This window comes from Quercus suber, unplaced genomic scaffold, assembly GCF_002906115.3.
Source record: "Quercus suber isolate HL8 unplaced genomic scaffold, Cork oak 2.0 scaffold_246, whole genome shotgun sequence".
Taxonomy (NCBI): domain Eukaryota; kingdom Viridiplantae; phylum Streptophyta; class Magnoliopsida; order Fagales; family Fagaceae; genus Quercus; species Quercus suber.
The window spans coordinates 76,050-145,575 of NW_027069702.1; the positions used below are offsets into that span (position 1 = coordinate 76,050).

Here is a 69,526-nt window from a genome sequence, read left to right on the forward strand (position 1 = left end):
AAAAAAAAAAAAAAAAAACTGACTTTGGAGTTGTATGCATCTGTAAAGTCTATGTTTGTATGTGCATTGTTGTAGTACTTAATGTATATTGCAATAAAGCAGTGTGATTGCCTAGCATTACTTAATTTTTGAATTTCTAATCAAATTTGTAGGAGTGTTTGGTTCTGAAAGCTCAGGATATTATTGGGTGCTTAAATTTCAATAAGATCATGTTTTGGAAGCATACTATCATGAGCATGAAACAGTGGTCATACTTATATTATTTGTAATAATAGAATAAAGTTTTTAGAAAGGAATAAACTCTAACACTCTATTTGTTTTGCTAGAAAACCTTCTATAAAGATAGTTTTCCACATTTTCCAGTGTTTGGTATCACAAAAAAAGACTAGTCAACATAAAACTATCTTTAGTCAATGGAAAATCCTAATAAAAATAAGGCTTATTTTCTATAGGTTGTTTTCCAAATATTTTTTTGGGAAAACAATCTCTCTCTCACTTTTTCTCCCTTCCCTTTACTTTTTCTCTCCTCACACCTTCACTGTCATTAATTCTTGTCTCTCCTCTTCCATAGATCTCTCTCTCTCCTGCCCCCCCTTTATAACACAGTTCTCTGATTATATTTTTTTTTTACCCTCACCGATCTGTCAATAGCTTCAACTTGCAAAGGAGAACATATTTGCAATGATAATTATTTCGTTCCTTTCTACCAAAATCCGGATTTTTTGCATTGTTTCAAGCTTGATTTTATTTTTTCTCTAAGAAATTTTCGATTTGATGGATTCCAGGAAAAAGTTACTTCTTTTTCGCACATAAAAATGTGCAAAAGAAAAATAATAATAAAAAAATAAGAAGAAGAAAGTATGAATGAAGTAAAATACGAAAATTTTAAACATGGTTCCTATATGGCTCTAAATTGCTTTTACATAGGACGATCTTTACGGTAAATTAATAATATTTTTATATAATGAATGATGATTGTTTAGGAAAATTGCATTTGTTGGCAGATACATTATGCAGATACTATGCAGTGACGATATATTATGTAGATACCTTATATAAATACATAATTTAGAGTAATATTGAAGACTTGTGGTTGATCATAGTAAACAATTAGTTTACCAGCAAAAAGAGTAGACAATTAAACTTTATTATTATTTATACATACGTTATTGTCCATATATATGAGCAAGATGAGTGGTAGAGATCATGAAAATTTGACAACTAACTTTGATTGTATCTATTGTCAAAATTTTAGTATGAAAACAAAATTCATTCTTGGTTTATATATATATATATATTGATTACATTAGTTGGTTTACATAATACACATGTTTTAAATTATACAATAAATAAATAAAAAATAAAAAATATTGTATACCAAACACTAGAAAACATTCTCAAGTTCATTTTCAAGGTCATTACCAAACACTGGAAAATGAGATAGTTTTCTAGAAAATGCTCTCCAAAAAATGAACTATTTTCTAGAAAACATTAATGCTGAAACAAACAGAGCGTACGTTGAATCAGAATAAGGTAAAACACTATTGGCCAAGTCATAACTCACAAACTTAATTATGATCCCATAAAATACAAGGAAATAAATTAATGCAACACTTTTTGTCAGGAAATAAAGCCAACAAAAATGTTATGTGAAAAACAATAACTTAACAGATTTCAACCTTTAATAAGTATCCATACATGTCTATTCTTCAAAACAAGTGACAAACGAAACAAATAGTAATTGTCATCTTAATTTTTTAAATATGATTTTTCTATGTCCAAAATCAAGAGAAGGAAGTGGCGTGGTTCTAGCTTGGTCTATTCAGGACTTTGGCTTTGTTGAGTGTAGTCTGCCTTGTTATTTAGTGTAGGGGTATGCATTCAGTTATAGTACTTCCAAGTAGCAAAGTAGTGTCTTATTTATGTACTGGAATGGGAACTCTAGCTGGTGCAGGGGCATGGAGGCAATTGTACTAATGTAGAACAAACAGTACATGCCTTCCTGGAGTAGCAGGGGTGCCAGAAATTACAACGCAAGATCAATGAAAGGTGCCAATAGAGGCCAATGGGGTGATAGTGTCAGAATTGCACAAAATTTGACAGGATGAAAGGAAACGACATTCTAATCCAAACTCAAGAAAATGTCTTGAGTGTTACCTAAATTATGCATATTCCTTCATTAAGGCCTCAAAAATAGTATTTTTACTATTTATAGTAATATTTGTTTTTCCTTAATAATTTTTAGTTTAAAATTCATAATAAGATCCTGTCTGTTTTGGAATGATCCTTAAGGTCAGTAGTTTATGATTTTGCATTTAACTCAAATTTTCCATTTTTGGTAAATTTTGGTATTTTGTCACTTAATTACATAATTAGTGCAAATTAGGGTTTCAGAAAATTCCTAATTGTCCTAGGGTTTTACTTTCTTAGTATTTATATGTTTTATAGCCGTCAAAGGCAAATCAGATTATTATTAATGAAATACCATACTTTTTGTTGAATTCTGTCTCTGGTTGATTCTAGTTTATCACCTTGTGGATTTAAGGAACCCCTCGTAGATTTGAGGTTTACTACCTAGAAACTAATAGTTTAGTTTTTGTCCATCAAAGAGAGCATCGTGTGTGTTTTCTTCAAGCTTTCACGAAATTATTGTTGGACTTTCAATTATTATTGTTAAAGAAGCAAATGAAAAATGTGTAGATTAGACAAACTCATTTTAGCTGAACCATTAGCAATAGCAAATAGTGCTTCCAAGTCTTATATGAATAGCTGGAAAAACTTTAAAGTTGTGATTTACAACTATGTTTTATGTTGGCTTTATTCCATGACAAAAAGTTTTGTAATTGCAATAAATTATTTCCTTGTATTTTGTGGAATTTTATTGTATTGGGTTTAGTATTAAGTTGGTGAAAAATCGAGCATGAAATGAAGAACAGTGCAATTTCATGACTAGCTCGCAAGAAGTTTGTGAGAAAGCTTCCCGCGAAAAAGGCATATAAGAAGCACATGCTGGAAGCTGAAGAGTCAAGTGACAAGCTGCATATCGTGAATACTTTGTGAGACAAGCCATCTCGCTAGGTACTTGCAAAACTCTCTACCAGGGTAATTGCAATAAATTATTTCCTTGTATTTTGTGGAATTTTATTGTATTGAGTTTAGTATTAAGTTGGTGAAGAATCGAGCATGAAATGAAGATCACTGCAGTTTCGCGACTAGCTCGCAAGAAGTTTGCGAGAAAGCTTCCCGCGAAAAGGGCACATGAGAAGCACATGCTGGAAGCTGTAGAGTCAAGTGACAAGCTGCATATCGTGAATACTTTGCAAGACAGGCCATCTCACTAGGTACCCATAAAACTCTCTACCTAGAGGATTTTAAGTGTGACTTTCTTACCTTTCGCCCATATTATATATACCCTCATTACCCACAAAAGTAAAGGAGGCCAATTCAGAGAGAAAACCCTAGATAGGTTTCTACAATACAACACACACACCTTTTAGAGAGAGAGCTACTCATCCTTAGTGAGAAATTATTGTAGCCTCTTCTCCTTCCCTCTCCCATTGTTATACCTTAAAAGGAGATTTGTACCTAAACACAACCCACACCTATTCAAAGTGTAGAGAATGTTTTGGAGCTTGAGAAGCTTGGAGATTTGCCAAAAGAAGTCGGTAGGGCTTGGCGGATGCAATTGGGTGGAATTGCGAGATCCAGAAAGCTAGTGAAGACAAGACTCCAAGAAGTCTGTTGATAGCAGGAGCTTGGAGGGCTTAAGTACATTGGGCAAACTAGGCTTGGAGGGTCTTTTGTTATTCGTGTACTCCAACTTATTCACTAGTGGATCAATTTCGACTTGGAGGATCGTGGAGAGTTTTTTCGCCGATTTCTTTTGTTTCCTCTTCGATAACACATCTTGATGTTATCTTGTATTTGCATCTCTCTTCCCTTACTCTTTAAACTTTATATTTATTGTTGCTTGCTTGCTTATGGTTTAGAGAGTAGATCCGGTGATTGCGCTTCATTTACTCTTGTTTCGCACTTAGATAAGTTAATGTAAAAGCAATTAAGTCGTAATTTAAAATTTGGGGGTCTAAATCCGAGTTTTCAAAAACAAATAAAGCTCTTTGGTCCTTTTTTTTCCCCAGACATTTTGTTTTGTACTTCTGGAACAAGAAGCAAGAAAATAAAATCCATTGCTGTCAATCTAAGCAATGGAAACATAAAAAGTCATTCAGTTGAATATCACATCCCTTGTTATGGGCAATGTGTTCTGACATTGTTAACTGAACTTGTCTTTGGTTTTGTTAACTAAAAACAGGGCCGGCCTAAGGTATTTAGAGGCCTTAAGCAAAACTTTTAAATTAGGCCTTTTTTACTGTTTAAATATTTACTTTATATTATTAACTTTATTTAAATTTTATTTTTCTTGCTTGTTAAGATGCAAAATTATTAATTAAGTTTTTGTATTCAACTTCTTTTAAAATATTCTTTTTAATTGATAATATTTGCAATTATTTCATTGTTATCTTCTAAATCTGTTTTATAAATTTATTGTTCATTTGTAAGATTTCTAATTGAATTTTTAGTTATATTTTTTTTATTGCTAGTGACAAATTAATCTAGAGATCTATTTTGAGATTTGGTTTTAAAAGTTTTTTAAATTTTTTTATAAAAAAATTCATAGATTTATTAAATAAAATCAAATAGAATAAATACTTTTCAAAAAATAAAAATTAAATAACGCCTAATTGGACCAAGAAACAATGAATTAAGTAGCTAGTGTTAGACTATTCTTTATATTTTAAAATAAGAATTTGTGAATTAAAAAAATAAAAAAGAACAAAATGATAAATCTAGAAGAGTGTAGTCAATGTAATACAATCACTAGAGGAGTTTTTACTCTTTACCAAACATTTGCCTCAAAAACCTAGAGAACCTCTACATTTTTTTATAAAAAAATTCATAGATTTATTAAATAAAATCAAATAGAATAAATACTTTTCAAAAAATAAAAATTAAATAACGCCTAATTGGACCAAGAAACAATGAATTAAGTAGCTAGTGTTAGACTATTCTTTATATTTTAAAATAAGAATTTGTGAATTAAAAAAATAAAAAATAAAAAAGAACAAAATGATAAATCTAGAAGAGTGTAGTCAATGTAATACAATCACTAGATGAGTTTTTACTCTTTACCAAATTTGCCTCAAAAACCTAGAGAACCTCTACCATATTCTTTAAAAAGAAAAAAAAATAGTCTTCTTTCTCCCATTCTTTTCTAAATAACCTAGAGAAAGTAAAATAAGAAAGCTATGTCACAAAAAGGTAAAATATTGGCTTTGTTTTACCTCTTCAAGGGACTGTCGATTGCCAAGGGAGCTACTTGTAATTGACTACCATTTTAGGTAGAGATGGAAGATGTATCAACAATTTTTGTAATCAATTTTAGTTTAGGAGTTTTGGAGAGATTGAGAGAGTTTGGTCTAAGTTTTTACTTTTTAGTATGTCTAAGAGACTCAATTTCGTCTAAAATTCTAAAGAATTCTAATTGTTTGAAAGAGAGTCAACCAAAATACATGCATATTGAGATTGAAATTTTCATGTATTGGCTAAATTTTGGGGCTTAATTAATATCCTCCAAGATAATTAATAATCCAAAATTTTCTTCTACCGGTCTTTGTTTTTTAAATATAGTATTGGATAAGTATTGACTAATATTTGAGATTATATTTTTAAATTTTATTGAACTGGGGCTTGATTTTGGGGGCCTTCTATCACTTGGGGCCTTAGGCAGTGGCATCAGTTGCTTCTACTGTTGAGCCGCCTGTGCATCTACGAGCACTATGTCTTGAAGTTTCTTATTACCCATTCCGGTCAAGATTGCAGCTTGAACAGCAGCTCCATAAGCCACAGCCTCATCTGGATTAATGCTCTTACAAAGTTCCTTCCCATTGAAGAATTCCTGCAACAACTCCTGCACCTTGGGAATTCTGGAAGAACCACCTGTAACAACAACATCATGGACACAGCTCTTGTCCATCTTAGCATCAGTCAAACACTTCTCCACGATATGGATACACTTCCTGAACAAATCCACATTCAGTTCCACAAATTTGGCACGGGTAATAGTTGAAAAGAAATCAATACCATTACATAAATAATCAACATCAATATTAGCCACCATTGCAGAAGAAAGAACTTTTTTTGCTTCCTCACAAGCGCTTTTTAACCTCCTAAGAGCTTTGGAGTTTCCACTAATGTCCACCTTGTGCTCCCTGTTAAATATATTAACGAAGTGCTTTACCATTCTGTGATCAAAGTCCTCACCTCCAAGGTGAGTGTCTCCAGCAACAGCCTTTACTTCAAAGACACCCTTCTCGATGGTAATTAGTGAGACATCTGTAGTGCCACCACCCAAATCAAAAATCAATACATTTTTTTTGCCAATGCTACTGGCCATCCTATGAAGACCGTAAGCAATGGCGGCAGCAGTTGGTTCGTCAATTATACACAAGACATTCAGGCCTGCAAGGCCTCCAGCATCCCTTGTTGCCTTACGTTGTGAGTCATTGAAGTAGGCAGGGACAGTAACAACTGCATTTTTTACAGTTGTGCCCAGGTAAGCTTCGGCAATCTCACGCATCATTCTAAGGACCATAGATGAGATTTCCTCAGCAGAAAAGGGCTTCTCTTCGCCCTTATAATCGACAATGATCATAGGCTTATCACTGGGACCTTCGATGACCTTGAATGGCCAAAGATTGATATCACTCTGAACCAAGGGATCGCTGAATCTCCTACCAATCAATCGCTTGGCATCTACATATATGACAATACTATTTTAAGGAATCAATAAATGATTTGACAACAATAAAGCATAAGGAGCAGAAATAAATTATTCATTTCTTGTCCATAGGTATATATATTGAAGTAGAATTAGAAAACATCAAAAATTGGCAGCTTAAGCTCTTGCTGATGACCTTGAAAATTTTTAATTTATATCGTAACTATATGCCTGAAATTTGTAACAGAGAACTTTAATTAAGTTCATATTAACTACAATTAATAAAGCCAAAATTGCCCGTAATTGATAGCTTTTAACACCATGCGTGGTAGAATTTGAATGAGATTGTCGCCTATAAAATGGTGAATATGAATGCTATAAAACATTGTGATATTCGGGTAAGTTCGTGTTTTTATTTTTTTTTTTAACTTATTTAATTCGGTAAAGTATAGTAATATATTTATCATCCGAAGAAAAAGTAAAGTTATATTTTTATTCAAAAAAATAAGTATAGATGTTTCAAAAAAAAAAAAAAATATATATATATATATATAAGTATAGATATATTTTTATGTAATTTAATTTCAAATAAAATAAAAGGCAAATAATAAGAAGCCCATCCAAACATATTACAATGATTAAGTCGAATAACCCTGCATCTTTTGGCTAATATTTGAGTGCAAACTAATTTTGTAAAAGGAAAAACTAGAAACTTCTGGAAAATAAGTTCCATTTTTCCTTTAAATTATTCACTAATGAGCAATTAATGCATGCGAAAAGTTTGATAATTTTTTTTTATATATGAGACATTCAATTAATAATACTATTAATAAATAACAAGTTAAATTAGAGAATTTGTGAAAGGATCCTTCCTAATTTAATTAGAAATTATTAAAACTAATTTAATTAGAATTTTTTATTATGTTTCTCAAAAAAAAAAAAAATGTTTAGTGTTAGGGTACAAGTTATCTCTATACTCCAGGGAAAATTTTATTTATATATGATACATATTAATTCAATAAGTACTAATAAATAAAATTTGATTACATAATTTATAAAAAAGGTTAAACATATCTTAATCAAAATTTTTTGTACTATTTGGTTACTTATCAAAAAAGATGGTGGAATTTAATTAATTTAAGCTAACATAGTTTGATATTATTTCTAACTATAAAAAATAAATTAATATATTAGAAGGAGACCAAGGATGGAGCCAAAAAATCCTTCAATTTCTTCTGTTCTTAAGTAGTTTGCCTCCCTAACATGGTGAAAAATAGAAAATAAATGACTCCACTCCGGAGAAACAAACATTGATACCAACATAAAAAATAAAAAATAAAAGAAAAAAAACTTCCCTCACATATCAAAGTATTAACTTTTTCACCTACTTCACTATTTTTTTTAAAGTGGCTTTTATGTTGTCTCATAATTTCTACCCATTTTATTAATTTCTTTTCTTTTTCATTATTATCACTCATTTCAATATTTATGTCACTTTTCTTGTTGAGTAATTCTATGTATATTACAGATTTTACTACATTAGTCTTATAAGATGATATATCATCATCTTTTAAAAAAAAAAAATCAATTCATATTTATTATTTTTTCAAGTGGCACTAATTACATTCTTACCTTATCAACTTATTAGTATTTTGTAGTAAAATATGTAGTAATTTAACCTCTTTTTTTTTTGTCTTTTCTCATGGAAATTCAATTATTGGGCTCCATAATTACATAAATTAATATATTTTTAAAAAACATAATGCTCTTATACTGGACCTTGCCTAACCATAAGAATAGATGCCCTAATCCCTATCCAAGACCAGGCTAGCAAGGATAACTTTGCTATGGTGTGTATCTGAATAACCTAGGTCTAAGTGTTGTCGTAGCCCCATTCAGCATATAGATGATAAATCTCCACAGCTTCTGATTGTGGGGAACCAGGGCCAGCCCAAGATTGTTTAAGGCCTAAGTCGAGAATTTTATAAGGGCCTTTTTACATTTAAATATCACTTAAATAATATTTATTTATTTTTATTTAATTTCAAATCCATTATTAATTCTTACTTATTAATTGACTAATTCACCCAAAGTGAGCTAATGATAATTACTATATAGGTTTTACAAATTGGCATATCACTAATAAAAGAAAAGTTATTAAAACATTCATTTTATTATATTATTTAAGTAACACCGATCATATTCCTGTCATATCAGTTTGTAATTTTTTTCCTAAAATTTATATTAGCTTTAGCATTTTTCATACACAGTTTTTTTTTTTTTTTTTTTTTTTTTTGTGTGTGTGGAGAAAATGCTAAACTTATTACAAATTTTATTACAAAAAATTTACAAACTGATGTAACAATAAGGTGGCACTTCAACAAAATAATAAATGAGTTTAAATTACTTCATTAGTGACATATCAATTTGTAGGACATATATAATAAAACTTTTAATATACTAACATAACTCTAATATTTTAGGCTTTCTTAAGATTAGGATAAGATATACACCTAACTCACACTTTTTCTTTAATTAAAAAAAAAAAAAAAAAAAAAACTTACCACCCAATATTTGGGGGCCTTTTTATGTCAGGGCCTTAGGCCATGGCCTGAATGGCCTAGGCCTAGGGCCGGCCCTGTGGGGGAACCAGTCATCATTGACGCTAGATATCATATAGTGGCATACCACATCAACACCAGCTAGTACATCGCCAAATAAATACATCGTCGAACTATCGGTGCATCGGTATGGGGGTGTTTCCACTCGAATAGTTAGGATTGACCTTGATATCTTTAACATTGGAGAACGAGTCAAATGATAAGCAAATGCAACTCGTTTTGTTGCTTCAATTTGGAAAAACTAGGATCAGGGTTTAACCTTTTTTGAAAGCAGTCGTAAAGTGGTCATTGACTCCATTTTGTGCTACCCAATATCTGCCAACTGGGTTTTTGATTCCGTTGTGGGTGTTATTCTAGTCGCCTTTTTTGAAACTCTGAATTCCACTTATGGTTGTTTAAGAATCTCCCTGGAAATGCTAATTTTTTACCCATAATGTTATTAAGTGGGTCACTTGCAATTCCTTTGTTTAGAAGTTTTTAAGGAAATGAAATGAATTTAAATAAAAAAAATAAAAATAAAAGAATATTATAGAATTAAATAACTTTGTTTGAATATTTTAAAATAAAGGAACGGAAAAGAAAATCTGAGATTTTGAAAGAATAGAAATGAATGATAAATATTCCCAGCCCCTACCTATTTCATTTCTTCACACTTAGGGCCCGTTTGGTCGTACAGTTCAAAAATTGTTATTTAAAAAGATGTGAAAATTGTTGTTTAAAAAGTGTTGTTGAAAAACGTGTTTTTAGTGTTTATAAAATAAAAAAAAATGTGTTTGGTATTATGGTTTAAACAATATGTTTTAGTGTTCAAAAAACATAAAAATGTGTTTGGTAGATGTGTTTAATTTTGTAGAAAAAGCTGAACAAAAGTACGAAATAACCATTTTTAAATCAGGAGACATTATTCCCGTTGCTGGAGTCTTTCTTTCATTATCCCTTCTCTTCTCTTCCCTGAGGGGCAGAAAACGAAACCCACGCAGTCCTCGTCTCCATCTAAGTTCAGAAGCTGCAAACCTTCTAATAATAATTGTTATCTACTCTTTCTATTTAGAATTTTTTATTTTATTTTATTTTAATGTATATCATAGAAGAGCCTAGCAAAGAACAATATAACTTAACATTACCATTCCGCAGAGGCTCTTAGTTTAAGCGGTACTGCTTAGCTTGAGAGCCTCAAACTTGAATGTTCCTTGAAAAATTTCTATAAACTAGAAACCAAACAATCGGACACACAAAAAAACGCAAAGGCAAGTTCAATCACACAAATTCATCACATGAATCACCGTAATACATGAGACACCTAGATCAATATATAACTCCTTCAGAGTCCTTGGAGCTCAGTCATTCAAGAAGAGAGAGAGAGAGAGAGAGAGAGAGAGAGAGAGAGAGAGATTCATGGCTTGCCTAACCTTAATAGATCAAACATCAAAAGGGACATACACAAAAACCCATTACTAAAAAAATACCCAAAACAATTAAAAGAGAGCAAACAAAAAAGTAAGTAAAATTTCTAATCCTGTGGGAACAAGAGAAAAAGGAACCACCTACCAAATGCAATCAAAAACCCATTTCAAGAAATGGAAATGCTCAAGTATGAAACACCCACAACTAGAAACCGAGAAAGAAAACTTCCAAAAGCATAACACTACAGTTAGAACAACCAATAGCAACAACTTCACCAAGAACTACTTTCCCACCATCATCATCATTATCACTACGATCTAAAACCCCACATGCACCCAATAAAACATTAAATAAAAGAAACCCACTAAGATTCTAGGCCAATAACTGAATTTTGCTGGGTCGGTGAGAGGAGTTATGGAGGTGGGTGAGAATTTTGCTGGCTTACTTCGGTGTGTGGGTGAGATGGAGATATTTACCAGGTCCTTGATTCGGCGTGAAGAGAGATGAGAGGAAGAGAGGAGACAGCAATTGAAAAAGGCTGATCAAGTGGGCCATAATAATTTTCAATTTTATTACCGAATTGCCACTCAATATTGTGTTTATGTTTTAAAAACAGCCCAGAGTATGTTTTAAAAAGCCCCTGATTTTGAACAACGTTTTTCAAACTTCCTGTGAACAGAGATGGTCCACCAAACATGTTTTTTAGTTTTTGGACACTACTGTTATGTGTTTTAAACACTAAACACATATTTTGAACTGAAGGACCAAACGGGCCCTTAAACTCCCAAAACAAGGGAATGGATTTTCTATTCCGTCCATTTCTCATACAAGAAAGTGAAAGAATATTCTAAAATTATTATTTTAATTCATTTTCATTCCATTATTTTCTCTTCTCCTAAATGAGGGCTTAGGGCCTATCCCATCTTCTCTCTTCCCTTATGAACTATTTTTTAGAAAAAAAGAAAAAAAAAAGGAATTGTTAAGTTATTCTGACTTTTTTGCTGGGTAATAGGGTTTTAATTTAGCCCAAAAACACTAGCACAAAAAGAATAATTAACTTTTAAGATTTCACAAAGCATATACTAACACGATTGGTGGCCTAGTGGCTGGGACCTTAGGCCAACAAAACTCCGCTATATGGAGCCAAGGCAAGGGAGCCATGCACATTGATTCCTCCTCCTAACCCTTTTTTTTTAATTAAGAAAAGAAGACAAAGTACCTTGCATAGTAATTCAATTAAAAAAAAAAAAAAAAAAGACGTATATGTTACCGCCATATAGATACCTTTAAATTGCATCACCCTTTTTTTTTAATTAAGAAAAGAAGACAAAGTACCTTGCATAGTAATTCAATTAAAAAAAAAAAAAAAAAAGACGTATATGTTACCGCCATATAGATACCTTTAAATTGCATCTGCCTCTGCTTACTAAAATGATTACCACCTTTTATGATATCCATCGAGAAATTGATTTTCTTTTTTTAAAGAAAAATATGTGACTTGTTAGTTGTAACTAGTTACTATCAACTTAATATGACATTTAAAAAATAAAAATAAATAAATAAATAAAAAACAAATTATGAGTTATTATGTGATGTAAAATAATTGTCAAATTGAGGCAGACAATTTTTTTTCTTCTTCCCAAACAGAAGTTAGAAAGACTATACATCTTTTTCAATTCTGACCCAATCACAATTTAGCAAATAAAATAAAATAAAAAATTATGTGGAATTATTATTAATTTTCATGCGATGAGCTAACAATGGATGTGATCAAAGTTATTTTCACGAATCACCTTATTATTATTATTAATGGGGAGTATAACACTAATTGCTTAAGAATAACACTAAAAAATAAAAATAAAAAAACTTTGAAGATTACCAAAGACGGAGTTGGTGGGGTTCCTGGCGACCTGCATCTTCGCGGCATCACCGACCAAGCGCTCCATGTCAGTGAAAGCAACATAAGATGGCGTCGTCCTCTTTCCCTGATCATTTACTATTATCTCTACTCTTTCATTTTGCCACACTGCCACGCACGAGTTCGTCGTTCCCAAATCGATTCCTATCGCCGGACCCTCCCCATGGTCGGACATTGTCGTCGGGAATAGAAGCCCAAAGACTTTTGTTAATCAAAACTAAAGTAGATACTGTAGATGAAAGTAGACTATGAGGCACTTTAGAACTGAAAGGTTGAAGGCCCTAAATACTTAACATGCACATGGGCGGGTGCTTTTAAAAAAATGCAAAAAGAAATAGAAGAAAGCAGTATCTGTGAGACACTTCTGACCATGAAAGCTTAAAGACAGTAGAATCTCCTTAACCCTTTTTTTTTTCTTGATAAGCTATATCCCTTAATCTCGAAGTTTGCTCCTTTCCACTTAAGATGGGAAAAGAAAAAGAAAAAGAAAAAGAAAAAAAAGGAGATCTTAAATATAAACAGGTGCTACATATAAAACGTGTACATTTAAGTATAGGTGATGTGTTAATTTTAATTCTTTTTCTTCTTAATTTCTATAATTGCTCTGATGATTACACAACAGATATTGCTGTTAAGAAAAACACTCCCACAACAAACATTTTAATTTACATTTAAATGTAAAAATTTGAAGAATAATATAAATTGCTAATATAATAGTGTTCACAGTGATACAGTTAATTTACTAAAAAGCTATTTTTAACACCATAAACAACAAAACGCATGTTGCATTAATGGTGCTAAAGTTAAAAAATTTAGCATCCAAACTATAGTAACTATAAAAAATGATAGCTTACTATGGCTATAAAGTTATAATTTTTTTTAAATTCCAATTTTCTCTCTCTTCTTCTATTTCTTTCTCTCTTTAGCTCTCCAGCTTGTTCTCTCTCTCTTGCTTCTATCATTTTTTTTTTCCCTCTCTTCTCCTCAGACTCAAATCTTTTTTTTTTTTTCCTCTCTTCGCTCTCTCTTTTGTAGTGATATAATGGGTTTTGTGGCTAGCTGTGGGAGTAGTGGTGATAGGTTTTCTAATGATAGGTTATGTGGCCGGTTGTGAGTTGTTGGGGAGGAAGTGAGAAAAAAATTAATAAATAAATAAATAAACAATGTTTGGCTTAGATCTGAAAAATAAGAGAATTGATATAATGAGAGTTATGAAATGATGTGATAAAATAGATAAAATAAGTTTTTGAAATGTTAAAAAAAAAAAAAAAAAAAAACTTAAAATTTTACATTTACCATTGTGAATGCCTCTAACAATGCATAATTAATTTAAATTGTAATAGTCTTTGTTACGTAGTTGTAATTTTCTTTTAAATTCATATATCAATAATATTTAAATCTGAGATATTATATATTATTAAAAAAATAATAGAAGAGGAATTTATTTTCAACAAAAAAGAAAAATGATTCTCTTTTACTGGATACAAGCCCTTTCAGAATACATCCAAGTGGAATCTCCTTATCCAATACCACCCCCATCCCCAGGAAACGGAAGAAGCATCATAAAGGAGGATAGACTACTATAGAAGACAAAGTACTTGAGAGGTGCTCCAAACTAGGCAGCGAATCTCAATTTGTGCATAATGGCTTTTAAGAAGTTGCACTTGACATGATTATAGACCTTACTAACATGATTATAAGCCTTGAAAATTACGTCCTATTTTTCTTTCCGTAGAGGTCTAACATCTAAATCAAAGGGGCAAAATTTCAAGGCGACAGCCAACAAGACCACTAAAAAAATTGGAAAACAAACATTTATTTTTCTAATCTATATTTATATCTATACTTACATAATTTTTTATATAATGTTTTGTTCTAGGAATTTTTTATTTTTATATAATGTAATTATGTAAAGTTAAATCTTTTTATTTTTGTTAAATAATTTTAAAGTTTCCATATAAGTTTTTAAAATCCTTTTTTTTTTTTCAAATCATTAGCCAAATATACATTTAATTTGAATTTTAGAATTACAAATAGTGCTAAACCATGTTTGTTTAAACTAATTAAAATCCACACTTTTTTTTAAATAAAGCAACCCAATACCAAATAAATCTGGTTTATTTTTTAAAAATTATAATTAAATTAGATATATTCTTTTCAATAAATTCTCTAATTTGGCTTTTTATATATCAATATCATATATAAATTATTTTGTCCAACTTTTTCATGTATTGTACAGTTTGTACTGGTTAATGATTCGCATTATGTTATTTCTAGCGGTACTAATTAAGGACAACTTTTTTTTTCATAATATTTTTAACAATATATTAAAAATAATAAGTTGTGATAAGAATAACGTCACTTACATATAAATCTACATTGATTTCCTATTTATTATGCACCAATCAATCAATCAATATTAATATATGTATATATAAAAATAGAGACCTCATGCAGAAAAGCATGAGATCCTGCCATGTGGCGCTCTAATGTTATATTTAGCCTTTCACGTTAACTACTTCATGCCATTCTTAACATGCACATGCATGGGTGCTTTCAGAAAAAGCAAAAAGAAATAGAAGAAAGTAGTATGTATGAGACACTTTTGACGATGAAAGCTTAAAGACGGTACAATCTCCTTAACCCTTTTTCTTTTTTCTTTTTTTCTTGACAAGCTATATCCCTTAACCTCGAAGTTTCCTCCTTTCCACTTAAGATGGAAAAAGAAAAAGAAAAGGAAAAAGAAAAAAAGGAGGTCTTAAATATAAACAGGTCCTACATTTAAAATGCGTACATTTACGTATAGGTGATGTGTTAATTTTAATTCTTTTTCTTCTTAATTTCTATAATTTCTCTGATGATTACACAACAAACATTGCTGTTAAGAAAAACACTCCCACAACAAACATTTTAATTTACATTTAAACGTAAAAATTTGAAGAATAATATAAATTGCTAATATAATATTGTTCACAGTGATACTCTTAATTTGCTAAAAAGCTATTTTTAGCACCATAAACCACAAAATGCATGCTGCATTGATGGTGCTAAAGTTAAAAATTTAGCATCCAAACTATAGTAACTATAAAAAATGATAGCTTACTATAGCTATAAAGTTATAAATTTTTTTAATTCCAATTCTCTCTCTTCTTCTATTTCTTTCTCTATTTAGCTCTCCAGCCTGTTCTCTCTCTTTCTTCTATCATTTTTTTTCTCTTTTCTCCTCAAACTCAAATCTTTTTTTTTTCTCTCTCTTCGCTCTCTCTTTTGTAGTGATATAATGGGTTTTGTGGCCGGCTGTGGGAGTAGTGGTGATAGGTTTTCTGATGATAGGTTATGTGGCCAGTTGTGGGTTGTTGGGGCCGGAGGAAGTGAGAAAAAAATTAATAAATAAATAAATAATGTTTGGCTTAGATGTGAAAAATAAGAGAATTGATATAGTGAGAGTTATGAAATGGTGTGATAAAATAGACAAAATAAGTTTTTGAGATGTTAAAAAAAAACCTTAAAATTTTACATTTACCATTGTGAATGCTCTTACAATGCATAATTAATTTAAGTTGTAATGGTCTTTGTTACATATTTGTAATTTCCTTGTAAATTCATATATCAATAATATTTAAATTTGAGATATTATATATTATAAAAAAAAATAATAGAAGAGGAATTTATTTTCAACAAAAAAGAAAAATGATTCTCTTTTACTGGATACAAGTCCCTGTCCAAGACCCCCACCCCCAAGAGAATGGAAGAAGCATCGTAAAGGACGATAGACTACTATAGAATACAAAGTACTTGATAGGCGCTCCAAACTAGGCAGCAAATCTCAATTTGTGCATAATGGCGTTTAAGAAGTTGCACTTGACATGATTATAGCCTTATTAAGAGCATCTCCAATAAAGTAAGGAAAGCCAAATATAGAGAATAAAACCAGAAAAAAGAGAAAAAACGAGCTCCAACAACTTCTTTAAAACTCAAAAAGTTTTTTGCTAATGAACAGTCATTCTCCAAACCTGATGTGCTACTGTTTATTAGCAAAAGAATAAAACATAATAAAAAATTAGCAAAGAAAGAAGTAGGGATGAGAGTATGAGAATTCGTGTGTTAAAAATGAATGAAGAAATAATATTTAAATAAGATAGAAAAATGATAGAGAATCTATTAAAAGATGTATTTGAAAAAGTAAGTATATAAAAGGTAAATATCATTGTTCACTATCCAAACAGTATAAAAATATAAAATAGTTGCTGAAAATGCTCTAACATGATTATAAGCCTTGAAATTACGTCCTATTTTTCTTTCCGTAGAGGTCTAACATGTAATTTTGCTAAATCAAAGGAGCAAAATTTCAAGGCGACAGCCAACAAGACCACTAAAAAAAATTGGAAAACAAACATTTATTTTTTTTAATCTATATTTATATCTATACTTACATAATTTTTTTATATAATGTGTTGTTTTAGGAATTTTTTTATTTTTATATAATGTAATTGTGTAACGTTAAATCTTTTTACTTTTGTTGAATAATTTTAAATTTTCCATAAAAGTTTTTTAAAAAAAAAAATTTCAAATCATTAGCCAAATATACATTTAATTTGAATTTTAGAATTACAAATAGTGCTAAACCATGTTTGTTTAAACTAATCAAAATCCACACTCTTTTTTTTAAATAAAGCAACCCAGTACCAAATATAAATCTGGTTTATTTTTTTAAATTATAATTAAATTAGATATATTCTTTTCAATAAATTCTCTAATTTGGCTTTTTATATATCAATATCATATATAAATTATTTGGTCCAACTTTTTCATGTATTGTACAGTTTGTACTGGTTAATGATTTGCATTATGTTATTTCTAGCAGTACTAAGGATAACTTTTTTTTTTCATAATATTTTTAACAATATATTAAAAATAATAAATTGTGATAAGAATAACATCACTTACATATAAATCTACCTTAATTTCCCATTTATTATGCACCAATCAATCAATCAATATCAATATATATATATATATATATATATAAGCAGAGATCTCATGCAGGAAAGCATGAGGTCCTGCCATATAAAACTAACCATGTTTTGTGTTATTTCTATATTGCTTAGTGTGGGGGTAAGTTTTTCTAATTCCCATTATTAGTCCAAAATTTTACGGAGACTTTGTGGTTGAATGAATTTTCAAGGTTCAAATTTTAATAGGTTGGTGGCTGTTTTTCTGTGTTTTAAATTAAGTTGTGACCAAAAGATATTTGAAAAAAAAAATTCTCCCAATTTTAACAGTTTGGTTTCAGGAAAAAAGAGCGCAATGCATTTATGCTTCCATCTAGCACAAGCGTCATATTCTGCAAATCATAAACCTAGGTGGATTTTGTTCCATCTTTTCTTTGGCGTAAGAATTGGCCGGATTAGTATAATACCAATGTTTTGGCACATCATATAAACATCAATTTTTTATTTCTTTTTTACATGAATATTGATATTAGGGGAAAAAAAAAAAAAAAGGAGATGCAAAATCAATTTTGTTTTCCTTCTTTGTTCATAAACATTCCACAATTCTTTTGTTGACAATTATATTTGTTTCCCCAGTATGCTATCATTCTATCATTTTGATTTTTTGTCCTTTTTTTTAGAGAAACAATCACACATAGAAGTAAAGGAGAGGGAATGAGTCTAACACAAAAGCATACCACAATACACTCTCTCAAGCAATGTGGAATAATTATCTTTTTATTTTTATTTTGAATCAAACACACACATCACACACGAGGGATTGTGCCTTTATGCTTGATTCTCTTCTTAATCTAACACACCCTCTCTTGGCTCTATCTCTCTACATCAACAACACCAGGTGAGCTTACAATATATTAAAAATAATAAATTGTGATAAGAATAACATCACTTACATATAAATCTACCTTAATTTCCCATTTATTATGCACCAATCAATCAATCAATATCAATATATATATATATATATATATATAAGCAGAGATCTCATGCAGGAAAGCATGAGGTCCTGCCATATAAAACTAACCATGTTTTGTGTTATTTCTATATTGCTTAGTGTGGGGGTAAGTTTTTCTAATTCCCATTATTAGTCCAAAATTTTACGGAGACTTTGTGGTTGAATGAATTTTCAAGGTTCAAATTTTAATAGGTTGGTGGCTGTTTTTCTGTGTTTTAAATTAAGTTGTGACCAAAAGATATTTGAAAAAAAAAATTCTCCCAATTTTAACAGTTTGGTTTCAGGAAAAAAGAGCGCAATGCATTTATGCTTCCATCTAGCACAAGCGTCATATTCTGCAAATCATAAACCTAGGTGGATTTTGTTCCATCTTTTCTTTGGCGTAAGAATTGGCCGGATTAGTATAATACCAATGTTTTGGCACATCATATAAACATCAATTTTTTATTTCTTTTTTACATGAATATTGATATTAGGGGAAAAAAAAAAAAAAAGGAGATGCAAAATCAATTTTGTTTTCCTTCTTTGTTCATAAACATTCCACAATTCTTTTGTTGACAATTATATTTGTTTCCCCAGTATGCTATCATTCTATCATTTTGATTTTTTGTCCTTTTTTTTAGAGAAACAATCACACATAGAAGTAAAGGAGAGGGAATGAGTCTAACACAAAAGCATACCACAATACACTCTCTCAAGCAATGTGGAATAATTATCTTTTTATTTTTATTTTGAATCAAACACACACATCACACACGAGGGATTGTGCCTTTATGCTTGATTCTCTTCTTAATCTAACACACCCTCTCTTGGCTCTATCTCTCTACATCAACAACACCAGGTGAGCTTCTCATATAATGTAACTGATTATCTAATGTCACTGGTATACTAAACAATTCTAATTAAAAACTAACTATAAATATATTTTGGAATTGGAAAAAATGTGTTACTTTACGTTATTACTTTAAAATATGTTAAACATTCTACATAATTTTTACTCTAATTTTGCATTTAGCTTTTTTTAACATCTATCATTATGTTTTTTTTTTTTTTTTAAAACTGTTACACAAAAGTTCACATTAACATATTTTACTGTTATCTCATTAATGTCTCATCCATTGACTAAGCTTACACCACATTTTCCTCTATTCTTCATGTCTTTTAGCATACCCATCATTTTAGTATTTTAAAAAAAGTAAAAAATAATAATAATAATAATAATTAAGGACTAATAGTAATAACCAATCAGATAAGGTTCTGAAGAGAGATAGAGAGACAAAAATGTTGTGGATTATTAAATAAGACGTATTGTTTCACTATATATTACCAAAATAAAAGACCTGAGACTGACAAAGCATTTGAAAGAAAGAGAAAGAGAAATCTAAGAGGTCACCACCTTTGTTATACCTCTGTTATATTGCATAAAAGAAACTGAATTTTTTTTTACTTTATGAGTACATGCTGAATAAAAGTTTAGACTTCTTCATATTTGGTTAGTTTTAAAGCATACTCCCTAATATTTTACTATCCATGTTATGTTCACATTGTTTCTTATTATTTTTAGTAAACGATTGCTTATTATAGTTGCTAAACTTATTCTCTGAAATTGAAATGAAAACTTGCAAGATCAAAAGCAAAGGGTGCTTTTGGATTGGGAGAAACGTTTCAACATCATTTGGGGAATTGCTCAAGGGCTTCTTTATCTTTACCAGGACTCTAAATTAAGGATCATTCATAGAGATTTGAAAACCAGTAACATTCTTCTAGATCAGGAAATGAACCCCAAAATATCCGACTTGGGACTGGCAAGGATTGTTGGTGGCACACAAACTGAGGCAAACACAACTAAAATAGTTGGAACTTAGTATGTTTCTTACAAACGACATGATTACTATAGTTGGTTGTTTATATTATTACATATTATGGCATATCTTATCTATAAAAAAAAAAAAAAAAAAAATGAAAATCTTAGATCTTTAAACATTGTTTAGAGAATATGCACATAATTTCCTTGCTAATATTATAATTTGTTATGACAATTGTAATGCAATGACTATATCTCTCTAGAGTATGCATTAGAAGGAATTTTTTTGATCAAATCTGATGTTTTTAGTTTTGGTGTTGTTCTACTTGAGATTATAAGTAGAAAAAAGAACACAAGTTTTTATCAGTCAGAACAAGCAATAAGCCATCTAGATTATGTAAGTGTGCAAAAGTTTCTAAAATATCGGGTCTTTTTTTCACTTTATACTAGCTAGATTGTGTACCAGCTATGCTTTGGTCATTTTTTATTCATACCAATTTTTATTGTCACAGGCATGAAGACTGTGGACGGACAAAAAGGTGTTGGATTTAATGGACGAGACCCTACAAGATATTTGTATTGCAAATCAGTTTGTAAAGTGCGTAAATATTGGTCTATTAATTATGTGTACAAGAGAATCCAGGTGATCGCCCTACTATGATGAAGGTTATCAAGATGTTTGATATTGAAACTGTGAACCTTCCAACTCCCAAAGGACCAGCCTTTTTCATAAGGAGAGACCAATCCAAGGCAACTTCTTCTAATCAAACAGAATCAAATGATGAATTAACGAATACTCTAGAAGGACGATGATGCATGGTAAAGATTCTCATGAGTCTTGTAAATCTCTTAATTACTTATGCAATTTTTTTTGTGCACCCACAAATAGAAATATAATGTTTTCTTATTAACATTTCTTGGAAAGTTTGGGGGTTCATGGCCCCCAGGCTTGTATATACCTTTGCCCCTGATTTAATTTGTAAGTAATTTTATTTTTATTGTCTTATAATCTTCCTATATTATAAATTTTTAATTATTTTTCTATTTTAAGTAAAATTAATAAATTTAGCATTTTCCTTTTAGAAATAAGGAAAATATGGACCTTGATACGATGATATTGACATGTACATGTGGCCCTACTCATTCATGGGAAGAAACTGAAAATACTATTGAAATTTTAAGACTCTTAACTCATAGATGCCTTTTTTTTTGATATTATTTAGCTATAAACAAATCAAGTTGCTTGGGTTTGGCTAATTTAAAACTCAATTCATTATTTTTATCGAACTGATGAGTTGAGTCCAAGTCTTGTTTTCAAAATTGTTTGTCAAACATGCCAACTAAAATAAATAAATAAAAATTAGCTTTTCAACAATAAATAACTAAATAAATAACTTGGCTAGCTGAATCATTATTTTATAATAAGAACCTTGACCATATATCAATAATAAGAACCTTGACCATTATAGTAATGGGATAGGTGACATCATTGGATTGGGCCATGTGAAAGTAAATTTTTTTTTTTTCACTATTTTTGTGGGCAAGAATTAGATGTGGGAGGAAAGAAACGTAAATATAAGCTCAAAATCAGAGGTGTCCGATCATGCGCTTGGCAAATATGTGTCCACAACGTGCTTGTGTTGATGTGATAGTATTGAAGGTGCAATTATATGTCACTTGGGATCACTTGCATGGCAATGATGTAGCAGTTGATTTGGTAGATACTTTTGTGTCAATTATGGCTGACGTGGCTGAGCAAGTGATCCCAAGTGAGCAATGTTGTGTCTTAACGAGCGTTGGCTATATGAATCACCAGCATGGGTGGGTGTGTGACTAGAGTTGGGTCATGGGACGACAAGCAAAATCTTCTAAAGGGTTGTGAGAATGGTAGATCCTCAAAATTGACTCTGGTTTGAGCTGATTGATCAATCTACCATTTGGACAAAAGTTGATCAATTATGATGCGTAAGGGGCTGGAAAGGATCGATCTCATTGAAAAATGTACAGGAATGGTCCTTGAGACTTGAGTAGCTAGGTTTGGTGTGTTGCTAGAGTAGAGCAGAGAATAACACCAAAGCATGCTCTGAGTGTAGGAATTTGGAACAACAACTGAAGAAACACTACTAATTAAAAGCTACAAAAACGTAATCCTAATATACCATCTTTAAAAAAGCCAAAACAAAAAGGAAAATTCTGAATAAAACCTATGTATTTTCAATGTTTTGTTTGTATGGACTATGGTGTAGGTTTATATTTATATATTAAAGAATTGACCCATGAAAACCTTAGTAAGATTTGATTCAAGAATGGTTGATATGTCTTGATTCAAGCCACAATCAAGTGGATGAAAAGGCAATACAAAAACGTGAAATATACCGCTGATAAGATCATAAAGCAACACAAAGTTCTGAATAATTGTCAGAAACCCCATTAACCCAACGTTTTCAACACTATTTCCTGCTGAATATATAGTGTCCAGTCAGGTGGCTTGTAAAGAGATTCTTTTTCGTTTATGTTATTCTCTTCCACATTTGCCTTCTGCAATCCTGCTGCTTCAAATACATAATCCTTCACCTCTTGAAACCTTGCTTCTGATAAAGAAACCTCAGCAAGAAGTCTCCATGCATACGCCTCTGATGCATCATCGAAATCCTTCCTTCTTTTCAGCACAATGTGTCCGCTGATCTCCCATACTGCTGGGTTTACTTGAGTGTCCAATATTTCCTGGCTTACTTCTCCAAGTGCTTGTTTCTCAGCAAAACACTGAATATACACATGAAGCAATTATATAGTTCTTTTGCCAAAAGAAAAAAACAAGTATTAATATTATTATGTAATTCAGTTGTTATAACCAGTGGGGAGGGGGATATCAAATCCTGCTTCTCCTTTAAAAAAGACCAAAAATTGACGCTTGAGTTATAAGAATCTTGACAAAAGCACAAATATTATTGAGACACACTCGACAAAGTATCACCTTTGGGCATGTCGAGGCACAAAACATACAAAAACTCAGTAATTTTAACAATAAGTACAAAATGTTTTTGAAAATGATTAATATGAAATATTGTGATTGGTGCATAATAAAAACAGTTTCAATGATTAAACCAAGTAAAATGAATGTTGTTCCAATCACATTAAGTTATTTCAAAATTTGTGAAAAAATGTTATATCCTTAACATTAGTCTAATTTTAATGAGTCACAAATGAGTGTTTCAATAAAAGGAGAAGCCTGAACTGAAGTCTAATTTAAACCCCACAAAGCCACTAAGAACATACACGAAGTCAGCAAATGTGGTTATAAGAAATAACAATACCTGAGGAAACAAAAAGATCCTTTTCCCACAATCTGAGATCAGCACATTGAAAGGGATATTTTTGTTCTGCAGGCAAATGCAAGAACTAGCAACTACATCAGATAAATCCCTTATCGTATTTCCACCCTCGAAAACAAGACCTCGTGTTGGATAATTCCACAGCTCTGAAACAACCACTCCTTCATCGCACAGCCCCTTCTCCTCACCAACTCTTCGGTTTGGGGCTTTCTCAACTGGTAAGGGCACTGCCAAGTAATATGCCTGTAATCAAGTAGAACAATAACAAAATTTGAATCTATATAATCTTGTATCAGAAATTAATAAATAGGCCAATTGGATAGGAAGAGATAGATATATACTTGGTAGTGCAGGTGGTTAATAGTGGCAAAAGCACCCAAGCTGTTGTAACCCACTCTAAACAAGGGATCTGCTGCTTCTCTAGCCATATGAACTGCAAATAAGAAGCTCTTATGGTCGATCCTCTGTGGCAAGTAGTCGAGAAGCCGAGGTATCATTAGAACATGTCCATACTCAATAGGGCTCACCTGAACAACAAATTAAGTTCATACCCCAGTTAGTCAAGACAAGTACTAGAAGAATTCGTTCAAACACAAAGTAAAGATCCAAGTAGAACATTAAAAAGCATATAAATAAGGTCGTATATAATCTAACAAAAGAACAAAGTAGCTACTTTTGTTATAGATCATTGTGCTTACATTGATGGCAATAACGCTAGGAGAGTTCAAATCTGAAGCTATATCTGCGCTAGGGAAGAAGTGGCTCTTGTTGTCATTGCTTGGTTCAAACCTGAACAGCACCTCTTCTTGGCCAACTTTGGTGAAGTTGAATTTACTGTCATCAAAGGGCTGAAGAACCTGGTCGACCCGAAATTCAGTGAGCCGTTTCTTCAGGTGGCGACCTTCGTTTAGCTGGGCAATAAATCCGTATTTCCCAGGGATAACCTTTGTCTCACAATTGGTTACGTCGTAGAGAAAAAGCCCACGCCTCATTCGATCCTCCCACTGTCCAAGCAACAAATTGTGAAGGAAAAATACCTGAGGTAGTTCTTCAGACGAATTCACATTCACATTCACATTTCCATCTTCAATAGGATGCTCTCTGTCTATCTTGAACGTATATAGAGGAAGCTTTGAGACTGAAAACCAGAAATAATTAAGACCCAATAAACAAACAATTTGCTAAGAAAAAATTAACATAACAATGAACATGGTATATGCTTGTTTCGCCAAAAACGTAATTTTAAAAATGTCTTTTGCAATCATTTTCAGTATGTTCTTTGCTTGCTTATCATATTTAACTTATTATTCATAAATAAAAATTTATTGGAAATAACCCTTCCATATTTCCAATTTAATTAAATGGATAACATCACTAAATTCAATTTTCTTTTTCTAATTTTTTCCTCGGATACCAAACAACCAGACTCTTAGCTTAGTTTGTGTACAAATATATGGTTTTCCTGAAAGAAGTTTAAACATAAGTAAAGCTAAAAGTCTCTTTGCCATGCTGACTACAAATTTGGAAAATAAGTAAATGCTTAATCAGTAATAGCTTTATTTTCTTTAAAAAATTTTAGTTTATTTGTTAATGTTTTTTTTTTTCCTTAATTAGCTATAAGTCTATAACTATATAGACTTTAACATTTTCAACAAATCAATAATAATTTTTCCAAAAAATAAAAACCTTCAAATGGACTTTATATTATTATAGTAATAATAAAAAAAATAAAATTAACAATAAAATTAAAAGCATCCTTAAAATCCAATTAAATGATAAATCTTTCTCCACCTAAGTTTTGTCTTCCTCTTAGACTTTTTTCTTTAAGAGCAAGACTCATATTTAAAAAACTAAAAAAAAAAAAAATACTAACATTTAATCAAATAACTTATTTTGAGGGCAGCAAACAAATAACTTAATCCAGAAGTGACTTTGAAAAGCACATGCAATCATGCATTATTTTATACATACATACCAGGTAAGCAGCACTTTCCCAGGCAATTCCTTGTGCACCCTAAGGCTCTCTCAGAATTATTATCATCATTATTATTGTCCTCCTGGTAATTCGAAACCACTGTTGGAATCCTCTTGATAGTCAACACCCTTGTCATCATCTTGAAACCTTCTCAATCACACACACCAAAACCAAGATCTCCAACTCTCCCTCTTCTTGTGTGTATATATTTGTATATTATATTGCACAGAAAATAAATATATGAATATATGGATGTTTGTGAACAAAAGAGTGGTACGTACTAAAAAAAAGGGACCCAAAGAGAGAAAAAAGACAGTTTCACGGCTTTTACTTCTTAAAAACAAGAGAAGGGTCTCTTTGCCTAATAGGAAGAGTTCTTTTCTGGGTTTCTGTAGTTATTAGAGTTCTTTTCTTCTTGCGGCTGCGAGCAATAACCAAGTCTTTGCTATTTTCTCAAAGTCTCTAAGCGACTGCCTTTCCGTGTCTTTCTCTGCTTTCTTCTTCTTCTTGGTCTTTCAATGGTTTGTGTGGCGGTGCGATTGCCCTCCTTGTTTTTTATATAGAATACTGAATACCACAAGTCCCAAAGAAAATTACTTCATATTTATAGTCTTTGGGATGGGAAAGTATTAGAATGGGTTAGGAGCACTTTAACTTAAGATGTCAACTACGTGTTTCGTTAATCACCAATGATCATCCAGCATTTTTTGGGCCTTTGATCCTTCTTTAAGCGGTGGACAGGCATCTGAGTTGACTTCTGGTTTCAATATTATTATTATTATTATTATTTTTCTCTTTTATACCTCTTTTTTTTTTTTTTTTTTTTAGAGATACTTTTATTCCTCATTTCATATCATATCATATTATATATTTATTATATAATAAAATTTGAGCTTAATCGTCGTAGTTGCACCAAATGGCTACTCTCATTAATTAGTAAATTAATTTCATAAATAAAAAATAGCTCACCTTTAGATTTAGGTATAAGATTTAACAATAATTTAAAAAAATTTAAATTCTATTCAAACTAAAAATCTATTATAAAAAATTTCTAAACTTAAATCCCCACACAAAACCCATATTTTTTTTTTTGGTTTTTGTTTTTCCTCAAGTATAATAAAAGTTGGGTTTAAAATGCGTGATGTTTTTTCCTCAAGTATAATAAAATTGGGTTTAAAATGCGTGATTGGGCCAAGTGACTACTCTCACTAATTAGTAAATTAATCTTATAAAAATATAAATTGAAAAATAACCCACGTTTTGACTAAGGAATAATATTTAACAATAATTTAAAACAAATTTAAATTCTATTCAAACTAAAAGTCTATTATCAAACTTTTCTAAACTTAAATCCGACACAATCCACATTTTTGCTTTTTTCCCTCAAGTTGCATGTTTAATAATAATTTAAAACAAATTTAAATTCTATTCAAAATAAAAGTCTATTATAAAAAATTTCTAAACAATAAATCCCACACAACCCACACTTTTTTTCCTCTCAAGTTGCATCTTATTAAGTACAAAGCTCTTGACAAAAGGTTAAGATTTAACAATAATTTAATTTAAATAAGGTTTTATCATCTAATTAACAGCATCCTACTTTCATGTGACCAATTAATTAAAATTGTGGTTTTTGAGTTTGGGGTTTCTTGTTTAGAGTTTAGATTTTGAGGCTTAAGATCTTGTGTTTTACCATTTTAAGGTTTAGGATTAGGGTTTTACATGTTTGCTTTTCAAGTTTGTGGTTTTGATTTTATGTATGGGATTTACGGTTCTATGGTTTTTTTTTTTTTTTTTTTTTAGTTTTGTGGGTTTTGTGCTTATTTTTTCATTTATGGTTCAACAAGTTTTGGGTTTTGCATTTTTGTGTTCAGAATTGGGTTTTAGGGTTTCATGTTTTCATGTTAAGGATTGATTTTGAGTTTTGGATTCAATGTCTCTGTGTTAGGGATTTTTTTTATTTCGCATTTTTGTGTTTAGAATTTTGGGTGTTGTGGCTTAATTTTTGTGTTTAATATTTGAGGTAGAATTTGAGGGTTTTGTATTTAGTGCAAGGGATTTGGATTTCACCCTTTCGTGCTTACTGGGAAAAAGTATTAGTGTCCTCTTCTAAATATTAAGAGTAATTATTATAGAATGAAAGTCTATGTAATAGTTTTTGTTTTCTATTAACTTTTAGTCAACCATCAGATAACTAATAACTAAGATTGGAAATCCTTATTTTCTTTTGCTTTTTGCTAAGTTCGTAATTTTTTTAATTATATTGCTTTTTTTAATTAAAAGAAGGGTTTTATATCATATTGTATAATGGAAAAAGAGGGGGAAAATACCAAATATATATATATATATATAAATAAATAAATAGTATTTCTAATTCTAATCATTGAATTGGTTGTTATAAAGTTTCACTAAATTAATTGGTTGGGTGGTCTATAGGCTACCTCTCCTGGGTCCACTCTCAAAAATGCATTTTACTCCCTTAACTTTAATCAAATCATTTTAATCTACAATTTTAAAAATTGTTATTTTAGTCCATTAATTTGATAACACAATCACTTTAGTTTTTTGATCTACTACCATTATAATTTTCGGTTAATTACACCCTTAAAACAACGTTGTTTCACATTGTTAACAATAAAAAAATCATTTCAAAGATTATTTTTATCAGGTTGTTCTATGGACTAAAATGACAATTTTTTAAACTTAGCAAACTAAAATGATAGTTGTTAAAAGTTAATGGACCAAAATGACAATTTATCAAAGTTAATAAACTAAAATGATAATTTTTGAACACATGGACTAATAAAATGGTATTTGATCAAAGCTATAGGCCTAAAGTGTATTTTTAACCAAAATAAAGAGGCAGAGCATGGTCTATGCCATAATGCTAGGATCACAACAAAACCAAAACTTGTCCACATAACGATCGTGATTGTTGAAGTTATAGACCTTCCATTTTTACTTCATCACTTAGGGTGTGTTTGTTTGGAGGTGAAAAATGGTGGATAAAAAACTTTGGACAGAAAATAAAAAGGAAAACTTTTTTGAGTGTGTTTAATTAGGTAGAAATGAAAGAAAATAAATGGTGGAACTCAGGTGTTTTCTTCCTGAGCCCACCAAAAAGTTCTCCCCAAAATGAAGAAAAAACTAGTAAGGTTGAATTTTTTCTTAATTAACAAAAATCCCATATGCACATTCTTCAAGTTGCCTTTATTTTTTTTTTTTTTCTTTTCCACTAGGCAGTACGTTGCCCTTTTCTTTTTTTTTTCTTCTTCAGTTGCCCTTTTTTTTCAGCACTACCGTTGCCCTTTTTTTTGCTTTTGTTTTTTTTTTTCTTTTTTCTTTTTTTTCAGTACTGTTGCCTTTTTTTTCTGGGCTGTTGCCTTTTTTTTTTTTTTTTTTTTTTTTTTTTTTTTTTTTTTTTTTTCTAGGGGCCTGGTGCCTCTTTCTTTTTTTCTTTTTTTTTTTTTTTTTTTTTTTTTTTCCTGGTAGTAACATTACCTCTTCTTTTTTTGGGATATTATTTTTATTTTCTAATAAATTTGGATGATTGTTCTCTTTTTTTGTGTGGTTATTTGTCACTTTTTGTTTTAATTAAGCATCATTCTTTAACAAGGGTATATGAATAAATTTATTCAAGCTAATATTTTTATCCTTCCACTTTCCACTCTCAACCAAACAAAAAGGAGAGAAAATAAAATCTTTTCTATCCTCCCACCATTTTCTATCTTTCCACTTTTCTACTTTTCCAACCAAACGAATCCTTAGAGCATCCATATTGGTAGTGCTAAATAGTTATATTGGTATTTTTAACATTACCAAATACCAAAATGTGCCCTACAATGGTGGAACCAAAACTATATTTTTTGGCTCCATAGCTACAGTGCACAGCTACTTTGGCTATGCATTGTAACTGAAAGGTTAAAAAAAAAAAAATTATTTATTTGTGGGTTCACACTTCTTTTGATTATTTTATTCTTTCTTTTATTCTTATTTCTCTTCTTCTGTGTTCACACGGCTATTGTTTGTACATTCATACTTCTTTTACTCTTTTTTTTTAATAGCGTTTACATGGCTATATATTATTTGTGCGTTCAAACGGCTATTGTTCTTTTATTCTTATATATTGTTTTTTTATTTGTGTGTTTACACTGCTATAGTAGTAAATATATTATTTTATTGTGTTGAAAATTAAAATAGATCTACTGCTATTTTGTAAAATGAGTAAATAAAATAAATAAAGTAACATTTTACGATGCCAAATATCTTAAAAAATAACTCTGCCAATGTAAAATCGTGGGTTTTGCTGTGCTACTAGAATTTGTGTGGGCTGCTGCAGTTAAGTTTCAATTGGGTCAGGACAATAGATGGCAGATCGGGCCGAGGCCCATGTCCAACAAGACCACTAGTACGTGTTTCAGAATCGAAGAAACCAGAAGGAGACACACCACACGTACACACATAAACGAAAATGGGGGAAGTGTTATTGGGAGTGGTTGTTTGTCAGAGTCAGTCCTCTGTACTAGTGGTGCGACCCAAGGTTGGGTTTCGATCACTGCGTAAAACCCACAACAACAGTCTTAGCAGAAGTACCATTCGTTGTTCAACCCCAACCCAGCTCTCGAAATCGCGATCTTCCTGTGGATTTGGTGGTGTCAGGTTGGGTCTTCAACGGCACTGCGTTTTTGCTTCTGGGGCTGTCTCTTCTGACCCTCTTCAAGCGTCCACTGTCTTTACTGTCGACTCCATACAACCTGACATCGGTGGTGGCGGAGGAGACGGAGGCGGTTTTGGTGACAAAGGCGGTGGCGGTGGTGGAGGCGACGGTGACAACAGCAGCAACAACAACAAGGGCGACGACGAAGGCGAAGACCAAAACAGCAAGAAAATGGGGTCCATGTCCATGTCTCAGAAATTAACTCTTGGATATGCTGCACTTGTTGGAGGTACAAATAAAAATTTATATATTTCCCTAGCAGTTGAGACATCAGATATCTGTTTATATTAGGATTGAGTTGGAAATGGAATTAGTTTCCTAAAGTTGTTAGATTACTTGATTGCATAAAGGTATACTGCTTTGTACCATTTTGGACAGCCAAATTTGGTCTTGGGTCGATCGTTGATCTTTTTGATAGATACTATAGGATTTGAACTTATGGTGTCTACTCTATGATGATTACCTTTAATTAATTATCTGGGCAAGACATCAATTGGTTTTTGGCGTGGGCAGGATTTGAACCCGAGAACCTTATCATCATGGCCTTTGTAGATTATTTTTGAGGCATATCTCACTTGTGGAATAATATATGCAGTCGTATATCTCTTTCGTTATAGTCTGTTTGCCTTGATTATGTGTTCAGCTATAGAGGTAAAAATAAAATTTTAAAAAGTAAAGATTGTGTGTGCATGTAATTGAATGGGGGAACATAGGGGTGGATGGTGTACAAAAGTTGGTCGAGGGAGCATGGGTTTAGTTTATGGTGGAGTATCAGAGCATGGTGGGATAGTTTTTTTTTCCAGCATATGGCTTTTAAGGCAGGCGATGGAAATCAAATAATATTTTGGTATGATCTTTGGAGTGGACACCTTTTTCCAAAGGATTTATACCCTGATCTGTTTGAGTGTGCAGTCAACAAGGAAGCTTTAGTTGCTAATGTGTTGGATTCTCTGTTGAACAAGGTTAGGAGTTGGAATTTGCAGTTCCATAGTGACTTTCATGATCAGGACAGCATATTCCTTTCTTGATCACATTAATTCCCCTGGTGTCTAGGGAAGAAGAAGATGAGAGAATGACAAGCTCTATGCCAGAAGACTTTATTTGATTGGTCTAGGTGTTGGGGCTTCTCGGATTGCTCCACTATTTTCGAGTTTATTTCTTCTCTTAGTATTGCACTTTAAGTTTTTTCTTGTTCTTTGTTGCCGTTTGTTTGTTTGTTGCTTTTCCTTGTGTTCACCATCACGAACACCTTGTATTGGCTTTCATCTGTTTTTCAGTTTGTTTTAATAATATTCTTATTACCTATCAAAAAAAAAAAAAAAAAGATAGAATGACATGGATATTGAATGGGAGTAGCAATTTTGCCGTTCTGTCTTGCTACAAGACCATTCGTGGCATCCACAATCATTCTTTTCCCTGTAAGAGTATTTCGTGTGTTAAGCCCCAAAAGAGTATTGTTCTTCTTGTGGAGAGCGTTTCTCATTAGTAAGTTTGTGTTGTATATGCCAGTGTAGTGGGGAAACGTTGAACCATCTTTTACTTCAATGTGATGTGGCAAATGCTTTGTGAAGTGAAATGTTTCGGATGCTCTGGATTTAGTGGTTGATGCAGATGACTTTTGCAAATCTATTATTTGGTTGGAGAAATTGGTTTGGGAAACATTCTTTGGATGTATGGAATTTGGTGCTGGCATGCATGAGGTGGATAGTGTGAGAGAGCAAAATAGTCGTATGTTTAAGGATGTTGAGAGATTTCTTGATCACTTGAAGTCCTTGTTGATGCGTACTTTGTTTGATTGGTCTCAAGCTTGAGGTTTTACACATTGTTCTTCTATTCTTGAGTTCTAAAACCCTTGAAGATCTTCTATTTGATATCCGTGTAATTTATTAAGATATTTTGTGTTCACCATTGCGACCATAAAGTATTTTTCATTTTCAACAAAACTCTTATTACTTATCAAAAAAATGTGCATGTAATTGAATTTTGGTTTACATTTCGACAGTGGGTGGTGTCATGGGCTATTTGAAGAGTGGCAGCCAGAAGTCACTGTTGGCAGGAGGAATATCTGCCTCACTGCTATATTATGTTTATTCTCAGCTTCCTGTGAGACCCGTTCTTGCATCATCCGTGGGGCTTGGTAAGACACAATTATACTCTTCTTAGTTATCTTAAATTTTCTATATTCGATAGTTCAACAGATGATGCTATAAATTAATGGATAAGACCTGCTTATTGGTGTTTTTCACCAGCATTTTCCTTTTAATCTTCTTTTTTTTTTTTTTTTTTTTTTTGGATAAGTAATAAAAATATATTTTTTTTTTTTTTTTTTTTTTTTTTTTTGGATAAGTAATAAAAATATAATAAAATAAGAGTGGTGTCACTTGAGCATACAGGAAGTAAACATCAATGACAAAAACAAATCAAGTGCATAAAGTACAAAAGTCCATGAAACCATGGACTGAAGAAAAAGAACGAAATCCAAACACTGTAACCCAATCCAGAAGAGTCTTAAGGAAAAAGAGTTTAAGATTAGAAATAATGCACAATTAGTCCCCAGTGCACCAGAGCTTTACCTCCTTCTCTGTTCTATAAATTAACTATTACTTGTGGGGAAAAAGAATGTACAATTAGTGACTTCACTTTGATAAGAATTTTGATGTAAGACTCTTGAGAACAAATATCAACGCATTCACTTTCAAAAAAAAAAAAAAAAAGAGAGAGGTGTAATGGCTATTATTGGTTATTTTACTTTTTAATGGTTCTGTTAGTCCCTACAAACATCTGTTATAATATCTTATTAATTATAAGTAAATAATGCTTTTCTCTTGCAAAAAAAGTGTCATTATTCATTAATTCCCCTTATTTAGACCTGAAGAAACTGCATACTTAATAACTGATCACTTAAAAAATAGAAATTAAAGAAAGGGACCTAAAATTTAAATATTAAAAAGATAAGAAGTTAGTGAATATATAGGCAAATACAATGAAGAGATGCCATTTGGTTGAAAGACCATTGGCACATTTTGAATTGAAATATTTAATATGCCAAGCGAAGCATGGAACTTTTGGGCAAACTACCATTTAACAAATAAGGTACAATCTTCTAGAGACACATTTTGTTACATGTAAAAAATTTAATAACTCCACTACACAGTACACACATATTCCTATAATCCCCTTATGCATCAAACAATAGGTCATTCATTTAATGATCCAAGCTTGAGCAACATAGCTATAGAACCCATTTAGGAAGGACTCCAAAGTCAAACAGAGTGTAATTTCATCACATCATCATACACGGAATAAGCAACAAGTTAACAAGATATGCAGTTCATGGGTGTGGACCTCAAAGCTGGGTAGGGGAGTTCATCGGTGTGGTTTGTGGAGAGGTATTCGTAAGGGATGGGAGGATTTCAGCAAAAATTGTTAGTTTGTTGTTGGCTTGGGGAATAGAGTGAGGTTTTGGCAAGATGGATGGTATGGGGATCAAGCCTTTCAATTGGCATTTCCAAGGCTGTACGGTATTGCCATTGATAAGGAGGTTCAAAAGTCTTCGTATGATTCTTATTTGGTTTGAGGCGGTGTCGGGGCTTAAGATTAATCTGGGCAAGTCCGAATTGGTTCCGGTTGGAGTAGTGCCTATTATTGATTTGTTGCTAAATGTCCTTAGCTGCAAACTGGGCTCTCTGCCATTGAAATATCTGGGTCTTCCTTTGGGTGCTAAATTCAAGGATAAGACTATCTGGAATCCGATTCTAGAGAAAATGGAAAGGAAATTGGCGGGTTGAAAACGCTTGTATCTATCCAAGGGAGGTAGAGTCACTCTTATCAAAAGCACCCTTTCTAATTTACCCACTTACTTCCTTTCTCTTTTTCCTATACCTGCTAGTGTGGCTTACCGTATATTGAGAAGCTTCAGCGGAATTTTTTATGGGGCAGTTTGGGTGATGAACCTAAATTGCATTTGGTTAAATGGGCTACTGTATGCACTCCTATTTCTTCAGGTGGTTTAGGCATAAGGAAGATAAGACTTTTCAATATAGCTCTTCTTGGGAAGTGGTTTTGGAGATTTGGGTCTGAGAAGGATGCCCTTTAGAGGCAAGTGATAGAGTTGAAATATGGATGTCTTTGGGGGGGGGTTGGTGCACCAAACCTGTTAAGGGTCCTTTCGGAGTTGGGTTATGGAAGTGTATCAGTCAGGGTTGGCCTTCTTTCTCTCGCCATATTCTATATGATATTGGTGATGGGTCTAGGGTGAAGTTTTGGCTTGACCATTGGTGTGGAGAGAATCCTCTTGCTGTTAGCTACTCTGACCTATTTAGATTTTGCAGGAATAAGGAGGCTAATGTGGCTGAGCTCATGAAATCCCCCAATGGTGTCCTTTTTTGGGATGTGAGTTTCTTTAGGGGTGTGCATGTTCGAGAATTAGAGTCTTTATCAAGCTTCATGGAAACCATTTATGGTTCTTCTATTAGGGGTTTGGTGAGGACAAGATGTGTTGGATTCCTAACAAAGCTAAGGGGTTCTTGGTGAAAGATTATTAAGAATTCTAGCTGGTCCTACTATCTTTGGTTTCTCTTGTAGAAGTATTTGGAAGCAGAAGATTCCCTCTAGAGTAGCTTTCTTTGTTTGGTCTGCTGCCTTAGGGAAATGCTTGACGATTGATAATTTGCGAAAAAGGAAGGTGTGGATTTTGGATTGGTGCTACATGTGCAAGAGTAATGGTGAATCGGTTGACCATCTGTTCCTCCATTGCCCTGTTGCTATGGATCTTTGGTCTATGGTTTTGGGTTTATTTGGAGTATCTTGGATTATGCCTCTTACTGTTTTGGGACTGTTAGGGTGCTGGCAAGGCAGCTTTGGTTGTCATTGAAATGGTTATATATGGTCCATCGTTCCTCATGGCTTAATGTGGTGTCTTTGGAGGGAGAGGAATAGTCGTTGTTTCGAAGATACTGAGAGATCTATTCCGGACCTTAAGCTTTTCTTTTTTAGAACTTTGTTGGATTGGTTGTTTGCTTTGCAAAACAAATCTTTCCCCTCTCTTTTTGTTTTCCTAGATGATTGCAATTTTTGTGTTTGATCTGTTTGGCTCCTTGTTCACTCCCTGTGTACTGGGGTGTTTCCCTTTTGATATCAATATATCTTATTACTTATCAGGAAAAAAAAAAGGAGGTTTTTGTTGAAGTTTATGTGCCAAGGCAAAGGACGGAGGAGAGAAGAATCCGGGATGTTCATTTTATTAGAGATTTTAATTATTGGGAGATGGATGAAGGGCTGCATTTTCTTCGTATATTGGGAGCCAATACTCCTCCTATGGATGTTAGAGACCAGATGAGATGGAAATTGAAGCTTAATGGGGCTTTTGACATCCGGTCGTATTATAACAAATTAAGGGATTCTCCCTCAACTGTCTTTCCTTGGAAAGCTATTTGGAGAGCAAAGGCCCTTAGGCGAGTTTCTTTTTTTGTTTGGTGTGTAGCTTGGAATAAGATCCTAATAGGAGATAACTTGAGATTAAAGAGATTGGTTTTTGTGGATTGGTGCATTATGTGCCGTCATTGTGGAGAGACGATTGACCATTTACTTCTTCATTATGAGATGATTTATCGGTTATGTAGCTTTGTCTTTATAACTTTTGACTTGTCTTGGGTTATACCTAGATCGATTTTAGGCTTGCTTTTTGGTTGGTGGAATTTGTTGGGGAAGCATTCGTCTCAGATTTGGAACTTAGTCCCGTTGTGCATCCTATGGTGCATTTGGAAGGAACGGAATCAAAGGACTTTTGAGGATTTGGATAGCTCCAGTGATCAAATACTTGCTTCTTTTAATGGAACTCTTTTTGATTGGTCACGGGCGTGGGGACTCACGTCTAGTGATTCCCTCCCTTATTTTCTTTGCTCCCTTTCTCTTTTGTAATTTGTCTGTTGTTTGGTTTTCTTCTATGTTTTTCTCTGTTTTCCTCTTCTTGTATTTTCTAGGTTTGCTCTATGTTTTTCATGCATAGAGTAGCCTTTCGTATATACATCATTCTTACTTATCAATAAAAAGGGTATGCAGTGCTAATGCAAGGGCTGTGTAAAACCCATCACCAATGCTCATTAGCAAAAGCAATACCAATTTACAGAGTGTTGTATTGCATTGTACCCCATTTTTTTATATACTTATTAACAAATCTGTTAAAACAAGAAAGCATTAGGTTTTACCCTAGTACATGGGATTTATGCTAAAATAAAACTGAAAATTCAAATTCAATGTAAACTTCCAAAAATTTTACATATTTATATATTCATGAAAACTCGATGAAGAGTCACAGCCTGCATCCACTCAAAGACAGTCTTAGGAATAGATGCTTCAAATTCTCTATTGTTGTCTCCTTTTCCTCAAAGGTACACCCTTTTCACTCTTTTCATATATGCAACTTCAAACATTTATGAATAACTTTTGGACTTAACAAATCTTGATGCATTCCCCAACATCCTTACCAAAATGCCAGCAATTCAATCACCATTTATGGCATCATCCAATTAATTCCAACCAAACAGAAGACCATACTCCATTACAAATTAGCTATTAGGCAATGTAGGAACAAATAATAAATCAATTTCCCATCCTCCTTTTTTTTTTTATAGGAAATAAAAGTTTTATTGATAGCAAAATTGCAATGTGTTTATGATTGTAAACTCACAACAATGAAAAAAATACATTCAAATCAAAAGGAAAAGCTAACAGAAATAATGAAATCAGACAAGGAAATACAATGTGTGAAACTCCAAATACAAGACCACTCAAATAAAGTCCTAGTTAGCAAAGTCTTCAATAGATCAATAGGTCTATCAATGTCCTCAAAAGTTCGGACATTGCATTCCTTCCATACTAACTACATTAGACATAGTGGTACCATTTTCCAAACATTTGAAAAATAATTCCCCAACTAATTCCTCCAAGCGAAAGGAAGAGAGACAATTGTTCTCGACATCACCCACTGAATTCCAAACATAAAAATAAATAATAATAATAATAAAATAAAAAATAAAAAAACCCTCATTCCACAAAGCATGAGCAATCTTACAATGGAGTAAGAGATGATCCACAGTTTTCTCATCACACTAACATAGGCAACAGCAATTAACAAGAGGCAAGTTCTTCTTAATAAGGTTATCTATTGTAAGAATAGCACCCACCTTGCACGTGTAATCTATGTAATTTGTACCCTGTTCTTCCATAGACAAAAAAGTAATAGATCTTTGTTTGGGTGGGGGAGGGGTCTCTTCGATGCCCATGGGCTTGAAATTTTTACATCAAAACAAACAGGGTCTAATGGTATTTTGGGAATTGAGTTAGTCTATAATTTTCTAGAAGACTTCCTATGTGTCCAAGACTCCAAGTTAGTTTTTTTTTTTTTTTTTAATTCCAGTATTAGGCTTTGAGGAAGCCTTTTTTTTTTTTTTTTAATGATAATTCAATAGTTACAAGTACAACAGAAGAGGGGAGATTTGAGTCTTCGATGTCTCTATTGGAAACACCAAAAGGTGCCAATCAGTTGAGCTACAAAGCTCTTTGACTTTAGTTAGCAATTACTAACTTTACTAACCAGAGAGATTATTTTGGTGTAATGAGGTAGTTTGAGAAGTAGCATTTGGTATTATGTCACAACTCCCACTAAAATACAATTGTGTTGACTGACTTGCATTTGGTGAGATATAACGGTTGAGATAGGTAAATTTGTGAGAGGAAGATGGGGGAGGAACTTTGGGAAAGAAAAAATAGAAAAGAAAGAGGAGAAGAGTCATTGTTTACCTCATGGAATTTATTTGTGGGTCTAGAGGTTGAAACAAAATAATTAATAAGGATGAGAAGCTTTTTATTTTAATTGAGAATGAAAGATTTGAAAATTATCTATTCCTGGCTTATTTGTAGAGGTTATAGAGAACTTATTTGATGAATTTAGTACAAAGTGTAATTAACAAACAAGGGGGAAATGCATTATGCATTCTCACGCCTCAAAAACCAGAATGTACATTTTTTTTTGTAGAGTTGCCAAACATAGGCTTAATTTACTTGTCATATTATAAATCTTAAAGAGTTGTGCTGTGTTTATATTTATATTCAACACACTCAAAAAATTCGAAGAGTTGATTAATAGAAAATCTTAGCATTTTGAGTATTGAGGTATATTGTCTTTACTGTGTTCTTTTCTCCCTTTCTAACCAACCGTGCCCGCCCTCGCCCTCCTCCTCCCCCCACCCTCCCCAAATAAAACCCCTGTTCTTCTTTGGCGTTCTGTCATTATTCACTGTATTGTTTACATCACTGTTCAGATGCATTGTTCACACTACAGTTCATAACCTGTGAACAAATTCAATCTCAGTCTCTTCTCACATCTTTTATAACCATAAATCAAATCTTTACCTTGTCTTTTCTTGACCAAAATTCTATTCATTCTTTTAATCCTAACCCTTTTTTCTAAATTTTTAAAGCCTAAATCCACAAATTCTCCTAACCCCTAAGCCGTACCACAAACACACGTAGATGAATTCCCCAAATTTTCCTACGTCACATTCATGAGTTGATTTTTATTTTTTAGTATTAAATATATTTATCAAAAAATTTAGGATTAGTAATCCTTTTTAGAAATTGAATGGCAATGGAGCACTTGTAGTAGGTGAATTGCAATTTGTTAACTACAGAGTGATAAATTGCAGAGGAAGTAAATTTGAGGTTGCACCATGATATAATTGTACCTTTTTTATTTCTTGATGTGAGGCCTAACTAGAAGTGCTTTTCTGAAAGGGAACTTTGCTTCATTTTCAATTTGCTTTTTGCTTAAGCTAATCTATGGTTTTCTCCAAATTTGCAGGCATTTCTGCTGCTCTTCTGGGAGTGATGGGTGCTCGTTTTAAGAAATCAGGGAAGATATTTCCAGCAGGTGTTGTATCTTTAGTTTCACTTATTATGACCGGTGGTTACTTACATGGAATTATGCGAAGTCTACACTAAAATGTACACTGGTGAGATTCCTGAAGCTATATGGTAGTCACCAAGATCTCCAACATATCTCATTTGGTAAAAAGGATCTGTCGTTTGGCATGTAGACCAGTGCTATAAGAGCAGTTTGAAGTTTTTGTTTGGACCGTTGTTCATCTTTTTATGATGTGTGATATCATCTTTAGGCGTGACAAAATAAAGTTTGGACCTTGATTTTTAGGCGGCTTTTGATAACTCTGCTCACAGAATGCATTCCCGTTCTAATAATGTGTTATGATAGAATGCATTTTTATTTTTTGTTTTTAAAGAAATTGCATTTGGTATTATGTTGACTTTTAATGAAATGTAATTATTTGGAATGGTATTGTGTTATGATAAAATATTTTGTTCCCTTGACCATACCAAAACGAATTCTAGTATTGTATTGAGTGCTTTAGTTTAAAGGAAGTTTAGTAGTTAGAGGTCCGACCTAGCACTATCACACCTTATGTTTGTCCATGAGCTGATTGCCTCTTAATGCAGAGGAGCAAGAACTAAGTGTTAGAATATTGGAGCATTATTAAGTCTTTCAATGAATCCTTCTACGGTTAAAATATAGATGCAAATTTGAAAATCCAACATGGCGAGGATTCTTGTAAACTAACATGATAATGAATATAATTAGTGTCATGTCAACAAGGTAATAAATCAATTTCCTAATTATTTTTCTATTTTGTGTTTAAAGATTGATACATTCATTTAATAAAAGTAGTGTGTAACCCTCAGTATATGCACATATACATTTAAAAATAATCACGTGTGTGTGTATATGATTTAGAATCTAATTGGATCTAGACTCTTTGATTTTTGTACCAAATAATTCAGTTGCTACAAAAATTAAAATATTAGACGGGATACATGACGCAAAATTGAACTCCAATTAAAATTTAACTTAGAATCTAATTGATTTTAGACTTTTTTGATTTTTGCACCTAATAATTCATTGGACACACAAATTTAAAAATTAGATGAGACACGTAGCGCAAAATTAGATTCCAATTTAGAATTTAATTAAAATTTCTCTCAATTTTGGCTATATCTGTGTGTCTGTCTGTGTGTGTGTGTGTGTGTGTGTGTGTGTTTAAAAATTAGATGAGATACGTAGCGCAAAATTAGACTCCAATTTAGAATTTAATTAAAATTTCTCTCAGTTTTGGCTATATCTGTGTGTGTGTGTGTGTGTAAAAATTAGATGAGATACGTAGCGCAAAATTAGACTCCAATTTAGAATTTAATTAAAATTTCTCTTAGTTTTGGCTATATCTGTGTGTGTGTGTGTGTGTGTGTGTGTGTGTGTAGCTACCATCACTCTATTTAAAATTACGTGTTGGAATGGTGAGTCCACTATCTCATCACAGAAACTATCTCATAAAAAATAAAAAAAAAATAAAAAATTTAGTATATTGCAATGTATTTGGAATGGTGAGTCCATTAGTATTTGTGATGGTGTCACCAAAGAAGCCAACTGCTAAACTTGTTCATATAGCTCGTCCACAGGAAAGCAACCCATTTGTTGTAAGCTCGTCCATCCATCTGTCCAGACGAATGAGCTCGTCCAAGGATTCACTCGTCCATGAAACTAGCAAGATGGTCAAGGGTCTTGAAAATCTCCTCTGCGCTCCGCTTATCTATTAGAATGTAACCGTTCTTCCTTTGAAAATGCAATGGAATCCAAATGAAGTAACCTCCAAAGCAGTTATGGGAGTTACCTCAGAATCTTTCGAACTACACAACGCTTGGAGAAATAACTGCCTCAGAAGACACTATATAAAGGCTCTTCTATTGAAACGCAAGAGGTAACTCAGAAATTTTACATCCAAAAAATTCTTTCCCTTCCTGAGAATTGAAAATTCACTGATTTCACCATCGGAGGATTTTTGGCCGGCCTCCACCGGTCTCCTCTGACTTGTTGTTTCTTTTCTTCGGGATTTGGCTTGTAGATCATTACGTCGGGAAATTTTAGCCTACTGATTCATTGGATTCATCACTTTGGAAATCAATGTTTTTTTTTTTTTTTTTAGAACCTTAAATTGGACATGTGGCATAAAATTAGACAACAATTGGAATCCAATTTAGAATCTAATTGGATTTTCTCTCAATTTTGGCTTTAATTTTATATATAGACTGGTTATTAGCTTGTGCGTAGCACGATTTTTTGTTGGTATGATCTTTTTTGGTAAATATTATGAATGAAGAACATTTTTTTGGGAAAAAAAACTTCTTTCATTTTTATGTAATGATTTAAAAAAAATACAATGAAGGGTTTTATGATAAATTTTGTTAATTTTATGAAATACATTTATATAAAATAAAACTCATAAAATGCATAAGATATATGTAAATGTTGGAAAAATACATGTTTCTGTCGCATACAAAACATATGCAGCGGAAAATTAACAGATCTATTTCATTTGCAATTAATAACATGTATTATGTAAATTTCAGAATTCAAAAACAAAAGAGTGTACCTTAGTGTAGTGAATTTCAAAACCAAAGATCAGAAATTCTTAAAAACACTTTTAATCTTCACTCCAATTCTACTTGAGCCCAAGAAGTGTGGTCTCTCAATCAGTTTCTATGAATTTGTTCAAGGGAGAATGAGAGAGTGTCCGACCCTCACATACAAACCATTTCATGTACTAACCAAAAATTCTGTATGTTTCTCTCCTNTTAACTGCCTCAGAAGACACTATATAAAGGCTCTTCTATTGAAACGCAAGAGGTAACTCAGAAATTTTACATCCAAAAAATTCTTTCCCTTCCTGAGAATTGAAAATTCACTGATTTCACCATCGGAGGATTTTTGGCCGGCCTCCACCGGTCTCCTCTGACTTGTTGTTTCTTTTCTTCGGGATTTGGCTTGTAGATCATTACGTCGGGAAATTTTAGCCTACTGATTCATTGGATTCATCACTTTGGAAATCAATGTTTTTTTTTTTTTTTTTAGAACCTTAAATTGGACATGTGGCATAAAATTAGACAACAATTGGAATCCAATTTAGAATCTAATTGGATTTTCTCTCAATTTTGGCTTTAATTTTATATATAGACTGGTTATTAGCTTGTGCGTAGCACGATTTTTTGTTGGTATGATCTTTTTTGGTAAATATTATGAATGAAGAACATTTTTTTGGGAAAAAAAACTTCTTTCATTTTTATGTAATGATTTAAAAAAAATACAATGAAGGGTTTTATGATAAATTTTGTTAATTTTATGAAATACATTTATATAAAATAAAACTCATAAAATGCATAAGATATATGTAAATGTTGGAAAAATACATGTTTCTGTCGCATACAAAACATATGCAGCGGAAAATTAACAGATCTATTTCATTTGCAATTAATAACATGTATTATGTAAATTTCAGAATTCAAAAACAAAAGAGTGTACCTTAGTGTAGTGAATTTCAAAACCAAAGATCAGAAATTCTTAAAAACACTTTTAATCTTCACTCCAATTCTACTTGAGCCCAAGAAGTGTGGTCTCTCAATCAGTTTCTATGAATTTGTTCAAGGGAGAATGAGAGAGTGTCCGACCCTCACATACAAACCATTTCATGTACTTACCAAAAATTCTGTATGTTTCTCTCCTTATAACTGATTATCTAATTGGGCTAGCTTTTTGGACCTTTCCAATTGAGTTTTAATATGTGGCTTGGAGTGGGACCAAAATGGAACAAAAAAGACTCTAGCTCCAATGGGCCTTGGGCTTTTCTATCAACTCTTGACAAGTCCAAAGTTACCATTACTTATATTTAATACCACTATATAAATATAATTGCACTATAGGTCTTATTAATAAATTATATCTCAAGGCTTTATTGTACATGCAATCCCTTCATAAAATATTCATAGTAATACAAAATCATTAATTTAGACTGTCACTTTGTGAATTACTATATCATAATCTTTGAGTACCAGGTTTAATCCTTTTAAATTATTCATCATATATTTATAAAATTCAATTTTATAAATATATACTTTAGTACTTACTAAAGTGATTAGGCCTAACTCTCTGAATAATCGAACCCATTAAACTTATCTCAATAGAATATTTTATATCTCCATTAAGAGACTATGAATTCCATCTTGAGAATATATGTTCCATCAATACTAAATGTGGCTGCCCAACATACTGAGGTTTTGATCATGTCTTTAGATCTCACTCCTGATATATCAAAGCAACCTACACTTCATGATCAGGTCCATTATCCTCTTAGGATTAAAAGTTCATGTAAATAGAAGTCGTGAGATTTATTATTCATTTGACAGTTGTTAGGAGAATAATAAATCTCACAGTGATCTAGTTCAATATGTCTTAACTCTTAAAATATATCAACATATCAACTAGAAGTCTCCACTTCCATGATCAAGACAAATCATCTTAGTTGATATGTTATAATTTTCGCAGATGAAATGCCCAATTTCATCACCGACTATGAACTATAATTCTGAGTTTACAAAGAACTTGTGACTTATATTTTTTGTAACTAAATCACATAAATCATATACTATGCATCTCATGGACTATATATAAATGTCCAAATATTCATGTTACCATTATTTTAGATAATAATAAAACAACTTTATTAATTACAACATTAAGTCATACATAATGTCATATATAATTTCATACATAATATCATACATAGCATTATACAATAGAATTTAAGGACACTAATCCTAACAGTAAATGTATAATTCATGACTATGCATGAAAGTTATTGTTTTTTTTTTTTTTTTTTTTTTTTAGCTAGATCACATTTCTTAAATAAACTAAACAACCATTTCATCACCCGTTATGCATGTAATGTTTGGAGTGTTGTTAGTTAGTACATGATTGCTTGATAAACAATATTGAGTAAAAATTATTTTAATTCTATTTAAGAAATTTTTTGTGCAATTTTCATTTTCATGTCCATTTTTTTAATCTAATAGATTTAATTTTTCACGTTAATTTAATTGAATAGTATTGTGTTTATACCTTTTTTTCTTAACTACAATTGATAATTCACAAAATGCGTAAACAATTTATTGAGTATTGCAAAAGATACAAATATGAACATTAACATGAGCATGAACATGAAGGGAGATTTCTATTCATTTTCTTGAAGAAAAAATGTACTTACAGAAAATTCCAAACTTTATTAGGTAAAGAAGAATCAAAGTTATAGATATCAAAATCAATAAACCAAAAATTTTAAGAGCCTAAGAGGAGCCATTGCTCATTGGAAACAATCCAAAATACTCAAGGACTAAAAAAAAAAAAAAAAAACCATCCACTCCACACTTCCATCGCAACTGCTTTAGCTCAAGGAAAACAATATATATCTCTATATCTTTTTATTTATTTATTTAGAAATAATTGCAATATACTGCTAATCCAGCAACTTGAACATTTTTTCCCTGATTCCTGCAATTTGAACATTTTCTCCCTTAAACTCCAGACACTTTGTGTATGGGAAGGTGCCAATTCAGCTACATGGCCCTCGACATATATATATATCTCTTATTTAATAAATATAGAACTTCCTTTAAAAAAAATTAATATGTTTATCATAATTAAGGGAAATCCTAATGGGTACTTCACTTGAGCATATGTGAAAAAGGCATATACATACCACATATGGTTAAGGAGAAAGAAAAAGTTGCTAATCCCTTTTAATATGGTTAATCGCTTTGTCTCAGTCGGTTGCCCAAACAACATACCGCTTATTCATACCACGACCACAAATGACAATGCAACATTAGCCATCTGTAAATGCTAATCTGAAAGTACAAATTTCTTTAATAGCTCTACCTTCGTTTCTTTTGGCTAATATGTCTTTACTAAATCAAAATCAAACCACAAAAATCATATAAAAATCAACAAATTAGAGTTTAAAATTATAATTAAATTTTTAAAAGAAATCTAGGCACAATTGCACAAAAATTCCACATAATTAAGTCAAACTTAGGAATATTGGACCCTTTTTCCTTTGTATATATAGGGGGTCCCAATGGGATGAGGTAGCTAACAATTTTCTCTCCAAAACATTTATTGTAGGAATATAAAAGTTTACCATTGTATACTTTTCACAATTGAAGAACATGACTTGCCAACGAATCAAACTAGAGTTTTTAGTACTTATAGCAATTTCACAACATCAAGAACAAACCCCAGTTTATACATTGTCAAATTCCATAGTCTCCTGTTACATCAAATGAGTGTTTAATTTTTCTTGCAAAGTATTAAATAGTAAAGCTTATGGGCCATAGTCTCAATTACAACTCTCAATCATGTTGAACTTGAATGACACCTATCAATAACGTATAATTATGAAATGCAGAAAAAATTTGGAATGTACATAACGTTTAGTGCGGATGGGAAGAAATTTCATCCTATTCTAATTGGTTAGATTAGTAAAGACCTGTTCCAATTTAATGATCTTGGAATTTTGTAAACAAGTAATAATCAAGGAAACTTCCACCTAAAATAAGTCTGACTTTTGGCAATAGAGAAAATTGATGTCTAGACAAATCAAGCTAAGGCCGACCAAAATGGACCATATTCTTAATTTCTTATCTCTATTTGTTCCATGTACAAGACTTATAATCAATGGTTGGTGTATAAAAGTTGAACATCTTATCTAAAGTCCATCCTCTAAAAACTTGAGAAAAAATTTATTTAAAGCAACACAATATATAAATTATAAAGGAATCAAAGAAAAATTGTCAAAAATAATAAAAATTTAATCTATGCTTAAATTCTTATAAGGATGAACACAATAGCAATATCCTTTTTGATGAAGTGTAAATTCGTCAGTCAAGTAAGTTCGTCAGTCAAGTAAGTTCGTCAGTAGAATAAGTTCGTCAGTAGAGTAAGTTCGTCAATAGAGTTATACTGATGAACCGTAAGCTCGTCAGTTGAGTTGGTCAGATGGAAGCAATCCTCAGCCTGTATGAACGTACTCTCAAAGGTGGTCACCAGTGTGGTGCCTGCCACAATGCCTCCGATGCCAAAGTCAGTATAAGAAGCTCTCTTGGGAATAAACAATGTAATTGAGCAAAAATGAAAGAGATCTCTTAGTGTCTATGTGTGTATGTACCTTGCACTTGGCAATGTGGAGGCTTTATATATGCGGTTACAGCTCCTAGCCTTTGGGGCAATTAAGGTGGTTTTAATGCTCTTCTTAGTAATGTTTCGTGCCTCATAATGTGGCTTCAATGTGCTCCAACGGCTCACACAGTTGGATCTGTAACTGCCCTATGTATCAATTGGCTGTATTGAATGGATGGCTTTACCCTCGTCAGTGACGTGGGCATTGGTTTTGTTCGTCCAAGTATGCCCTCGTCTGTATTGTTGAGGTTGTCTTGGCGAATGAGTTCGTAAGTCCTGTCAGTGGGTATTAATTTGCTCGTTCAAGGATGTTTTCGTTGGACTTATGGTCGTCGTCTTCAGTAAATGAGTTCGTCAGTCCCGTCACTTTTTTTTTAAAAAAAAAATCTATACTTATTTTGTATGTATGATAAAGTCCTATCACAAAGTTTTTTAAGACTTGTGTTGATTAGTGATTAGGAGTTATAAAGGAATAATCATCAATACAGAAAATTTTTTAAAACAGAAACCGATTACTGACTCAGCAATTTTAAATAAGTGAGAGTTTTTTAGTAAAATGGTAGACAAGTGACGTGGTCCATCATGAAGATTATATAATTTCTCTCACATTTTAGTCACACATACAACTTCAAACTTCTACCCAATAAATATAAAATTTTCCATTATCACCCCTATGTATTTTTATAATTAAAAAATGTAATAATATTAAATTATAATAAATTTAAATTATTAACTTTTACCTAAAAAATAAAAGAGTCTTTTAAGCATGCACATAAGAGTGTGCTCAAATGCTATGTAAACATTAATCCATTTTCAAAACTCAGTATGTACAACCTCCTTCTTTTTTTTTTTTAAATGACGAAAGCTCGAAAAGTCGTCACTATGATTAATCTCACCTAGGAAAAACAATCTCATCTCTCTGTCTCTCTCTTTCTCTGTCGCTCTCTTTCTTGTCTTGCCTTTCGACTTTTGGTTCTCTAGTTTGTTTTTAGACCCCAAAGTCCACTGACTTTAAGCAGTGCTTCCGTCCCGTGCCAAACTCGAGTGGGTTTTGGTCGGCCACCACTCTAGCCACAGGCCAAAAATAAGGTCATGTTACATGGGCCTTTTCTCTCTTGAACCCACAATTCATTTCATCACCTCTCTTTTCAATTCTTTACTGTACGAGTCTTTCTTCTTACAAACCCCAATGAGAATTTCACTCCATTCATGGCTTTTCTTCATACCCATTTGCTCACTTTTCCTCAACTTTGGTATTTTTGTGGTGTCTCAATCTCAAACATGTCTTAGCGATCAGCGAGACTTGCTGATCGGATTGAAGAAAAGTCTCATCTTCAACCGGACGTTGTCCACAAAACTGATGCACTGGAATGAAACTCAGTTTCCTGATTGCTGTTTGTGGAATGGTGTAAACTGCAGCAGGGAGGGACGTGTTGTTGATCTTGACCTGTTCAACGAATCCATCACGGGTGGACTTGACAATTCAAGTCCCCTTTTCAGTCTCCATTATCTTCAGACCCTGAGTTTGTCTTACAACAAGATGAACTCTTCACAAATTCCATCTCAGTTCGGCAATCTAACGAATTTGTTTTATTTGAACCTGTCAAATTCTAGCTTTGCGGGGCAGATTCCTTCAGAGGTTTCGAACCTGAAAAGGTTGGTTACCCTTGATTTGTCTGCCTCTTTTTTGGCTAGGTTATTCTACGCTGGAAATTAAGAAACCAAATTTAGCTACGCTAGTAAAGAATTTTGGGGAGCTAAAGGAACTTTATCTTGATGGTGTAAAAATATCAGCACCAGGGAACGAATGGTGTCAGGCCTTATCTTCTTCAGTGCCAAATCTAAGGGTGTTGAGCATGTCTGATTGTTATCTTTCAGGGCCTTTTGATTCCTCCTTACAGAAGCTTCAGTCTCTCTCAATTATTCGTCTCGGTATTAATCTCTTTAATGCCCCCGTTCCAGAATTTTTTGCAAATTTCGCAAATTTGACTTCCTTGGATCTCAGTTCTTGTGGATTGAATGGAATATTTCCAAAAAAAGTCTTCCGGATTCTAACACTGCAGACAATTGACTTGTCATATAATGAACTACTTCAAGGTAAGGTTTGGATAGCACTTCTTTCTACTTAAAGTCAAGTTGCGTTTTCTGTTTTTTTTTTTTTTTTTTTTTTTTTTGCCGTTTTCTTGACTTTGGGGGACAAAATTTACTGTGCATGTACTATGCGTGCACTGTTTTCGCACTGTTCACGTACTATTTAATATTAAATGGGTCCCACGGTACTATTCACACATTTAAAAATATTTTGCTACAGTGTTTTCAGCAACAATCAGTTTTTATCAACTTTCAGCAACAATAAGTGCTATCCAAACGGACCCCAAGGTTCTTTGCCAGAGTTTCTTCCAAATGGTTCTCTTCGATCACTGCAGCTTAGCCGTACAAAATTTTCAGGGGCACTGCCAGATTCTATTGGTAACCTTGCAATGTTGTCAAGAATAGATCTTTCAAGTTGCAATTTCAATGGATCAATACGAACTCTATGGGAATCTTACTCAATTGGTTTATTTGGACATGTCATTCAACAACTTCACCGGACAATTCCATCATTCAGCATGGCCAAGAATTTTAGAGAGAAGCCTTTCCATAATGATCTAACAGGTAAGATTCATTCCCTGTTTTCCCTTCCATCATTGCAATTATTACGACTTTCCACAACCAATTTTCTGGTCGACTTGAATTTAATGTGTCTTCTACCCTACTGAACTTCCTTGATTTGAGTAGCAACCACTTGGAAGGCAGTACCAACGTCTGTCTTTCAACTTAAAAGTCTTAGCTTCTCTCACTTTCTTCTAACAACTTTAGTGGACCCTTTCAGCTTAATAACTTTCAGCAGTTGAGAAACCTTTCCAATCTTGATCTTTCATACAACAGCTTGTCGATTGAATATATTGAAACTAATTCTTCATCATCTTCTTTCCCCAAATTACTACATTAAGATTGGCTTCTTGCAATTTGAAGACTTTTCTTATTTCTTGACAAAACCAATCCAAATTAACCTTTCTAGACCTCTCACAAAGCCAGATTCATGGAGAGATTCCTAACTGGATTGGAAATTTTATGATCTCATTTCCTTAGACCTTTCTTATAACCACCTGATGATGACTCCGGAAGTAGCTTTATTCAATCTTTCAAGTATTACTGCCCTAGACCTTCACTCCAACCAGCTTGAGGGAAACTTCCGGATCTTCCACCATCTGCCACATACTTGGATTTTTCGATGAATAATTTCAACTCTGCCATACCAGCTAGCGTTGGTGATCCCTTTCTGTAGCTTATTTCTTCTCTCTTTCAAGCAATAAATTCCATGGGGGTATCCCTCAATCATTATGCAACGCTATATATCTTCAAGTTCTTGATCTGTCTAATAATATCCTAGATGGCATGATTCCCCAGTGCTTAATCGAGATGAGTGAACTTCGAATTAGGGGTGCTGGATGTAAGGAGAAACAAACTCAGTGGCACAATAAGTGATACATTTTCAGGAAATTGTGGTTTACAAACGCTAAATCTCAACAAAAACCTGCTTGAAGGAACAGTACCAAGGTCTTTAGGCAATTGCAAAAGTTTGGAGATCTTTGACATTGGGAACAACTACATCGAAGATACCTTGCCATGTCACTTGAGGAGCATATCCAGGTTGCGTGTCCTTGTCTTGCGATCTAACAAATTTTATGGGTCCATTCATTGTGAAGGATCAAATGCTCCATGGCCAATGCTTCAAATTTTAGACCTCGCTTCAAACCATTTTACTGGTCCACTTCAAGAAAATCCCTCTCTACCTGGAAGGCAATGACAAACATGAAGATGTGGCACAATCAGAGCTCAAACACCTCGAATTTGAAGTCCAAGGAATCCCTCAATATCATTATCTAGATGTAACAACAGTCCATGAAGGTCAAGAAATGGAGTTAGGAAGATATTAACTGTTTTCACCTCCTTTGACCTTTCATGCAACTATCTTGATGGGCCAATACAGACAATATAGGAATACTCAATTCCTTGCATATTCTTAATTTGTCGCACAATGCTTTCGCAGGCCAAATTCCACCATCTCTAGGAAAATTAAGTCAACTTGAGTCACTAGACCTGTCAAGCAATCAGCTTAGCGGTGAGATCCCTGTGCAACTTGCAGATGGTCTTACCTTCTTATCAGTCCTAAATCTCTCACTTAATCAATTGGTTGGCCAATTCCATGTGTCAAGCAATTTGGTACATTTTTGGAAGCTTCATATGAAAGGAACAAGGATTATGTGGGTGTGTTTTAAAGACAAAATGTGAATCTGCAGAGCCAAGTTTGCCACCATCTGAAGATATTCACTTGAAATCTAGGCTTTCGATTAATTGGAATTGCTTAAGTGCTGAACTGGGATTTGTTTTCGGCTTTGGGTTGGTTATTGGCCACTTATCTTTTGGAAGAGGTGGAGGATACTGTATTACAAACATGTTGATGACATTTTTTTCAGAATCTACCTACAGTTATACCTTGGGGGCAACTACACTGTCGAATGCTAGCACATAGGAATGTGGGGCGGAGGTACTAAGGATAGGTGTGAAAAACAATACGGCAGGAATAAATCTGTATTTTCTTTTTTGCTTTCATTATAAGAGCAAATTAAAAAATGTATCCACTCTGTTAGGTATGATGCTCGTAACTATTTCATATTCTCAATGAACTTTATTGTAAGATCATATTAAATTAAGTTGTTTTCATATACAAGTAGCTTTAAATTCTATTCAGCAATTATATATATAGCTTTAAAAATTTTCTATTTTTTTCATTCTTCCGAATATTATAATTGCTGAGAGAGAGGTAGAAAGAATCTTTGCCCACAATAAGTTTATAACTGGTGGTTTATTTAATTTGAATATTATTTGTGGAGTGAAGAAGGTGGGAGATGTGAATAACGTGTGGGTTCTTTTTCTCAGACTCTTTGGAAAGGTTTTTTTTTTTTTTTTGGATAGGAAGGGAGTTGGGATAGCAGTTGGATTTTTTGGAGTAGTATTTGGGCCAAAATGGCCAAATACCACCTTTTTTGAAATTTTTAGCAAAAAAACACTGTTTCAGAAATAAATAGCAATCTACCACTTCTTCTAGTACTCGAGTTTGGTGAACTCAAGTACCCTATTTTATAGTTCCACCGTGGCACTGCTGAGCTGGAAATTGGGCGATTAAAAAATATAATGTGGTACTCGAGCTGGTAAACTCAGTACCATGCACCGCAATACTCGAGTATTACCTCTGATAATATAATGCAGAAAATTTTATTTCTACAGTACTTGAGTTTACCAAACTCGAGTATGGTGTAATTTTTTTTTTTTTTTTTAGGATAATCGACAATAAACATAAAGACAAAATAAGTAGGTTTTTTATGTTTTTATTTATTTAAATAGAAGCATTGTAAAATATAGAGATTTTAATTTCGAAATATGAATTTAATTTCTACATTAATTAAAATTGTTCAATGTTTTCTCATAAAAATTGTTCATTGTTTTCTATATAAACTATTTTTACGATTTTGCATAAAATTATTTTCTGTTCAGCATTATTTAAGAAATTGTTCACTCTCTTTTTCGCATAAATTATTTTCTGTTCACTATGTAAAAAATTGTTCACTGTTTTCTCATAAAGCACTTAGTGAAATCGTGTTTTCTAAATTTAACGCTAAATCTGAATGCTTTTTCATGTTTGAATTTCACAATAATCGAATATAATTTTCTACATTGATAAAATCTATTTCTACATTAATCAAATTTTCTCTCTGCACCTCATATTTACTGTATATTCAAATCTGCTTACTGCATTCATAAAATCTATTTTTGCATTAATTAAAACTATTCACTGTTTTGTCATAAAATTGTTCACTGTTTTATGCATAAACTATTTCTAGCATTGGCACAATTATTGCACTTAAATGGTTTTTTGTGTTTTTTTAAATATGTAACATATGAATAATGGACAAACTCCATGAAAGAAAAATGAATGATTCGTATAAATCACCTAATGGTAAATGCCTCGAAAAACTCAAATTTGTAAAAATGTTCGAATTAGTTGAAAGTAGAAATTCTAAGGTTCTACTATTTTTAAGCTTAGTGTCCGTTTACAGCTTATTTAGCTGTTTGCTAAACTTTCTGCTGAAAGTGTGCTAAATTATATTTGTACTTTGAAAAAATTTGAAAATGTGAAAATAATGCAGGAAAAAATGAGGTTTTAAAAAGCTGTACACAAAACTAAAAGCTAAAAGTTGAAATTGATGCCAAACAGACTCCTATCTCTCTAAGGTTTTTTTTTTTTTGCATAATTTTTTTCTTCTTGCTTAGATAGTTGTAATAAATAAATGAGAGAAAAAAATGTTCTAGAATTAAATAATTTAGCAAGCAATAACTATGCAATAATACCATATTTTTATTGAATCCAACAATAACTCCTCAGCTATAATATGTGTATGTTATTTGCAAGCACATAGAGTATTAGAAGTGAATTTAACCCAACGAAAGATTTGTTAAAATTCACATCCAACAAAGAAATATTGAGTGATGTAAAATAACTTAGAGTTACACAAAGTGTAACTAGGACCCAAATCCACATGTATATCATACTCTCAAATCTAACACCGTCTCCATCTAAATAGTCTCCCCTCGATCTAGCTACCCTAAAGCTCGAGCTAATGAACTGACATTCTTGTGTATTTTTTTTTTTTTTAAAACATCTATTTTTCCTACATCACCAAAAAAAAAAAAAAAAACATGAATCTATTATTTCTCACATTACTTTGGATTCCGACTATCTTTCTTGTACTCATTCTCATCCTCTCTTTGTCATTGATTTTGAAACAAAGGAAAGTCAAGAAAGCAGCCAACCTTCCCCCAGATGCTCCAAAGCTTCCCATCATTGGCAACCTCCATCAAATTGGAAATGCCAGCCACCATTCCCTGTGGAATCTCTCTAAAAAATACATACCTACCACGCTCCTACAACTAGTATTTGTTCATTGTATCATGATACAAGATTGTGTCCACAAATATGAGATTATAGTTTTATTGAACGAGATGAAATTTGATGAGCTTACATTAAATTTGGCCTTGCCCCCACGTTTAAATCTTGGCTCCATCCTAGTCTCTTATCTCTTCATCTTGACTAATTAGTAGCTTTGAAACTACTATACATTGGGTATAATATTGTCAATGAATTGTCCTCACGACACAACATTTAATTTGTTAGATATCAGTTATTTTCAAGTCACCAGACCACAAATTAATCATCAAACGATAAGAAATAATAATCTAGAGGTATGGACTGAAACGTGTGGAGGATATTGAAAGGGAGCAAAAATTAAAAACCTAGATAAATATTCTGAGTGTTGGCTGTAAGATAGACTCGATGGAGGAGTAAAGCAAAGAAAATTCTATTTGCTATATGGTTTCATTAATCTTTCTGATGAGTGGATGACTTAGACTTTTGGGATTCCTTCTTAGAAGATTGGAGGTTCCCTCCGAAACTGCTATTTGTTAATTTGATTAAAAAAAGAAAAGAATCTAATTGTGTTAGCCAGTGTTCTTAAAAAGTTCAAGCATATGAAAAAATATTGCAATCGAATCTAAGGTTACCCCTTCTACCACAAGATTAAAAATCCTCTTGGGCTGTTAAGTTTAATCTATTTAAGATTAGTATGTCAATCTTATTATTAGACATCTACATCTCATTGTGGATTTTCCTAGCAGGTGTGTAATTGATTTTGCTGCAAACTTTGATGTTTTAAAATGGCATGACAATTACTTTTAGAAATGCACTTGATGAGTTTATTTAATGGGATTTCTAAATGCTTCGAAGATTTATAACTTACAGCCAACTACTTAATTTTAAGAGTTTTAAGTAATGTTCATAATTAGTTGTAGAAGCATAAACTGTGAAATAGTTTCTCGTGGCCTTTAAAGAATCAATGCTTATCTTTACTATTACTAACATATCCCTTTGACTTTTGCTTATGTTGGGCATATATGGTTTGATTTTTTTTTTTTTTCCTTCTATTAAGAATTAAATCCTTCAATAACCAATATTTCACTATGCAAATGGCTCAATTTTGCTAGATAATATATTTGTGTGGGCTTTTATTGATGTTTTGCGTAGATAAGCATAGTGCATGTTCTTTTGTTTTGTGTATGTGTATGTGTTTTTAATAGAAACGAAAAGAGAAAAAGAAGTGGTACAAATAGTGAGAATTGAAGACAAATTTATAAGGTATTGCCAAAGATATTATTCCAATGTTCTAGGAAACTATGCCCTCCTGGTGGACTTTGGCAAGATGATCTGTTCAAACCCAATGCCATTACAGCTGCACTTAGCCCTCCTACTCCTGCAGGGGGACTTTTAATTGAGTCCAATTCCAATATCACAGCACCACATAGAGCAAGGTCAGCCATTGCTAGGACAACATAATTTTTTTAATGTGTTCTTCGCTTGCAATACTCTGATATTTATGCTCTCAAATATCAGAGTATTGCCGAGCTGTTGAGTAGCACGTGTGAAATCGTGCCGAGCTGTTCATAAAATCTGTTTTCTGCATTAATTCAAATTGTTTTCTGCATGTGTGATAGGCCAAAAACGAATCGACCCCTTGTAATAAATTAACCAATTAATTTAGCCAAGTGAATTAATTAAGTTAATTAACATGCAAACGAGTGGTAGCACAAAAAAATACCAATAAACTAATTATGTAGCGAAAAATAAATAACTTGGTGATTTGTTTATGAATGGGGAAAACCTGACGGCAAAAACCCCACTAGGTGATTTTCAGGTCATCACACTTGAAATTTCACTATTATCATAACAAGCGGTTACAAGTAAAGGAATCCCAAGTACCTTACCAACCTACAGTTGAATCCTTACCCCAATACCCAATTGGACTTGTTCTGTAGTGACAATTTCCCCTTTTTGATCATGGCTCCCAAGTACGTGACTAACCAATTGCGTAGATCCCAGTACGCGACTTCAATCACCAACTATAGAGAGAGTTGTTAGTTGCAAAGTTCTTTAGTTCATCCACGATGAAAATCAAGAAGATACTTGGTCACAAAACCCAAAGGTACACATACACAGCAACTTCTTCAAGAAGAGATGAATTAGGGCAAAACTTTGTTACCAGTCACAAATTGCTTGAACAGACTTTGCTCAATGCTTATGCAACTTGTGTACTCTTTGACGGCCCTTAAAACAATCATTTTATATGTCTAGGGTTAGGAGAAAAGAAGGCTCAAACACATAAACACGGATCCCAAGAAATCAGATTAGAAATTCTAATTTTTGTAAACCTCAATAGATAGAAGCTGTCGAGCATCTGTCGAGATAGCTGTCGAGCATACGGGCAAAACTGCTTCCTTAAAGGCTTCAACACTTGTTTTCTTTAGTAACTTTGCACTTTTAGCTTATTTTCTTGGATAGACTTGAAGGCTTCAACACTTGATCTTGAAACATGGTTTCTTGAAGTATTTCAACACATCCTAGATCTATCCAATTACAAGTAAAATGCATTTTGTCAAAGAATTAGCCAATTACACAAAATCATAACATATGTTCTTAACATGTGAACCACATATGTCCTAACAATGTGATTCATATGACTACAGTTGGCGTTTGCGTAAATTATTTTTTGTTCACTATTTAAAAAATTGTTTGCTATTTTCTCATAAAACACCTAGTGAAATCGTGTTTTCTAAATTTAAAAACCAAATCTGAATGCTTTTTCATGTTTAAGTTTCACAATAATCGAATTAGTTTTTCTACATTAATAAAATTTGCTCTCTAGACATCATGTTTACTGTATATTTGAATCTGTTTACTGCATTCATAAAATCTGTTTTTTGCATTAAGTAAAACTATCCAGACAAATCAAGACAGTCTAGACAGATACAGATAGATGTTCAAAAGTTACTACTATTTACTAGCATGTGTAAAAAGAGATCTGATAGATTCCCGAGATTTGAAAGATTCCCAAACAGACGCAGACAAACTATTACTCATCAGTGCTAATTTCCATACCACCGACAGGTTAACTTGAGTTAAATTTACCTACTCAGGTTACTTTACATGATTCATTTCACCTATAAAAGAGACGGACTACAAAGACAGAAGACAAGTTTCTAAGTTTCTAAGATTCTAAGCTTTTAAGTTCAAAGCTTAGAAAGCCTCTTGTAATAGCCTTCCCTCTCCCTCAGAAAGACTTTTGTACTCTCCCCCCTCTTGTAATCTTGTAACCTTTCTCTTCAAACAGTTTTATTTTCAAGCTTGTATCAAAGACAGCAATTTGTTTTCAAGTTTATCAAAGATTGAAGTTTTTATTCAAGTAAGATTTTACTAGTTTCTATTTTCATATTTCATACTCCATTTTAACCTTATTTTGAATATATCTATTTTGCTATTTACTTCTTTATTATCTATTTTATCATTGTTTATGCTTCCATATTATTGTTGTGCTTTCTCCTGGGTAGTCATTGGTATTAGAGCATCCGGATCATAAAACAACTAATGAACATTGAATAATTTATGCAAAAAAAAAAAAAAAAAAACAGTGAACAATTTTTCAAATAATGCTGAAGAGAAAATACTTTTATAAAGAATGCTAAAAATAGTTCATGCAGAAAACAGTAAAAAAAAATTTATGAGAAAATAGTGAACAGTTTTAATTAATGCAGAAAATAGATTTTATGAATGCAGTAAGCAAATTTGAATATACAGTAAACATGATGTATAGAGAGCAAATTTTATTAATGCAAAAAAACCAATTCGATTATTGTGAAATTTAAACATGAAAAAGCATTCAGATTTGGCTTTTAAATTTAGAAAACACGATTTTACTAGGTGTTTTATGAGAAAACAGCGAACAATTTTTTAAATAGTGAACAGAAAATAATTTACGCAGACGCCAACTATAGTCATACAAACCGCATGTAGAAAATAGTTTAAATTAATGCAGAAAATAGATTTTATGAATGCAGTAAGCAGATTTGAATATACAATAAACATGATGTAACACCAACTATGGCATGAGTAGTTTTTTAAAGACACATCACCAGCCCACTGTTGTAGCACCAACTGTAGTCATACAAACCACATGCGCCAACAGACGCTTACGTGCTACTCAACAGCTCGGCACAATTTCACACACTGTCCAATCATATCATCCACATTCATATGAATACTTAAACATATGAATAATTGTACCCTGGTGCCAGGGACATTGCACTGTGTCAATTAAATATGATACTTTGTTCAAGAACACTACAACTACTACCGACATCTTCAAATCTCACTGTGACATTGGGAACATTTAAAATCCTGTTCATGTAGTGTTTTTCCAACCTGTATTGACATGATAAGCCCTAATAACTAAAATTATAATGCTTGGAACATGAATTGAGGTTATAAATGCACCACAATAATGATCTTATTTCTACCCCACTAACTTCGTAAATTGACTAAGCTATGAGTCGCAATGCCTCAATAGCAAATCGTACAATGTGAAACAAATTTGGATCTACTTCAACAAATGGATTATCACAAGTTCCAGCAGATCAACAACTACAGACATACACAGACCACTATGGAGGGAAATGGGTTGGAAAGAAGAGAGATTTCCTTAATATTCCATTATACACGTACGAGAGTCTTGAAAGCGTCGGACACATCATGGTCGGCAAACCTACAAAACTAAGTATAGATACCACTGCAATAGAGTTCACCGTAGCAGAACCACCATGGTCAACCCTATACGAGAAGAGGTGTGAGTTGGAGGTGTATTGTTGATGGCATGGGTTACGAATTCCTAAGGCATGCTCAGCCGAGTTACCTAGAGATGAACCTGCCAACATACTTGCTCGTCTTGAACAAGAGAACAATCAAATGCAAAGGCGATTAGACCGTTTTCATGCAATCCAAAAAGCTAAGAAGCATCTAAAGGGGAAGGCACAAGAGCGAGCCATCAAGTCTATTAATGAAGTTACTGCGTTAAATGATGAAAGTGATAGGCCACAAACTGAATGACCCCTTGTGATTAAACCAATTAATTAATTAGCCAAGTTATTAATTAATCAATTTAACATGCAAATACGTGAAAGCACAAACAAATCACCAAATAACTAAATATGCAGCGGAAATTAAATGACAGGTGATTTGTTTACGAATGGGGAAAACCCTTACGGCAAAAACCCTACCGGATGATTTTTAGGTCACCACTCTCGAAACTCCACTATTATCAAATCAAGTGGTTACAAGTAAGGGAATCCCAAGTACCTTACCAACCTATAGTTGAACCCTTACCCCAATACCCAATTGGACTTGATCTGTAATGACAGTTTCCCCTTTTGATACACGGCTCCCAAGTACGTGACTAACCAATGCGTGGATCCCAGTACGCAACTTCAAACACCAACTTAGAAGGAGAAGTTGGCTGCAAAGTTTTTCAGTTCATCCTACACGATGAAGATCAAGAAGATGCTTGGTCACAAAACCCTTTGGTGCAAATACATAACAACTTCTTTAGAGAAGATGAACTAGGTCAAGAACTTCGTCTTTGATCACAAATTGCTTAAACAGAGTTTTCTCAATACTTGTGCAACTTGTGTACAATTTGACGGCTCTTAAAATAATCCTTTTATATGTCTAGGGTTAGAAGAAAAGAAGGCCCAAAGATACATTCACGGATCCCAAGAAATCATATCAGAAAATCTAATTTTATAAATCTCGACAGATAGGAGGTGTCGAGGAGCTATCGAGCAGGTGTCGAGCTTTAATGATTTTACACTTCAGCTTTTTTTCTTGGACAGACTTGATGACTTCAACACTTGATCTTGAAACTTTGTTTCTTGAAGTATTAAAAACACCTAGAACTACCCAATTACAAGTAGAATGCGTTTTGTCAAAGGATTAGCCAATTTACATAAATAAGTGACATATGTTCTTAACAAGTGAAAACACATATAACCTAACAGAAAGAGATATTTCAGACTTCTCAGATTCAAGTAATAATGATTTCCAAAAATTTCTACCTACGAACATTAGACGCTGTTGTTAATGTCTACACATTCTGTGCAATACAAAATTTTGTTGTTAATGTCTGACAACTGATGATTATGTACATTCAACTTTTGCAAATCTAAAGATTAATTGTTCATTAACTGTTGAGTTTACATGATCTTGTTCATTCAATGATTTCGAATTTTTTAACAAATTCGGATGATCAATACATTAGTACATAGTTTTCCATTTAATTTTCACGATTTTGTATATTTAACGAATTCAAACTTTTCAACAAATTCAGACGATCTGTACATCTAATTTACACAATTTTATTTTGTACTTTCAAGATTTTATACAATCAACAAATTCGAACGATCTGTACATCTAAATTTTGTTTTTTACAAATTTGAACGATCTGTACATCTAATATACACAATTTTCTCTTGAATTTTCACAATTTTGTACTTTCAACGAAATCAAATTTCTCAACAAGTGTAGAATATTTGTACATCTAATGTACACAACTTTCTATTGAATTTTCACGATTTGGTACATTCAACAATTTCGATTTTCCATTAAGATTTCATGATTTTGTACGTTTGACAATTTTGAAATTTTCATCAAATTAGGATGATTAGTACATTAGTACATAGTTTTAAATTGAATTTTCACGATTTTGTACATTTGATGACTTCAAATTTGGAAACAAATTTGGATGATCTATACATCTAATGTAATTAATTTTCCATTAAGTTTACTCAATTTGGTATGTTCTTCAATTTTCATTTGAATTTTCACAATTTTACACACTTAATGAATTCAAATTTTTCAACAAATTCATACTATCTGTACATCAAATGTACACAAATTTTCGCTTGAGTTTTCACAGTTTTGTACATTCAACAAATTCAAATTTTTAAACAAATTCATACAATCTATACATCTAACGTACATACTTTTCCATTGAATTTTCATTATTTTGTACTTTCAACGAAATCAAATTTCTCAACAAGTCTAGACTATCTGTACATCTTAAGTTCACCTTTACGATTTGGTACGTTCATTGATTTTCCATCGATTTTTCTAAAATTTCACATTCAACTAATTCGAACTTTTTTACAAATTCGAATTTTTCGAGGCATTTACCATTAGGTGATTTATATTATCTTGATATGATTATTGATTGTTTTAACCTAGAATTGCTTAATTTGACTAATAGTAACAACTTGGCTAATTAATCTAGGCTACGCAATCTGGTTTGTTTAAGGGTCTAAATTTTCCAACACTCGAGTATACTAGGCTTGAGTACCTTTTATAAATAAAATCAGAAAATTTTATTTCTACGGTACTCGAGTTTACCAAACTCGATATTGTGTAAATTTTTTTTTTTGGGATAATCGACAAATAAACATAAAGATAAAAATAAGTAGCTTTTTTATGTTTTTATTTATTTAATAGAAGCATTGTAAAATATAGAGATTTAATTTCGAAATATGAATTTAATTTCTACATTAATTAAAATTGTTCATTGTTTTCTCATAAAAATTGTTCATTCTACGATTTTGCATAAAATTATTTTCTGTTTAGCATTATTTAAGAAATTGTTCACTCCCTTTTTCTGCTAAATTATTTTTGTTCACTATTTAAAAAATTGTTTGCTGTTTTCTTATAAAACACCTAGTGAAATCTGTTTTCTAAATTTAAACGCAAATCTAATGCTTTTTCATTTTAATTTCACAATAATCGAATTTTTCTCTGCATTGATAAAATCGTTTCTACATTAAGAAATTTCTCTCTACACATCATTTTATGTATATTCAATCTGCTTACTCATTCATAAAATCTTTTTTTGCATTAAGTAAAACTGTTCATGTTTTTCTAAAAATTGTTCACTGTTTTGCATAAACTTTTTAGCATTGGCGAGTTATTGCACTTAAATGGTTTTGTGTGTTTTTTAAAATATGTAACCATTGAATAATGGACAAACTCCATGAAAGAAAAATGAATGATTTATAATCACCTAATGGTAAATGCCTCAAAAATTCAATTTGTAAAAAGTTGAATTAGTTGAATGTGAAATTAGAAAAATCGATGGAAAATCAATGAACGTACCAAATCGTAAGGTGACATAAGATGTACAGATAGTCTAGACTTGTTGAGAAATTTGATTTCGTTGAAAGTACAAAATAATGAAAATTCAATGGAAAAGTATGTACGTTAGATGTATAGATTGTATAATTTGTTTAAAAATTTGAATTGTTGAATGTACAAAACTGTGAAAACTCAAGCGAAAATTGTGTACATTGATGTACAGATAGTAGATTTGTTGAAAAATTGAATTTTAGTGTGTAAAATGTGAAAATTTAAATGAAAATTGAAGAACATACCAAATTGAGTAAACTTAATGGAAATTAATTACATTAGATGTAAGATCATCTATTTTTTTTGCATTTATAAATCTGTTTCTACATTAATAAAATTTGTTCTTTGCACAACATATGTTCACTGTTTTCTCATAAAAATTGTTCACTGTTTTCTGCATAAACTGTTTCTAGTATTCTGCATAAAATTATTTTTTGTTCAGCATTATTTAAAAAATTGTTCACTCTCTTTTCTGCATAAATTATTTTCTGTTCACTATTTTAAAAATTGTTCACTGTTTTCTCATAAATTATTTCTAGGATTCTGCATAAAATTATTTTATGTTGCATTATTTAAAAAATGTTCACTCTCTTTTTGGCATAAATTATTTCTGTTCACTAGTTAAAAAATTGTTCACTGTTTTCTAGTAAAACACCTAGTGAAATTGTGTTTTCTAAATTTAAAATGCCAAATTTGAATGCTTTTTTATGTTTAAATTTCACAATAATTGAATTTGTTTTTCTACATTGATAAAATCTGTTTCTATGTTAATAAAATTTGCTCTCTGCACATCATGTTTACTCTATATTCGAATTTGCTTATTGCATTCATAAAATCTATTTTCTGCATTAATTAAAATTGTTCATCTTTTTTCATAAAAGTTGTTTATTGTTTTCTACATAAACAATTCTACGATTTTGCATAAAATTATTTTTCGTTCAGCATTATTTAAAAAATTGTTCACTCTCTTTTCTGCGTAAATTATTCTTGTTCACTATTTAAAAATTGTTTGCTGTTTTCTCATAAAACACCTAGTGAAATCATGTTTTCTAAATTTAAAATGCCAAATCTAAATGCTTTTTCATTTTTAAATTTCACAATAATCGAATCTGTTTCTCTGCATTGATAAAATCTGTTTCTACATTAGTAAAATTTGCTCTCTACACATCATGTTTATTGTATATTCGAATCTGCTTACTACATTCATAAAATCTATTTTTTGCATTAAGTAAAACTGTTCAATGTTTTTCTCGTAAAAATTGTTCACTGTTTTTTGCATAAACTGTTTTTAGCATTGGCGCAGTTATTGCACTTAAATGTTTTTGTGTGTTTTTTTTTTTTTTTTTTTAAAATATGTACCATGTGAATAATGGACAAACTCCATGAAAGAAAAATGAATGATTCAGGTGATCATTGGGTTTGATGGTTTAGGTTTTGATTTTTGTGGAAGAACACAGAAACCATTTTTTATTTAATTTACAATTGATTTTTGGTGGAAGAATGTATACAAAATTTGGAATATAAATTCTTTGTGTACTGTTCTTGTTATCTGGGTTTGTGTTCTTATGATCTAGGTTCATGTTCTTGTGTTCTTATGATCTAGGTTCATGTTCTCGTGTTCCTGTGATCTAGGTTCATCTTCTTGTTTATTTTTATTCAAATCTAATGTATTTTTATGTTTTAAATTTTGTTTTTATGTTTTTTAATTTTGTTAAAATTAATATATTTTTAAAAAAAAATTAGATGCTGACATAAATGCTGACATGGTATTTTATTATTATTATTATTATTATTATTATTTTGCCATGTCAGCGTTTAGCATGCCACCTCAGATATTTCCGTTGGTTGACTGACAGAAAAAACAAAAATAACACGCGTTAATTGGTTTAAGAACTGAAAGTAGTAAAATTAAAACGTAGGGGAAAAAAAAAAATCAAAATGTAGGAACTAAAAGTGCATTTACGCATTCTTTAAATTTGTGTTTCGTATACTTATAATTAAGGATGTTAAGGATTAGAATCTTAATTTTAATTTAAATTTAAGTTTGATTTATATTTTTCATTACATAATTTAATGTTTCATATCAATGATAGAAAATTCTGAGATTGGAATCCTAATGTACAATCAAAGAGGAAGAGACAAAGAATTGTTAACATTTACATAGACAATAGCCGATGCACGGGTTAGCCACTAATGGATAAAGCTTTGAAATTCAAATTCCACCTATATAAAAAATCAATTAGTATTTATTTAGCCTAATAATAAAAAGTAATGAATTTCTATCGTACCACCCTTGGTGTATATAGGCCACAATCAATTGACCATGTCCAATTAATTAAATGATCATGATAGGTGTATTATCTACATAAATATTTCCTAACTCATCAACCTGTCAAGATAGACATCTCACCCCGCCTCCATGAAGCCCCAACAGAGCCATCATCTCGAAACAATCGTCAGCTTCGCAGAAGACCCATTGAATACCGCGTTTGCTCATAACGGATGGCATGCACATGGAAACCAACGGATGGTTGGCAAGTGTGGCGCTACTTGAGAAGCGAAGGATCCCAACGGATGGATGTACGTGAGCTAGACGGACGGTTGAGTAAGAACCAGATGGTTTGTTATGCATACCAACGGTTGAGTATATTGGGTCCCACAAACTCTTACATGTTCCCCACTTATGCATCCTTATATGGAAACAACTTGCGCACCACAAAAACCCTACTACACATTTTAGATCCTCCCCATATGGAAAGAGAAACCCTGAAATCCCGAAGTCTTAACTCCAAATCTTCCCCACAAGGAAAGTTCCAGCATTCAAAGGATCTCAATCAGCCCTACGCTACTATATAAACACCAGACCCCCTCTCTCTTGAGGTACGTGAAATTTCCTAACTCTTATTCTTTTGAGTTATTGGAAATTCTTTTATTACTAACTTAACTTTCGGAGGGTCTTTGACCGACACCCTACCGGTGCTCTCTGTAGGTTCTTTTGTTCTTTAGGTACCCTAATCGGCGTGCGTGTGAACAATCAACTCACTAACGATTTTATGCATCATCATATCATTTTATAGTAGCTTCATAAATTGAATTTATCCCTGATTTGAATTTAACTTGAATTTGCGTGTTCTGGCCATATTCTCGTAGCTCAAACTTGTTTGAACTTTTGGTTAAATGACTATTAAGCAATTCCAATATCAAACCCCATGGATAGAGGCACACTTTGACTTAGGGAAAATCCACCCCCACCAAAATATATATATATATATATATATATAGATATTAGTATATACATAGGTACTAATTTTAACAATTTTGTTTTATGAAGTTACACTTTACCCCCTTAATAATATGATTGATTCTTTTAAAAGTAGTGCTATAGTTACAAATTGTTCTACAATATTTTTACAAATTGTTGATATAACAATATCTTATTAGTTCCCATTTGGCCCACTACTTACATTACTTTTTTACTTATCAATAATCACTTATCACATCAGCAATTTGTAAAATCCAAATACTCCCAAACTTTAGAGGGTAAATTCCAAATTCTGAAACTTCAGGGTGTAAAATCCAAACACCCCCAAACTTTAGGGGTGTAATTTATAATTTACCTTTTTTTTTTTTTTTTTAAATCACGTATTTAATTTGAATAAAACTTACTCATGTTTTGGGATCCAATTAGCTCAATTGGTAAAGTTTCTGATGATTGAATAAGAAATCTGTGGTTCAATCCTCGCTCACACCAAAAATCAATTGATGTCTTAGTTTGATGATAAAGAGCTATCATCAAGAGCAGATACCACAAGGTAAAACTCTTATTGTGCATACAATTTTGTGGAATAATAATTTTTTTTTTATATAGTGAAAGAAATTTTTTAAGAAAGGGAGGATTTAACACCCTGGTATTTAAGAAATTTATTAATTTATTAGTGCCATTTTTTTAATTTCTCATAATAGATAGTAGGCTGACTAGGAACTTAGAGACTCTAGAATAGCCTGGATATCAGAAATGATAGGCCTTTTATCCCCAGTCAATGAAAGCTGATTGGAGTAATTCTTAGGTACTACCAAAGTATGAAAAATTGTGCTCTCTCCTCTCACATTCATGGTGGAGTTCACTCATTAAATTCATAGTAGGATCCACCATGAATGTAAAAGGATGAAGCACCATTTCTTCATACTTCAGAAGTACCTAAGAATTTTCTAGCCGATTAGGCTTGCATGGCTTCAATAAAGATCAAAGACTACCCGTCGAGAATATTAATCCTTAATTCTTGGTTTCTGTACTACCATTTGCCAAAATGGGGAAAAATTATTTTTCCAAAAGAGTTATTTTAATATTCTTTACCTCGCCAACATTAAGATTATTTATATCTCATGTGTATAAATTAAAAAAAAAAAAAAAAGTACAATCAATTTCATAATACTAAAGTAATAACTAATAGGGTAAATTGCAAATTACACCCCTAAAGTTTAGGAATGATTAGATTTTACACCCTAGCATTTCAAAATTTGAATTTTACACCCTGACATTTCAGAATTTGGATTTTACTCCTATATTTTAGAAGTGCTTGGATTTTACTCCTTAAAGTTTTGGAATGTTTGGATTTTACACCTTAAAGTTTTAGAATTTGAGGGTGTAAAATTCAAGTTCTAAAACGTCAGGGTGTAAAATCCAAACACCCTAAATTTCATGGGGCAAAATATAAATTCTAAAATTTCAAGGTGTAAAATCCAATCACCCCTAAACTTTAGGGGTGTAATTTGCAATTTATAATGTACATAAAATTATCAAACAATTATAATATGCATACTTTTTTAAAAAAATAACCATTAGTAACTCTATCAATCACAATATTTGCATTCAAATTTGCTTGTTTTCAAATAAGAATGTTTGTTACTCTTTAAATTCATCAAACTACAGATAAAATAAGCATAAATGGAGAAATTTTTTTGGTACTCCTCAAGTATGAAGAAATTGTGATTTCTCCTCTTACATTTATTGTAAGCCCTACCATAAATATGAGTGGAGGAAGCATCATTCTCCATGCTCCAAGAATACTGAAGATTTAGTCCATAAATAGTTTATGACAAAAACTATAAATCATATTCCTCTATCCCAGTTGAGTAAGATTTAAGTACAGTACTTAGGTGTTGTTCCTTAGGTTCCCCTCTTAAGATTCTGCCATGCGGATTTTTTCTCATGAGATAGAAATGTATTTTTTTAGTTAAATAACCACATGGCTAAATCTTAAAAGTGGAACCTAAAGAACAATATTTAAAGTACTGTATCTAAGTTTTGTCCATCCTAATTTGTTTTTTCTATTTCAAAAATCCAACTTTTTAAAGGAACATCATTTATTGTCTTGTTTACTGTATAAAAATGTATAAGTTTCCAAAACTACCTTTCATTAAATTATTAAAAATGGTTTTGGAAATAAAGTAAGGGTATAATAGGATCATTAGTAAATTAATGGTTTTTAATTTTAGAAACAAGACAATATTTTAGGACATTCTAAAATAAAATAAAAGACAAACAAATTAAGATGGAGAGAATATATTTATTTGTTTTTTCCTTCAGCATTTTTTTGGGGGGTGGGTTGGGTGGTGTTATGAAACACGAACCACATCGTCATAGTCCAACCTATGGAAACAGGTGGAAGAGATTTCATAGGGGTGAAAGAGTTTTCATAGGGGTAAGGCCCCACGGTTCTAATCGGAAGGTCCAACTATCCAAGCTTGCTAACCTGGATATCTAGTGGGCTGGTTAAGAACTGAGAGAAGCTAGAATAGCCTGGATATCAGAGATAAAATTAAAAGCCTGTTGGGCTTGCTTGGCTTCACTACAGGTCAAAGAGTACCCTTCAAGAATGAGGTCAAGTAATCGATCCCTAATTTTGAATTTTTATACTGCCATCCGCCAAAAGGGAAGAAATTATTCACCAGGGGAAGAAAAATCTACTACCACAAGCTATTACATTTTTTTTTTTGGCCACAACTGTGATGTGACAAAATTTGAACAATGAAGAAAAATAATTGATTCATATATAAGTAATAGACATCTATTCATAATCTGTCACATCAAAATTACAACAAAAAATTAAGAAAAATGACTAGACTTAAAGTGAAGTGGGACTATGAATAGTAGTAAAAATAAGCTAAAAGTGTAGATAAGCTGAATTTTTCAGCTCATCTCAAATGGATGCTAAGTGTCCGTTTGAGACAAAATGAAAATTTTAACTTATTTGCAATTTCAGCTTTTTTTGGTACTATTTATAGGTCTCATTACACTTTTTGATACTATTCATAGGTTTCACTGTACTATTCAACTAGTTTTTACCTTTATTTACAGTACTTTCAGCCAAAAAAATTTTTTAGTTTCAGCTAAATAAGTTGTTCTCAAATGGATACTTTTTCCCATTTAAAAATATAGCTGTTAGGAATTGAAATATAGTTGTTGCGAATGAATAAAGAAAATTAAAGAAAATTAAAGAATGAATAAAGAATGAATAAAGAAATAATACTTAAATGAGATAGAGAATCTGTTGGAAGTGTATTTGAAAAAGTGAGTAGTTAAGAGGTAAAAGTCACTATTCATTCTCCAAATAGTACAAAAATTTGGAGAATCTGCTGGAGATGCTCTCAAATACACTTTCTAACAGATTCTCTATTTCATTCTCTATCTCATTTAAACATTATTTCTTCATTCATTATTTATTCTTTTTTTAACAACTTCACATCTTCCAACATTTTTTTATTCAATACCTAATTATTATAATAGAAAAAAAAAAACATTTGAAGAATGAACAGCAGCTCATCAGACTTGATGAGCTACTGTTCATGAGCAAAAAAAATTTCCAGGTATAGAGAATCCATTGGAGACTGTTTTTATGGTCTCATTCTCTATTATAGAGAATTGTATGCTTTTGCCTACACAGTTGGAGATGCTCTAATAGTCTGATACTTTGTTCCTCTTTCTTCTCTTTCTTCCTTTTGGTTAGCTCCAAGAATGCCTACAAAACATCTCTTCGAAAATGCATGATTCAGTATTCAACTTCTATTCTAGAAAATCTAATGCCCGCGTAAGTTTGCTCTTCATTTTCCATTATTATATTACTTCATTCTCTCCAATCTCTCGCCTTTTTCTCTCTCCCTCCCCTCTCTTGGTCTCTCATTAAACGGTGAAATCCAGTGATGTAGTTGACAAATGAGATGAAAGCCGGAGATTTTTAGCAAAATTATGTGGGGAAGAAAACCGAAAAACCCATGCCCGGTTCCACAAACCGAACAGTTTGACCGAGGTTTGAACAGTTTGCTGCAAAACAAAGAGTTCTGGTTTTTTACGTTTAAAAACCCAGATTAATGACCGGTTCCCGGTTAATCCGGTCCGAGTTTCAAAATCATTTAGGATCAGATATCATAGGTTAAAACTCTCTAAAAAAGAAACTCTATAAATTGATATTAATTTCATTTCTCCCTTTTTTGAGAAATATGTTATTTCACTACAACAAAATGTATTTGTAGCGACGAAATGTAGTAAGGAAATATTTTTTGTCACTAAAAATACAGATTTAGTGACGAAATATGAATTTCGTCACTAAAGCTTCATTTGGATTGCGTTTTTGGCTCACGCGTTTGCGTCTGCTGTCTTTTTTTTTTTTTTTTTT

At 32.1% G+C, this 69,526-nt stretch overlaps 3 protein-coding genes across 3 annotated transcripts; 1 reads left to right on the forward strand and 2 right to left on the reverse strand.

The window, feature by feature from the left end:
- Positions 1-5,666: 5,666 nt before the first annotated feature.
- Positions 5,667-13,026, reverse strand: LOC111995695 (heat shock cognate 70 kDa protein). Its single transcript, XM_065780758.1, has 2 exons — positions 12,683-13,026; positions 5,667-6,813 (listed from the first exon to the last, which is right to left on the reverse strand). The coding sequence occupies exons 1-2, from the start codon at positions 12,894-12,896 to the stop codon at positions 5,804-5,806; spliced, it is 1,224 nt and encodes a 407-aa protein (XP_065636830.1). The 5' UTR covers positions 12,897-13,026; the 3' UTR covers positions 5,667-5,803.
- Positions 13,027-22,803: 9,777 nt separating this feature from the next.
- LOC112031497 (GDP-L-galactose phosphorylase 2) lies at positions 22,804-26,371 on the reverse strand. The gene is made up of 5 exons (XM_024064191.2): positions 25,800-26,371; positions 24,523-24,962; positions 24,166-24,351; positions 23,807-24,067; positions 22,804-23,255 (listed from the first exon to the last, which is right to left on the reverse strand). Exons 1-5 carry the CDS (start codon positions 25,936-25,938, stop codon positions 22,923-22,925), a joined length of 1,359 nt encoding a protein of 452 aa, XP_023919959.1. The 5' UTR covers positions 25,939-26,371; the 3' UTR covers positions 22,804-22,922.
- A 3,853-nt stretch (positions 26,372-30,224) lies between these two features.
- LOC111987426 (protein FATTY ACID EXPORT 2, chloroplastic) lies at positions 30,225-39,868 on the forward strand. Its single transcript, XM_024019147.2, has 3 exons — positions 30,225-30,745; positions 32,519-32,653; positions 39,377-39,868. Exons 1-3 carry the CDS (start codon positions 30,271-30,273, stop codon positions 39,514-39,516), a joined length of 750 nt encoding a protein of 249 aa, XP_023874915.2. The 5' UTR covers positions 30,225-30,270; the 3' UTR covers positions 39,517-39,868.
- The last annotated feature ends 29,658 nt before the right edge of the window (positions 39,869-69,526 follow it).

Excerpts from the sequence above, each read along its gene's own strand:
- LOC111995695 (XM_065780758.1), bottom strand. The coding sequence starts at position 12,896 with ATGTCCGACCATGGGGAGGGTCCGGCGATAGGAATCGATTTGGGAACG. Across the intron at positions 6,814-12,682 it reads CCCCACCAACTCCGTCTTTG|ATGCCAAGCGATTGATTGGT; the intron begins GTAATCTTCAAA and ends TCATATATGTAG.
- LOC111987426 (XM_024019147.2), top strand. The coding sequence starts at position 30,271 with ATGGGGGAAGTGTTATTGGGAGTGGTTGTTTGTCAGAGTCAGTCCTCT. Across the intron at positions 30,746-32,518 it reads ATATGCTGCACTTGTTGGAG|TGGGTGGTGTCATGGGCTAT; the intron begins GTACAAATAAAA and ends ACATTTCGACAG. Across the intron at positions 32,654-39,376 it reads TGCATCATCCGTGGGGCTTG|GCATTTCTGCTGCTCTTCTG; the intron begins GTAAGACACAAT and ends CCAAATTTGCAG.
- LOC112031497 (XM_024064191.2), bottom strand. The coding sequence starts at position 25,938 with ATGATGACAAGGGTGTTGACTATCAAGAGGATTCCAACAGTGGTTTCG. Across the intron at positions 24,963-25,799 it reads GGGAAAGTGCTGCTTACCTG|TCTCAAAGCTTCCTCTATAT; the intron begins GTATGTATGTAT and ends TCTGGTTTTCAG. Across the intron at positions 23,256-23,806 it reads GGATCTTTTTGTTTCCTCAG|TGTTTTGCTGAGAAACAAGC; the intron begins GTATTGTTATTT and ends GTGTATATTCAG.